At 31.7% G+C, this 72,089-nt stretch overlaps 1 protein-coding gene and 1 long non-coding RNA gene across 6 annotated transcripts; one reads left to right on the forward strand and one right to left on the reverse strand.

The window, feature by feature from the left end:
• Window positions 1–3,374: 3,374 nt before the first annotated feature.
• On the reverse strand, window positions 3,375–7,521 carry LOC139521113 (E3 SUMO-protein ligase EGR2-like). 2 transcript variants are annotated; one of them, XM_071314411.1, is made up of 2 exons: window positions 6,660–7,521; window positions 3,375–5,837 (listed from the first exon to the last, which is right to left on the reverse strand). In XM_071314411.1, the coding sequence occupies exons 1-2, from the start codon at window positions 6,886–6,888 to the stop codon at window positions 4,285–4,287; spliced, it is 1,782 nt and encodes a 593-aa protein (XP_071170512.1). In that variant the 5' UTR covers window positions 6,889–7,521; the 3' UTR covers window positions 3,375–4,284. The 2 variants fall into 2 exon arrangements, with proteins under 2 accessions (XP_071170512.1, XP_071170513.1); XM_071314412.1 differs by lacking the exon at window positions 6,660–7,521 and adding an exon at window positions 5,988–6,599.
• A 109-nt stretch (window positions 7,522–7,630) lies between these two features.
• Window positions 7,631–30,733, forward strand: LOC139521114 (uncharacterized). Of its 4 annotated transcripts, none has more exons than XR_011664008.1 (8): window positions 7,631–7,747; window positions 12,113–12,211; window positions 12,949–13,049; window positions 14,152–14,330; window positions 15,176–15,335; window positions 21,327–21,467; window positions 22,832–22,976; window positions 29,903–30,733. It is a non-coding gene; the product is annotated as an uncharacterized lncRNA (long non-coding RNA). The 4 variants fall into 4 exon arrangements; XR_011664006.1 differs by having other exon boundaries at window positions 21,327–21,486; window positions 29,903–30,732; XR_011664009.1 differs by having other exon boundaries at window positions 7,737–7,852; window positions 21,327–21,486.
• The last annotated feature ends 41,356 nt before the right edge of the window (window positions 30,734–72,089 follow it).

The following is a 72,089-nucleotide window of genomic DNA, read 5'->3' on the forward strand; positions in this document are numbered from 1 at the left end:
TTGCCCACGTGGAGAATCTCTTTGTTTGGCCAGCCGGCAAAAGTTCATTTTGGAATTTGTGATATACCAGGGTACCCCCCTTATCCTTTTCTGACTAATTCGTACGGGTCTAGGGCATAAGTGCTCTGAGCCATTTTATAGACAATACCAACCTCTACCTCTGGTATGATGGTCGATGTGGAGAATCTCTTAGTTTGGCCAGCCGGCAATAGTTCAGTTCGAATTCGTTGTAAACCGGAATACCATATCTCCCCTTTTAGCCTTCTACTGACAAACTCGTACGGGTCTAGGGTACAAGTGCTATGAGCAATTTTAAAGGTAATAAGTACCTCTTCCTCTGGTATCATTGCCCACGTGGAGAATCTCTTCGTTTGACCAGCCGGCAATAGTTCATTTTCGAATTTGTGATATACCAGGGTACCCCCCTTATCTTTTCCTGACTAATTCGTACGGGTCTAGGGCATAAGTGCTATGAGCCATTTTATAGGCAATACCAACCTCTACCTCTGGTTTGATGGTTGATGTGGAGAATCTCTTAGTTTGGCCAGCCGGCAATAGTTCAGTTCGAATTCGTTGTAAACCGGAATACCATATCCCCCTTTTAACCTTCTACTGACAAACTCGTACGGGTCTAGGGTACAAGTGCTTTGGGCCATTTTAAAGGCAATAAATACCTCTTCCTCTGGTATCATTGCCCACGTGGAGAATCTCTTTGTTTGGCCAGCCGGCAATAGTTCATTTTAGAATTTGTGATATACCAGGGTACCCCCCTTATCCTTTCCTGACTAACTCGTACGGGTCTAGGGCATAAGTGCTATAAGCCGTTTTATAGGCAATACCAACCTCTACCTCTGGTATGATGGTTGATGTGGAGAATCTCTTAGTTTGACCAGCCGGCAATAGTTCAGTTCGAATTCGTTGTAAACCGGAATACCATATCCCCCCTTTTAACCCTCTACTGACAAACTCGTACGGGTCTAGGGTACAAGTGCTATGAGCCATTTTAAAGGCAATAAGTACCTCTTCCTCTGGTATCATTGCCCACGTGGAGAATCTCTTTATTTGGCCAGCCGCAATAGTTCATTTTCGAATTTGTGATATACCAGAGTACCCCCCTTATCCTTTCCAGACTAACTCGTACGGGTCTAGGGCATAAGTGCTCTGGGCCATTTTATAGGCAATACCAACCTCTACCTCTGGTATGATGGTCGATGTGGAGAATCTCTTAGTTTGGCCAGCCGGCAATAGTTCAGTTCGAATTCGTTGTAAACCGGAATACCATATCCCCCCTTTTAACCCTCTACTGACAAACTCGTACGGGTCTAGGGTACAAGTGCTAAGAGCCATTTTAAAGGCAATAAGTACCTCTTCCTCTGGAATTATTGCCCACGTGGAGAATCTCTTCGTTTTGCCAGCCGGCAATAGTTCATTTTCGAATTTGTGATATACCAGGGTACCCCCCCCCTATCCTTTCCTGACTAACTCGTACGGGTTTAGGGCATAAGTGCTATGGGCCATTTTAAAGGCAATGATATAAATTGTTAATGTTAAGATTAATGACTGAGATTGGTCTCCGTAATTTTGAAGAATTATATGTCATTGAAATAGTACTTGACAGTTTTTATTTTTCTGTTGTTTTTATTTCTGCAATTAACTATGTTTCTATTTTTTCTGATCTGTTTAAATAGAAAATACTGTCTGTATTGTATGTTTTAGTTTCATGATTGGACAACGAACAACGAACAAATTATGGAATGCCCATATGACCATCAATTCTCTGTAATTCCTAAATTTCTATACTAGTATTCAATCATTTTTTTTATTTATTGTAGCTTACATTAATTCAACAATCACAAAATTTTAATAAGAACTGTTTTTTACTTTATTTGTTTGTTGTAATGTCCCATTAAATTTCTATCTTTAATTATATTTATTTCAACTTGTTATTGCTTCAGTTTACATTATTTCTCTTATCACAGAATGTTAAAAGACCATTACTTTGTTTTATATTGATGGAAGCATTTGCATTGTTTTTATTACATTTACAATGTTATTTAAAGACGCAGACCTAGAAGTCCTTGAAGAAGACCAAAAGTTAATTTAGTAAACGCGGACCTCGAAGAAGATACCCATTGACATGCCTGTTTGAAGTAATATCACATATAAATAGGAACGTTATTTAATCATAGTTATCGTTCATAGTTTCTAACAACACTTCTTCGAACGCAAGTCATCTCATGAATATTATTGCCGGCTCATGAATATTATTGAAGGCTGGCCTCATGAATATTAACGCCGGCTGCTATCGACGGCTAGATCCACACTAGTCTGTGTGACAGGTAACATTGTTACTTTCAAAGCCACATTGTCATAAATTCTATTACATTGCAAGACTTTTAAGTTAGTCACAAAGTAATCATACTATTACATTGTAAGGCTTTAAGTTAGCCACAAAGTAATCATACTATTACATTGTAAGGCTTTAAGTTAGCCACAAAGTCAACATAACATTACATTGTTAGACTTAACGTTTTTTTTTACATGTTTTCTATTCTTCCGTTGCAAATAAATTGTGTGTCTCTGTACAACTAAGACAACCTTGAAAATGTTCAGATTCTAACACAAATAGTACTCTTAATTTGCGATGTCTATTACAACTGACATAGACGTTATATGACCTTATATTAAGTAATCAAATGTTATCCTCCGGTTACATCAAATAGCCGGGTTGATCAGAGCAGAGATCTGTATGTTTCCTGTGTCTATTCAAAAAAGTTATCAGTGTTGTTTCAATAGTCTCTTGATAGTGGTCTTCACGTTTCTAATGTAGCAGTCTGTGCAGAAAAATAAAGGCGAGACATGTATACTATGATTGCATCAACCTGAATATTTCTTTCCATCTATATATACAACGAACATGGAATATTTTCCATTGAATGCAGGTAAATAACAACAAACAAAGCAATCCATGCAATCCATTTAAACTCTTGGTATCTTGATACATTTAGAGCTTGTTGTATGATCATGTAATGTTCATGATTAGCCTTCATTCACACTAACTACTTTTTTTTGTGTTACTATTTAGACTGTTTCGTGTTGTTTCTTTCTCTCTACGTTTTTCATTTACTTATGTAAAGGTTTTTCTTGAATCCATAACTTCTGGTGCCTCTTACTTGCAGTATTTTTTTAGGATTGTTTAGTAGTAGATATCTGTTGTCTGAGGAGTTTCGCAAATAAAATTTCGTATAAAGTAAACAAACACAAATATTTTTTAATACAGTTTTTTATTTCGCTCTAGATTTGCCATTCAGTGACATTATGCCATACTCTTAAATTCTTTGCCAGCAAGAGGTATAATAATAACAAGATGAAATGACAACATCATGAAAAATAGATTTGAAAATATAGAATTTAACATTTCAGCAATTCAACAACAATTTCAACAAACTTTCATACAACAAAAACAAAAACTTAACACAACATCAAAATAATAAAAAAAATCTTCCTCTTTCTTCTTTCGCCATTTTCATTAAATGAGATATGAGGTAAAAGGCAAGTAAATTAATAGGCATTAAGAGTAATCTCCCTTTGACTGGCCTATTAGTGAACAGGTTTTGTAAACAAAGGCACAACTGTAAGTGTTCAGGGGAAAATTCAGCATAGGAAAAAAAGGGAATCAGATCTAAGGTATAAAAAATAGCACTATTAATCTCAAAAGAAAAGAATTAAAGCATGAAATGAAGAAAAGTGCAAACATATTGTTAGTAGAGCACCGGTGAAAATAGTATGACTTGGGATTTCATGGCCCTACTTACTAACAAAAATAAAAATTGCTGCCAAAATTTACATAAATTTAACAAAATTTGAATTATTGAAAGTTCTACATTTAATAATATACCACATCGCTGGATGTCATAAAAATAAACCCTCTATAGTTGTTTGATTACAATTCAAGGTCTGAACTCAGACGTTTTTTTTCTTCACAGGGATAACACGTTAAAGCTAATTTTACATCAATTAAAGCCTTATATGATAAGTACACACAAATTGAAATTCAACAACAGCTTTGAAAGAGATATAAACAATTTGAGAATTTACTTTCTCTTCACCTCTAAAAGTTAGAAGTAGACCCCAGCGATGTGTCTAATAATTTAAGCACTACTTGTATTTGTATACATATATAGTCTACCAGTTTCCCTGATATATTTCTGGTAACAAATTTATAATAATAATATTTGAGCATGAAAAATGTAAAACACGACAATGAAAAAATGTTTAAAATGTTTACAAATTTGACATTGTTGTAGTTACTATGGTTGGTAAGTTTATTGCACCAGGCCCGCTAGTGCATGCTGGTAGAAAGTCTGAAATAGCACCAGTTGTTGACGGCAAGGACACGCTTGATGATAATGTTTTAGCTTCTTTTTTCATTTTTTGTTTTAAATGTACTTTAGCATGTCTTTTCTTTTCGTCACTTCTTGCGAATTTCTTTCCACAAACATCACATGAGAAGGGCTTTTCACCAGTATGCGTACGCACGTGCGTCGTTAAATGATCACTTCTGCTGAATGAGCGCATGCAGATCCGGCAGTGAAACGGTTTCTGACCTGTGTGGATTCTGATATGTCGTGTAAGTTCATCACTTCGAGAAAAACGACGGTCACAACCTTCAACTGGACATGCGTATGGCCTTTCATGTGGCGGTGTTTTGCTTGGTCTGTTTGGGTACTTTCTCGGTTTAACCGGTAAAAGCTTAAGAGTGCCTTGTTGATAAGGTGTATTTAACACTGACGGTAATGTTTGTTTTTGTACAATGCTCGATGAAGTGCCAGGTAAACTGTATTCTTGTGACGAAGTTGGTATAAAGTACTCTGGAGACATACCGGGCTCTGTTTTGATGAGAGGGAATTGTCCCTGATGTTGAAAATTAGCTTCCGAAACTTGTGGATTATTCACTTGTAATGCAGTGAAGTTCGGTAACTGAGTTTGTTCTTGTTCTACTGTCCATTTAAAGTCACTTGTTAAACTTATATCCTTTGTATTGTACTCATCAGAGAAATGTAACACAGTTTGGGGTACGCTCTGTGGTACTGATACGGACATCGTGGCGGTTGGGAAACTCATCGCCATTGAATGTGCACTATGTTGTTGTTGTGAACATGAACTCAATATTTGAGGTTGTTGCTTTATCTGCATTTCGTATGATGGTGGGCGCGAGTACGGTGGTGGTGGGCTCGTATACTGATTCAATGATTCTTGCAACATTTGCATTTGTTCGCAAACTGGTATGTTAGGTTCCGGAGAACATGGAGTAGACTGTGTTGAACTAACAGGGGATGCAAATCCGGCAGAATAAGTGTCGCTAGCTTCCCGAATGCCCATGTCCGGTGGTGGTGATCCAGTTAAGGAGTGTTGTGAAGAAGTCGATGGAGCAGGACTAAAGCGAGGCTGCTGCTGCTGCTGTTGCTGTTGTTGTTGTTGTTGCTGAAGATATTGCGACAACTCAGCAATATCGGGATACTCCTGTTGTTGTTGAATTTGTGGCACATGTGATGAAAGTTGTGCTTGCTGGGCAGCTTGTGTCAAAATGCTCAAAAGAGGTGACAGTGGAGCAAAGACCTGCTGTGAACTAGATGGTGGAAGAAGATGATCTGAGCTTGTAGATACAGGCGCTACCGATGATGCCACAAGAGTTCCTTTGTATTGTATTCTATGAGTAAATTGTGATTGTTGCTGTTGTTCGTCTTGTTGTTGATGTTGTGGATGAAGTTGTTCTAATCCAGATTCTTGTCTATTAGCTCCCTCTGGCTTGTCTGGGAAAGCAGCCTTTAAGTTTGCTGTAAATATAAAGAAAAATAACATTTAAAATACTGTTATGTAATAAAAGAAAACTAAAGGTCAATCCCTAGTTATTTTTAGTTTATATACCCCCCTTCACAGTGTCAGTATGTGGGACAATACTCAATTCAGGCTGAAGAAATTCTTACGTTTAACTGTAAAATTTATTACGAATTCATATGTAGCATCTCTTGCAGACATTTCACGTTAAGTTTAACTGAGAATATATTTTTTTTATAACTAATGAGTATTCATTTAAGTGCTGGCATTACTTCAGAAGATGCATATTTGCGTCATTACAAGTTCTATGACGCAAACGGTATCTAATTCTAAAAATAGCTGTTGCAGTATTCATTAGCTCCGCCTCTTATGGTATATTTCATGTGGGCGATTTCGATAGTGGGTGTCTAAACATAAACAGAACTCCATGTGTTTCTTACTATAATTTGTAAAATCACATGTTTTTACAAATCAAACTAATTTTCAATACCCGAAATGTACAAAAATGACCAAAAATATGCTTACAATAAAATAATTTAGTGCGACTGTTGTCTGCGCATATTCAGATCTATGACGCACGAAGGTTTACTTCATAATCGACATTCTTTTCCAACATTCCAAGTCATATATGACAATTTAGCACAAAATCTAGATATTTAACCAAATTAACAAATATGTGCAATTGACATCATAATATTCAATATAGTTAAACGATGTTTACATCACAAGTAAAATTTAAGCTACCGCATATGTAGTATAAATATGCAAGCAAAAAACAAAGTTCAACAGCCTGAAACTATGAATGAAATAAAATGACCTACCAGTTGCAGTAATGGGAACCGATTCCCAAGGCTCTCCACAATTAAAAAATGTAACATCCTGAGTGTTGCTTGTAACTGGTGTGTTTAAATTATCATCCACAGACATAGAAGGCAAACGGCCTCCTCCAACTCCTTGTGTGTTATCAATATCAAAACACAACTGAGCTATAGTGTTCACTTGGTCTGCCAAAGCGACCTGGGATAACGTATCAAGTCCGTCCATAATCATGTTTATAAACAAAGTGATGATTCACAAGTATTATATAATATTGTCCAATTGTAAAAATTCATAAGTCGAGATTAAACGACTACATTCGATGATCAACTCAGCTCTATGAATGAACAACTTCAGTTGTACAAGGATTTATGAATGAAAGAATAATTTACACCACTTGCCAAATAAGGAAATCTCATTAATATGCTAACCAATCAAAATGCTCTGCGGTTAGGTTGCCTAGCAGTGTCTCTTGGCAACGATTGGCGTCACATTGACGTCAAGCATAAATAATAGATAATCACTATTACTACTATTTACTATAAAATATGTAGGTCAGTCAGAATTATAACCTTTTAGAATATTTTTCAATGAAAATAAAACTCAAATTGTAATCTATAGACATTGATTTATGTATAATCCAAATTTTAGCGAGAATCATACGTTATTTTTCAAGAAAATCCACGTAGTAAGTTTTTACACATGAGTAAATCAGTGTAGTAAATTTGACCTTTGATCTTCCGATTGCCATATTTCCTTATATGGGAGACAAGGTCGAATTCCAAAATGTGACGTCAAACTCGGAAAGGAAACAAAATGTCCATATAAGGAATAATGCTTCGGGTAAAATCGTTTATTCTCGTAAAACCGGATTAGTAGTGGCCAAATATAGAAGTTTCCGTCAGGCGGAGTTTTACGAAATTTAACGAGATATTGAAAATAACTCTGTGACGTCAGAACAATTTGCACCGGTGTCAGAGCCGATATTTTGTTTTCTAGTGGTTGGAAGAGACTACAAATATTAACCTAATCCAATCTTAAAATCTATTTTTACAGGATCGATGACTCAAAATGTCTAAAGGATTAATCAATGGTATAAAACATCAGTCTAAAGATAGTTGGAGGTTATAAATAAACTCTGCAATGATGAGGAAAATGGCTGTTCTGTTGCAGAATCAATCTTTCCGTGGGCAATTTCGTAAATAATTAAAAAAGAAATGAAATTCGAAAATAGATAAACATCTGAATATGCCTACATCGATATTTGCCAACAAAATGTCATAGGAGATATGTACTCCATAGGGATTTTTGAAGGATAAGCGACGAATGTCCCTAAAATTATAACCTGTTTTCCTAATTTATGAATCATTTATGCAAAAGGAACCAATTTTGATATTCTTCTATTTTCTGTTGAAAATCTTAATCCTTTACATTCATAAGAACACAGTTGGTATTATCAGGTGAATGAATGATAATGCAAAATAAAAAAAAATGGCACACACAAATGCAAAGGGGGAAGGGGGGGGGGGGGGTCATCTGGTGAGGCAATTTTAAGGGCTTCCCCTCTTTTAAATGGAATAAGTTAAGATGATACAATAACATATTACAAGGCAGAGTTTAAACAAGAGTGTGGGGTGATAGAGACGAAGATGGTATCAAATGGAATGAATAACTTTAAATTTATAAATATATTAATTGCCATTCATAAACCATATATATACTGGCAAGTCATTTTATGCAATTACTCAGTAACTGAAGCTGAGTATTCTACTTTTATCTGCTTCCCTTAGAGTGAAAGTTAGTCTAGAAACCTCTTGATTCATTTCAATATATGCCATACTGTCTGTGACTGTATGCATGTTGGTCCCTCTGGAATACTTGGGTTGTCGGTTTCTATGAAAGGATAGAATTTATATTTGGCCTGCAGCTTGATAATGTTGAGGTCCAGTATTAAAGTTATTTGACTATCTGCCATGCTGCTAAATGTTGCATTCTAGCTTTTAAATCTGCTGTACTAAGTTACTTCCTGGTTGGCAATTGTTTAAAATTTCAATCAATTGGACAAAAAATGTACATGTATCAAAACAGGGATACTTTGCTTGGCCACTTTATGATGTCCTGATTTTGAAAAAAAGCTTACTGTTTTTGATGAAATAATATCAAAATTTGATGTAGAACATAATCTTTTTTAATTATAATAAATTAGAACAGTCGGTATAATTTAATGATTTTAAATGACAATTTTTTTTCGATTAATTGTGTTTTTGCCTTTTGTCTTGAAACTATAATAAGTAGAGTTAAATTTGAATAGCAAAAATAATCGCAAAAGTTGATAATGATGAAATTGGTGGTTACAATGTAAATCTATATGGTAGGTTTTAAATTATTTACATTTTCCCCTTTAATCTTGAAAACTATTATAAATGGATGGATTTAAGATAGCAAAAGAGATCGGCAAGACAAGATTTACAAATAAGTCATCATGCAGGCCCGTAGCCAGGAATTTCCAAGGGGGGGGGGGGGTTTGTTAGGCTCATGAACTCCACTTTAACAGTCACAATTTGAACAAAACGTTGACTTTAACAGTCACAATTTGATTTCAAGGGGGGAGGTTCGTCCGAACCCCCCGACCCCCCTGGCTACGGGTATGCCATGCATGGCTTAAATCATCACTTGTCTATAGGAGTTATTACCCTATTACTTAAATGTTGAAGTTTTCACAGTTTTTTGTATTTAGGAATTAGAGTAAATTATTTGCAATAAAAGATTAACAAAAACACATTCTCCTCATGATTTATATTCTAGTCTATCTACAATTGTCCATGCATTGTTTCAGATGCACATAGACCTAGGTGGGTTACGCATGCTCTCTACCTGTGGATTATGAGTAAGTATGAGGGTTAAGTACTAACTAACCCTGCCACCTGTTTGTCTTTTTCAATGGTTGACAGTTCTTGGGATATGAGAATAGTGTGAGGGTTTTTTACTTACTAACCCTACCACCTGTTTGTCGTTCGCAATGGTTGACAATGTCTTGGTGCTTACACTGACAACTTATCTAGAATTGAACAATGAAGCCAGTGCATACAGTTCATTGATCTCATGTGAGATTTATCAGGGTTACGTTCAATATCGTAGCAGCTACACAGACCTACCCATTCAGTAGTCAAAAATCTAAGTCGCCCTATGCGGCTGCTCCAATATTGAATGCAACCAAGGTTAAACTGGTATTGTAGGGTTGCTGTTCCCTTGACCTTCAGAAGGGTATATACAATTGTGGTGCAGTTCTTTTGAAAATTAATCCAATTAGTTCAGATGGGTTTACAGAAATGAAATACATATATAACTTTAGGCAACATAAAGGCAAATCTTATTTCCTTGTAACACAATTATTTACAGAATGTTTTTGAATAATTTAATTCATGAATGCATTTATATTGAAGAGCTTTCTAAGTATCCTTTAGAAGTCTTTATATTAAGACTACATTTCCTGAGAGACCATAGGCGGATCCTGGGGGGCCCGGGCCCTCCCTTTTGTGGGAAAAATTTGGTTGATTATATAGGGAATCATTGAAGCATGGCTGGAGCGGGTCCCCCCTTAGGTCAGTCAGCGGACCCCTCCTTAGGAAAAGTTCTGGATCCGCCACTGGAGACTACATGTAAGACTGTATGCACTTGTCCATCATTGGACACTAGGCTGACTTTTAGATGTATTTTTTGTGATTTAAATGTGTTGTTTGGTTGCTGTTTCATTATCTCCAGTTGTTCTTACATGTACATGAACCTGTATAGATGAATCCTAGGTGATTAACATAAATACTGTTTGAAGTAGGCCAAAATTTTATTCAACTTATATGACTGATTATCAAATATTTGACCTTGAATGTTTTATCTGAAGCCTAGGTGGTTACTAACATGAACCTTTATATCTGTATTGTTTTATTTTACATGTATCTATAGACAATCCACTTATCAATCTCTGTATTTTAATGTTTGTAAGTTGACAGGAAACCAAAATATACACCTGTACACTAATATATGACAAAGGTCAGAGGTCAGGTACATGTATTATCTTTACACGTATTATCTGATGTACTACATTGTAAGTGTTGGTCAACCAGTAAGAGGAGGGGGTAGCATACTATTGTGCTTTAGGGGAAATTTCAAGTGATAGTCTTTAAAAATCTGGGATTGAAGATATGTTTTAATGCAAAAAAAAAAAATGCTGCATCACTTGAAACAGCAATTATGATTTTAATCTGAGTCAGACTTTGATCACATAAAAAGTTTTACAAGAGAGTTAACAACACATGATTAAGAACAAATTGACATTCATGCAAAATTTGTTGTTATTCATTTTTTTCCCTTTGACATCAAGAAAATTGGTTTGGTTGCATTAAAGCTGACCATATACAATCTTAGAAATGACAAGGAAATTTTACCCTAGATGTGATTTGTAATTAACAGTTGACCCAAACAAAACCTCTTGATCTTTAAATCTTTAAATTCTGATCTGATGCTGTTTTTTGAAGAGCAGTATGTAAACCAAAAATATGAAATATTGTTATGTCCTTAAAATTAAAAAACCCATGTTATAATTTGATATGTACTGAATACATGTATATGTACTTTTAGAATGTTAAGTTTAACTAAAATGTAAAAGTGATTATCTTTTTTCTCTCCATGTGGTACATGTAGGTATTGACAACCATTATAGATCAAAGATTTATGCACACATGCACATACTGGTATTGATTTTTGTTTTAATGACACACCTGACATACAATGTACATGTAACAAGATTTTAAATTACACTTGATATAGTTCTCAGTGGGGCCAATCATAAATAGCGGACTCCAACAAAATTAACACATAATGATTTGAAATGAGCATGTTATAGTCTTTCAATAAAGACAATGAAATATTTTGGTTCAAATTACCTTTTTTTTTTTTATCGTACATAGTTTTATCTATTGTTTTTAGGACAAGGAAACAAATTTCAAATTCAACAATTCTGTTAAGATCACAATTAAGCCGTTTTACTATATTTTTTATGATTTTGATTTTTTTTCCCAGAAACAATAAATTTGAAGGAAGTCTATATGATTTGATTTTTTTCACGAATTTCTTTGTAAAAACTTCACCAATTTATTAGGGATAAACTGTAAGTTATTTTTTTACAGATAGAAATTTTTCATTTAATGTCCAAATTTTGGAACATAGGAGAAAACTTCACACATATACACATAATCTTTATGTTTCATCTCTAGTGACATTTAATATTTAATCAAGTTCATCGTTAATACTCTTCCATCAAATTTGATAATACATGTAGTATTAGCGAAAGCTGATAATAAACAAAATAAATAGATTTTGTTTTCCATCAGCTTATGATATTTTGTATTAATGACCTCATTTTGATAAGTAATGTGTTTACTTAGTATTTGTCTGTTTACAGATGGACTCTCACCTGTCCTGACCTAAACACAGTCTAGATAAAGACCAGAATGAACTGATAACCATGTATTAAGACAGTGAAATACAGATAATGCAGATGGTATACATATTCAGAATTTAATGAAAAATAAAAACTGGTCATTTTTTGTTTTTCTCCATTGTAAAGAGTACAATATTTAATATGACCTTTTATTGCATAATTTTCATTTGTATAGTAATGATTTTGTCTTTTAAAAAATGTTTTACATATATACATGTACATATGCTAAACAACTGCATAGCAGTCTAAGAGGAAGAAGAAAATTAATGACAAGCTGTCAGAATTGCGTAGCCATAATTATAAATGCGTTTTCTTTTCATTTAATATGATAAGGTTGGTAACCTGAATGAACAAACATATATACAGACAAAACACTGAATATACATGTACAAGTGAAACTTGTGTCAGCTTAAACCTTTTGGGACATATTTTTTTAACAAAATAAAGAAGACTTTGTATTTCACCGTTTACTTTGGATTCATTACAATAGACAATTGATGGGTATATATGTGCCACATATATATTAACTGTACAACAAACAAACAAAAATCCTTTGGTTTGTTTGTATGCTAGATTTGGTTAAAACCTCAGATTCAAGTATCCAAGAAAAACAAGTTTTCCTCTATCATGTCTATCTACTAAATTGGTATCTTAGAAAAGTTAATGAATCCACATTAGGAAGAATATATATTGTTATGAATTGTAATGGTAGGTTACACTGTATTGATATCTGACACACTTTATGTAGTTAGATCTATAGGGTGACTATTGATAAATTATATCACTTTTAATTCCAGGGGCAAAACTTTTCCTTGGCAAACTCTCACATCAAGCACAGATGAAACATGCGATATGAACATGATGAATCTACACAGATTAAAAAACAAAGTTCAGGCAGGTAAAAAGCGTATATAATTTGTCTTTATAACGTTGTCATTAATGAATCCAATAAGTAATCCATCATGTCCATAGTGAGTCTTTGGATAAAAAGAAAATGATCATACAGTATAAATTAGCTGGTAGATTAAAGATTATCTATCATTTTGGATTCATCAATGTTTTATTTTTTTCAAGTAGAATATTTAGAAGTGTTTTTAAGTATTTGAAGATGTAATGTCTGGAGGGTTTGATAGTTAAAACTTTACTTAATCAGGGGAGATAACTCATATAACTTATTATTATGTAGGAATGTACAGTGAATTAACCTTGGGTCCACAAATGCTCTCCCTGCCACAATTAAACAATGATCTGAACATTATTGTGCTAATAAATAAATACATATTTCTGTTGCCCCTGTAAATTTTATAGATGTTTTTTACTTTAATTTGGAATGCATGTGTACACATAGCTAGTCTATATTCAACCAGTAAGCATACAGAACTTCAACTAACTTCATGTCATATGTTGGAGTTTTTTCTTTTGAAATATTGTAAATTATAAATTGGAATTTTTTAACAGTTTTATAGCCAAGGCTCTGTGTTGAAGACCATACTTTGATCTATAATGATTTTACTTTTATAAGTTGTAACTTGGATGGAGAGTTGTCTCATTGGCACTCATACCACATCTTCTTATATCTATATAATAGTAATAATATTTAAATCAAGAGTTGTTATTTCAGTTATTCAATTATTCTTATGACATAAAAAAAAAAGTCGTTTATTTTGACTGTCATGACTGTCAGGGACGGAAACATTTGACTTTTTGTCCATCAATACAGTACAGTTGTACCATAGTTAAAAGGTAAAAATGTTTTCTTAATTTAACTATCAGGTTTGCTGGTTGAGATAACCTGATAAATGGTCCATTTAAAGAAAGTCTCCCACTACGTTTATATACTAGTTTTATCTAAAATTAATATGAAATTATATTTAGAAAGATCAACAAGATCATAATAATTGTAAGACATCATTTTTTTGTGTATATTAATATTTTTTAATTTATTTATTTTTTATTATAATTTTATATGTATGAGTAATTCAGTGTACGATATATTGCAGGTGTAGACCAGAGGCCTGTGAAGGGTATAGTTGTCACTGTAACCTTAGTTAAAGTCTTTGATGGGATAAGAGGATCACTTTGACATTATAATGATGCCTTATTTGAGAACAGTATGAGTGGTGACACTGCTCAGTCCCAAACCAAGAGCTTGATGAAATAACCAATATGAAGTACAAAGGTAATTTTCACTATGAAAGACTTGATACTGAGGCTAAATACTTAAGCTACCTGTATCAAATGATATTGATAAGGCCAACAATAGTATAGAATTTCCTTACTCCTTCCATATCAATTATAAAACTTAAGCCATTGTATTTATCTTTTTTTTAATTTTCAAATGTCCTCTATTATGAATATAATACTACATTTTATGTTGACTTGCCCTGATGAAGTCGCAGAGGCAAGACACGTATGCTGGCTAGGGCAAAAGTTATAAAGCAAATAAATACCCGTATGGAATTTCCTTTTGCTTCAGGCTGAGGTTAGTGAAGACCTCAAAGACAAGGACGGGTCTCTACAATAATGTTAGATTTTCTGGTACTAGAAAAAAATTTGGTCTGACAAGTAAATTGCAACATAGGCTATTATGATGTCATAGGAAAAATTAATCAGGACCTTTGTTACATAGGCATGAATATATTATAAACTTGCAAAATTAAGCGCACAAAAAAGATTGGTGATTTTATGCTAACAAAATGACAATTTTTTCCGATCAAAACAGGACATACGCCATCTACGCCCCCGCTAGGATCTGCATCTGTCTTTATTACTTCTCTGTTCTCAAAGAAAAACAAATGTGTGAGGACTTGTTTACACTTGCACTTGAATTATCATTAAATCTTTAACATCCCCATTACACATAATACATGTAGGTGTTTAGATGTGTGCAACAACTATGTCAGTTTGTAGGTGTATTTCAAGGTAACTGTAATTGTCAAAGTATACTACTATTTTATAATGACTAATAGAAAATTACTTATGCTTGGCAATCAATGTACATATATACTTTCTATTTTATTTTAGGAGTTATATTTTGCATATGAAAGATCATATGATCAGTGGGTGTTGACTTGTGGTTTGTATGAAGTAGCAGTACACAATAGTGTCATTTAGTCTGGTTACTGGTTTGCAGCAGTAAAACCAGGAGAATTATCTTATTCTGATCAATGTCTTGTTTGTGATGGTGATTGTTATAGTATAATTTTGCCCTGAGTATTTGTTAGTTTTTGTTTTGTAAAACTGAATTCTAATTGTTGGTACAAACATAATGTACATGTATGTACCTATTGGTGGGTTGTGAAAACGTTAAAAACTGCTCTAAAGTCTGACTGGGTTCCTGTTTAAGTTCTGATTATAACAGTAAATCTGCACTATAACTGTTTATATTTGTCAGGGTACATTTGTACTTTGTGGTTTTGTGGCTTTTTTCAATGAAACCATATTCTGTTAGGGTATATTTATTACATCATACAAATTTGCTTTCAACTGAAAACTTGATATAACTTGTGGTTCAAATACATTTTTAATTGTTGGTTATGTAATATTCATTGGGAAGGTGCAAATACAACAAACAATATTTTGTGGCTAATATGCTAACATAAACTGTGTTTGATAGTGGTTTATAACAGTAAAACCAGTTTTAAAAATCTATCACCAATGGAGTACTATTTTGAAATCTGCTTTTTTTTATTCTACATATTTATGTATAACTCTCTTCTATAGCCACAGCAGATCTTTCAAACGTCACAAATATACATAGATTGTTTATTTTGAAAAAAAAACTTGAAAGAATCTGTAAACTTACAAAAATCCCAATTTTGGTACTTTTACTCTTCAGCAGTATAAGTACATGCAATATATTGATATAAGGCTTTTAATATAACTCTTGTCAGTCTTATTTACTGTAAATTCTGAAGATATTGAATGTATTTTTTTATTGCGATTTTATCATTTTAGACTATAATGCGATTTGAATTTTTGCAACCTGAAAAAAATCATGTTTAATTCATATTAAATGTTTTAAAATGCGAGTGTAAATTATTGCGATTATAACATGTCAAATTTTTGGCAATAATAAAAACATGGCAATAATTTCTGAATTTACAGTATCTCAACACATTAACTTTACTTTAACTTGTGCACAATCAGGGTCAATATATCAAGCCACTGTATATAGCAGACATCAATTAGTTAAAAAACTAAATTGTTTAAACAAAATTAAGCATACAATAACTTAATTTTTAGGACAATGTTTTAAACGATTTATTTTGTTGCTTATCAATCAGTTACAGTCTGTTGCAGTATTGATTTAACCTTCAAATTCAGTCAGCTGTGATAACAAGATGAATTACATCAATATCAAATCACATTTAAAAAAACAATATTAGGCTTACAATATTACTATTATATTTTTAATTTATAAATTAATGTAACATATAAATCATTACATCATAATATGATTTATAGAAGTGTTCAAGGACAAGTTATGTTTCTATCACGAATTGACATCATGAATTACAAATCTAGACATAATTTATTTGAATTTAAATGTCCACATTATCAGAAAAACAGACAAGAAAAAGACAGTTTAGTTATGATTTTCGTTTTGCCAAGGACCAAAGTTGCAGAATGTGAAACATAGGGATAATACAATCTGTTAGTGGCAAGCCTGGCAAGGATATAAACTATATGTTTAAAGCTTTATATTTCAGAAAATAGAAAACCTGGATGCTTCATAACTTATTTACAGATGCCTTGTGTAACTAAGTTTCTGTCAGTCATTTGTCTGTTGTCCTTGACCTCATTTCCATGGTTTCTTTTGTCATGTGAATTTTTCTCTTATTATGAGTAATAGGATGAGTATATTTGGTATATATATATGTGTTCCTTGCAATGTCTACATGTCCATCAGACTTGGTTCTCCTAACATCTATCTCTTTTGATGGAGCTCTGTATACTGTACTGTTACAGTTGTTGGGAGTGTAGCCAGCAGGGGTAATTTATCAAGGGTTTACAAAGGTTACATGGGATTGACATTTAAACTTTTGAAACCTGCTGCTTCTAATTGAAACAATGACGACAGCAACAGAAACTGTCAAAGTGTTAATTCATAAAAATGTTGGCTACCTACAGCTAGGTCATGTAATATTTTATATCTGTGGGTTAAGTGATGCCTACTCATTTATGCTTTTCATCTGTGCTAATCAGGGTGCAGAATAGTAGTTATATCAATGAGTTAATTCCCTTTAACTTATTATTCAAACAAATCATTTGTCCATATGAGCTAAGACATAATAAACTTCTACCTGAATATAGGTACACGTTATCAATCCCTGTTATCTTCACCTCCAAGACCTAGTTTATTGGGATATTTAATCAGAATTCTGTATTGTTGTTTAAGCAAAAAGTAAACTCACTTTGAAATAAATCCTTATGAAAACCAAAGCAAAGACAGAGTTTATAATATTTGTTGAAATCCAACTGCTATCATTTTTAAATTTTGATTATTTTAAAAAATTCTACAAGGTGGCCATTCATGACAACACCTTTTTTTAAAGTATTTATTCACTTATTTTTTACACAAAGCCATTTGACATCAGTGGTGGATCCAAAAATGTTTTATAAGTTGGGTCCCACTGACTGCCTAAGAGGGGGCCCACTCAGGTCATTCTTCAGTGATTCCCTATATAATCCACCAAATCCCCCCCCTAAATCCACCTCTGGACATCTTTTAAGCTAGTTTTTAGAAATGGAATTTTATAGAGTTAGCCTAAATTCATGTTGATTTTTGATATAATCATTTTAATTAAAATTCAGATAACTTTCAAATCTGCATTTTATTGAAGCTCAAGACCCTGTTGTCCTAATAAAAATCTTTTTAAAGAAACAATAAAATATCTATGAAAGATAAGATGAAAAAATATTAAATGATTAAATAGATGGATTTTAGTGACGTAGAATAAACGTAGGAATGTGAAAGCTTGGCCTCAAAATATAGACTATGTCATATATGTCTGATAAGCAAACCAATATTTACTTTCTAAAATATGAAAATTTTCATAAAGTAAACAATTTTTCTGTTTATTGTTTGATGAAGGGAACTGAAAATAAGATCAAAAGTATGATGTGCTCCAATTTTTAGCCAAATTGGCTGTAAAAATGTTGTTCTGAAAAGATATATACACACTTAATATAAATAAGCCTCATTGTCTTGTGTGGCCAATGTTGTTTTTTTTAACCAAAACTCAAATTTTTAGTAAATAAATCATTCAAAATGATAATTTTCTTTTGTAAATAGTGCGACTACAGTGCCACAATGACTTTATCATTGGTGGAATATACCAGGTTTTATATGTAAGTTCAACTGTTTTAATTCAAATTTTATGATAACTTTATAAAAAATCAAGAATGTTTGGGCCAATTTTGAACCTTCATGAATCTTTTTATGTACATGTATGTTTATTTGGAAACAAAAAACACAAATAGAAAATTAGAATAAAATGCAGCCAACACTTGAAATGCATTATTAAACATTCAGTTCTTTAAATCATTGAGTCATTTGAAGAGGCACCATAAAGAAAATGCTGCTATAATCATTTGGCTCATGCACGAATATGTTACTTTTCCCATTTCATTACCGCAGACAAATATATATGTATACGTATATAGTGCAAAAAATACTTAGGCAAATCATTTGATTCTTAATTTTTCAAGATGTCAAAATCAGCTATTTTGGAAGACTCATTGAAAAAGATATAACAGAAAATGCATTTTTTTTTAAAGAGTTTCCATGTAAATTTAAGATAGGAAAGAGAAATTATGTAGCATGATATTTTCCTTTTGTAACAATTGAAAAAAGTTAGGAAATGGGCAGGTGAAGAAGAGTTAGACCTGAATATAGTACAGACAGTATTCAGGTCAGATCTGTGAGAGAAAGCCATACGTAAAGCTTTGACGTCATCATTCAACCAGAGATCAATACATTTAGTCGTGAGATGTTTGTATAAAATAGACAATGATTGCAAAATCAATAAAGCATTATGGCTACAGGGTTGCTTAAAATGGCTTCATTTAATCCTGTAGTTCAGAAACAGACAAGTTTATTAAATAAACGGGACGTTTTATGCTATTTTGGAATAATATTGCTATTTTATAGATGAAAATATCAATAATAGCAAAGCAAAAATAAAGTTTAGTATTGGTTTTGCACAGATTTTATTGGAAAGAAATGGGTTAATAATCAAACAATAGACTTTTAGTTGTGCAGAAATCTAAACCAGACAAAATTAGATCTATCTACTGAATAGTACAAGTGATGTGATATCTATTTTTCTTTATATTGATAGAAGCATCATATTACTAGCCATATGTGTCATACATGTACTAGATATATAAAATAGGAAATATATTAAAGAGGTCCTCTTTTATCTTACTTGGCTTACAAAATTGTATCATAATATTTCACTTAGCAAGATTTTCCATTTAAGGATTATATGAATTAAATTCAATTGACAACCTATGAATTTAAAGCATTTTAAGTTTGATATAAAAGAAAACTTACAAACAATGATTATTTTTTTGGGAAAGATTGCACGAAATGCAATCCAAACCCTATGTTACTGACTTTTTTTTTCACAATTGAATTTGCCAGTGAACATAGTTTCTACAAGTGTGTAAATAATTGTACATAGTTGTAGATGTATTTAACTTTTAACAAAGTGTAAATTTTTACCACAGAAACTATAACATACATTCTAGAAAATTTTTATGGAAATGAAGCATTGATTTTTATTATGGCTACCTCCATAAAGGAGTAGGTTCCAGTAAGGACCGATTTTGGCCACATTTTTTAAATTTCAAGTTCATCTGACGAAAGATTTTGACCACTTTTTAAACACTAAAGTGTCTATTTCATTTGATTCAATTAGTTTATGAGAAAGATTTTAACTGATTAGGCATTAAAAACGATCCGATTCCATCTCAAATATGAAAAAATCTACCAAATACATGTATGCCGAAAAATGTCACTTTTCGGATGGTTTTTGCCAAAAATGAAAGTGGCCGCAACCGTGTTCATCCTCAACCTTTATATATGTTATGTATTATCATCAAATACAACTTACATTGTAATATTAAGGATGAACACGAATGCGGCCACTTTCGTTTTACACGGAAACCGTGTAAAATTTGACTAAAATGCTAGAATTGTGAAGATTTCAGTAATTTAGCATGACTTAGTGGTGCTAGTACCCGATATATGTGCATTGTATTGTCAAAAACAGCCCATATTAATGTAGTAGAAGCATTCTACTGTCCAATAAATAACTAAAAGTGTACACTTTAACAATTTTGTAAAACTGCTTTATTTTGGGGCCAAAAAGGGGTCTTACTGGACCTACTCCTTTGTAGAAAAGAAAATAGACCAGTAAATTAAGGTTAAAAAACAAATTTTAGAAAGCCTTGTGGAGACCTAATTACTGACATTTTTTTGAAAATTATAACTTTGTTGGACCAAACAGCAATCGTACATGGTCATCGACATTTATACAAGTATGGCACTTATTAATATTTGATATTGTGAAACCATTGTGAAAAATGTGTGCAATTTTATATATATATATAAGAAGATGACTGGTATGAGGGCCAATGAGACAATTCTCAATCCAAGTTACAATTTGTAAAAGCAAATCATTATATACCTTCATTTATGGGATCAATTGATCCTACATATTTAAATCAAATACAGGACCCCCTAATTTTCACTATGAACACTAAATTTGAAGTCAAGGTGGGCAAAATGGAAATGACGACCAGGCTAGGAATACATTTTGGAGAAATTTGCATACTGGTTTCAGCACAATGACAATAAATTAAACTAATGTATAGGTAAAAAAATTGTATTATAGCATCTAGATTAAGTGTTGATCTTAAAAGAAAAAAACCCGTGACTAATGTATTAGTGTTGAAAAAAAACAACACCAAGAAAAAATACATAACATGTATATATATTTAAAAATTTGCAAGTTTATTCATAAGTAAGAAACAAAGTAAGTAAATTTATGTACACAATTAATGAAAGCTTATCTTAAAACTCCAGATTCAGTTTTACCATCAAATGTACAACAAAAAGTCATACTATGAATTAATATCGAATTAGTGCTTCCTTTCTTTTCAGGTTCCATTGCCATACCACTAAGGGAATTGATTGGCTAACATAGGATTAAAGTTTGTAGATCACACAATGGCTTTCTATTTAACCAATATATTTGTATAGCATATGAATCTGAACAAGGAAACAAATCCTCCAATACCAGTGGTTAGTTTGTTTATGTACAGTAAGTACTTGTAAGTACGTAAGCTATTGATTTACATAGGAAGGACATTCATCTCTCAAGTTGTTACATATCCAGGACTATGTTAACATACACAGTATAGCTTCATTATAGAATGAAATTCAAAACAGTGTGGCTGTGGCCATTGACTGACACATTAAATTCATCCATTGACTGGGACAGTTTAGGTGAACGTTTGTATGTAACGACCACAGCTCACTATGTACTTTTAAAGACACTTAAACTATGGGGTCACCAAAGGTTCTCAACACCTTAATAAAGTAATTCGAAAAATTAATCAGAAATAACACGATGTTTTGATTTATATCAATTATATAAATCAAAACATAAAGGTTATTCCTGATTAATTTTTCGAATTATTTTATAATTAAAGGCGTTAAGAACACTTTGGTGTCCCCACAGTTCAAATGTCTATCGTAGGTACGTCGTGAACAGTGGTCGTTACAGACAAACATTCACGTAAATTGTACCAGTCAATGGATGAATTTAATGTATCAATCAATGGCCACAGCCACACTGTTTTGAATTTCATTCTATACAGTTAATAATTTAAATTCAGTTAATCTTTGTTAGATTAGCAATCAGCTTTTTAACAGTACAAGGGTAACTCTTCAGCTACATGCTTTATGTACCGTTGAGAGTGGATCCATCTATTTTCATTGATTGAGAGAAAAAAAAGAGAAATTTTGTGGATTTTTGATTTCTTTGTTTTGCAAAAGTTTATAATGATATACAAGCCTTTAAAAAAAATGTATACTTCTTTGATCATTTATGTTGTTTTCCTATTCCAGCAAAATCTATGAAAATTTGGTACCCCACAAATAATAATGAATCCAGTACTCAATATTTATGGCCTTCATAATGACAACACCTTTTCCCTTTGAATTGTGTCTGGCGTTTTAATGAAGTATTCCAGCTATTGTCATTCTAGTCATCAAAGTAATCATTGATCTGGGTTCATTTTAATCATACAGTATATTAACCCTATTTGTAACATCGTCTGAAATATTGATTATAATTGTGTGATGCAGATAGAAAAACTCTGTTAGCTTTGCCTTTATACAAAAGGATGAGGCCAATGACATTAATATAAAAATATGGAGAGAGGGTATGATTGCCAATGAGACAGTAATCTAAAATAGTTCAATTAATATGGATTTAACCAATTACAGGTCAATCTACAGCCTTCAACAATGAGAAAACCCATAATGTATAGTTAGCTATTATAATAAGTCAAATATGGGCCCTCACTCTTTTTAAAACATCTTGCAAAACGTATTGATATTTAAAATTTTTAGATTCCGTATAAAATTATATGATTTTGCAGGAAGGGATTTTGATCATCTAAATGGATAGACAGAACGTATAAAGAAGCTATGGAGAAAAATAACACAAGAAAAGCAACTCCTTCCAAAAATATGCAAAAGATGACAACAGACTTGAGCCCCAAATTATAATCCAGCATAGTACAGGTAAAAAGTCACGGGGCATTGTCAAGTATTATTAAGATTAAATTATTGACTACTTCACTCAATTTGTACAATAATTTATTTTAACTTAGCAAATTTTTGGACAAGATATTGACACTATACATACAATTTTATGTGTTTTAATGCATCAGATATTCTGTAACAGAATAAATTCAGGATTCATATCCCAATATAAAACAAGCTTGACGACACCCAAAACACATGACATATACACTATACATATCAATAAGACAAATGGTTTTTCTTTCGTCTGTCAAAATAGAAAAATTTAAGATTTCCATAATAGAGTAGTCATGTACACATAAGGAAGGAAAGAAGTGAATTGTAATAAGATCAGAGGCGGGTTTACGGGGGGGGGTTGCTTATATAGGGAATCACTGAAGCGTGACTGGAGCGGGCCCCCTCTTAGGTCAGCCAGTGGGCCCCCACTTGTGAAAATTTCTGGATTCACTGAAGATTATATTTGCCAGGCTTTTTTTAAGTACTGATTGAGCCCACCAGCATTGCTTTTGGACTAAATATATTTTTTATGCATCTTTGAAGTTATCTAACATCAGAATTGTATACAAATCACTTTGTTTACCATGACGAGGTTTAAACATGTCCAACAAATTGTTATATACTATCATTTATATTTTGAATAGAAAATAAGGTTGTAGTATGCAGTGGTTGATCCAGAATTTTTCATAAGTGGGGCCCACTGACTGCCTTAGAGGGGGCCCGCTCCGGTCAAGCTTCAGTGATTCCCTATGTTATCAACCAAATTTTTCCCAGTAAAGGGGGGCATCCCTCTAAATCTCTGGTATGATTGCTAATAGGAAGGCCATTTTTGAAAAACTTGATTTGAAATTGATCAATATATATAAGTCTTTACTTCAGTTTTGGGAACATTAAGAAAACAAGATTCAACTGAGGAGGGTGGTTAATTTATTTTCATAGAACATGATTGACAAAATGTTAATTGATTTTTCAAGCACCTGTATAAATATTAAACCACAATATTTTCTGCTTGAATTGTTTCAACAACAGCAGAATTGAATACCAATATCTATACTTTATTAACAGTGGTGAACCAGCAAACCACATATATGTAAAGGAGATCTTACCAAAATAATATTATCACAAACTTCCTCAATTTATCAGATTAGTATTCATAAACGGACATTAAATTAGATCATGAAAATGTTTTATATTTAGATCAGTGCTTACGTTGGGGATATTAAAATTCTATTTAATGTTACATCTTAATCCTATTCAAAAATAAAACAATAATCCGATTTCAAGAGAACAATAAAAGGAGATTAATAGTTCTTAAATTAGGCTAGATATAGCCTAGATTCACCTGTGTGACTACAGATAGAAATCTTGTGTATGGCCTGAAGCAGTACTGTCTTTATTGGTATGCATCATTGTAACATACAAAATCTACCTGTTCTAATTTGTTTTTTTATGCTTAGTTCTGTTGTCGATAAAAAGTTAATTAGACGTACATAGAATATAATTGTATCATCTTATTGAAAACGAAAATGGTATACGTTCTTTTAAGTTATTAAAAATGACAATCATGAAAAGAAAGTAATTAAAGTCTGCCATGGAAATGGTCACGTAAATGTACATTAATGATGAATAATTAATAAGTAATTATTAGAGTTTATAGGATATTTACTGGGATAAATGAAATGAAGGAAAACAAGTTCGGTAATAATATTCCAAGGCTAAAGAATTGTCATGCCAGGGTCTGAATGGGGTTAATATAATCTTTAGAATACTATTAAAGCAGAGAGTGCGAAATGAAGGGGGAAATCAGAATTTAGAATAATGGGTTACTAAATTATAAAGAAATGAAAATAATGGGCAAAAGTTATTAAGAGTAGAGAAAAATAGTACTAAAATTTTAATAAAGTATAGAGGAATTAATGACCCCTCATTCAGACCCACCTTCTTGATGGTGGCAAATACTGTAAAAGAGAAAAATATTCATTATAATTGAAATAAAGTTTTTATGAGGATACCTGTTTAAATTATAGTTTAAAATTTTTGTGCCCTGCTAAATGGAAAATTAGTCCCCTGAAAAAATGATTCTGTATATAGTACTTACTTACCCAAAGAATGAAATAACTATGTTTTAATGTCGTGTTCTTAACATGGAAAACCCAGTACCTGACGAACTTACATGGTAGTCTTTAAGGGCTTTTATATTCTAATAATTCAACTTTACGAATAACAATTAAAGTAATAAATTATGTATTTTAAGTATGTATTAGACTTTCTTTTACGTTTGCATATATATTTGATGTAGTGACTAGTGAATAAGGTTAACAAATGTCAATTTAAAATTCTTGGAAAAAGTTTTAAATGATGTTTCAATTTAAACTTTTACTATAAGAGTTATCTACCCTTAAAGTTGAAAAATTGATTCTAAATGCACAAATATTTCGTATTTGTTTAAACATTTTGGATGATGCAATAAATCACTTATTTTTCTCTATACAAATAAACAGTCTTGCACAGAAACTTCAAATCTGCAGATCTTGACCAACTATGCACTGGTGTTGTACATTTCAAGATGACTGTATACACAGTGAATCTACCCTTTCTTGAAATAATTGATGATGTAATGATTTTTTTACCTACTACAAATGTTTTGACTACTATAACTTAGATAAACTGTATTATGGATTGAAGATGGACTAAAATCTTAGATTAAGTAATTTATGACACAATTTAAAAACTAGGCTGTATCAAATTCAGTATTCAGTAAAACACTTAAATTTGTGGTTCACCATGTACTCACAAATCCACAACTATGTGTTCCCTATATATATGATAATAATACACAGTATAAAGTAAACAATTAAGGTTTTGTTACATTGTGATTTTGTTAAGAAACAGTAACAGGAACTTGAAACTTGTAAAAAATACTATAATTTTATATCAAACACCAGGAGCAGTTGTATTATTATAAAAAGTCACTTTGATTCTCATATTCATTTTAAAGATCAATTTACATAGATATAAGACATCATTTAAACTACGTTAGGTCATAGAATATTTTCCCACAGTTTCACAGATATGTGTAAGGGTGACTGCTTTTCTATAAAATATTTACGTTACTGCTCCAATTCAAATAATTATTTCCTTAAATAACAAACACCTACACTGCACCTTTGTAAACATTTAATGTTACTCTTTCTGTCTATTTTTAGTTATATAGCCCAAATTTTCATATTTGCATTACAAATTCTGTTAATGTTGTTTTAGTTGCACTTTAATTTATTTTTAAAATTAATTTGTCAATTCTTAGGTTTGATGTAAGTTAACATAAGAGTACAGTGTTTGTAAGCCTGACACCCACTTAACATGCTCAATTTGTTTACATAAACTTCCAGATTTACGCAGTTTTCTGTTAATCCATTTATTTTTATTGGTTCCAAAATTTTAAGGGTTAAAAAAGAAGGAAAAACTGGTGAATACTAATTGATTTTGTAGTTTTGATAAATTTTTGCATACCAATTTTACGTGAATTTGTATTTTGTTGAAGCTTATATTTTTAAAACTTATGAAGTCAATGAAAAGTAGTTTTCCACAAATAAAAATGAATTTTCGTTTTAATAATTAGATGCTTAAAGTACCTTTTTACCATAAAAAATGAATAATTGAAATTAAAAAGGTAAAATTTGTGCTATTATAAATCAAGAAGGGTATACTGCAATAGCCTTGTACATCCATTCATCTATGTATTTGTATTTTTGTATGTTTGCCTGCTTAATTTTCATATGTTTCACTGAGACTGCTTTAGTTATGTTGTAAGGAACTTTTTGTTGGACAATCTTATGGTTTGGGTACCCTTTCAGTTTGGAACTGTTTTTGACAAGTTTAATCACAAGTGGGTGGTAATTCTTAGCATTTAGCACCTTGTTTTCTTTGGAGGATGTCGGCCTACATCAAGGAATACCTTGTAAAGATTATTTGTTTAATTACTGGGTTTAGCATGTTGTCTACTTTTCTTTCCCCCTTCAAAATAAAAAATATAATGAGCAAGACTTTTATTGTCTAAAAAACAGCACATTGATTTGACCCTGATTTTTTTTACATGCACACAGGAAAAAAACTTTTCTTGAATCCGGACTTATTCACTAAAATAAAAGAAAAAAGGAAAAACAAACCACAAGGAAGTTTGATGGTTATATGTTCTCCCACTCAGCAAAAAGTGTTTGGTAACCTTCACAGCTAAAAATGTCACGACCTTGACTTTATAATAAGACCTTGACTTTATAATTTCCACCATGTAGGCTGATGCAGCCAACAAATACTGATGCAGCAAACAAATACAGAGAGTGAAATGCGGGGATGTCTGATTTTCTATTTCCATTTAAACAGCCCCAAAAGAAAATAGACTTTATCAAAAGAGAAAAAAGTAAAATAGCTTAGACTTATGTCTCTCCTGCAAGATTTATTGATTGATTGATTGATTGATCCGTGTTTTATACCACTTTCAGCACTATTGTGCTATTTCCTGGCTGTCAGCCACCAACCTTCAGTAGAAAACTGGCAATCCTACGTTGTCAATTAAGATTGAACCTGGTGTACCTGCCACATGTGGGAACTCACAACCTCAATATTGATATGTTAATGATACAGGAGCTTCCTTTTTCTTCAAGGAAAAAGGACACAGACCTTAATCTCCATTACCCTCACACATAGGAGTTTAAAGACCCATTATATAGGGCCTTAAAGAGAGTTTATTGAAATAATTGGTTCAATGATATACATTGACAAAATATATTTACAAAGTACTTTTTTAAGCATATTAAGATAGGAAACTTAAATTGGAGTTTCTTAACCATGGAGTTGATGGTACTTTCACATTGCTTAACCATGGAATTGATGGTACTTTTGCATTTCTTATCCATGGAATTGAAAATACTTTTGAATTTTATTAACCATGGAAAGTACTTTGGAATTTTTAATTCATAATAATGTTTTCTGTTAATTATTTGTCCTTATGAATATTCCATTAGAATAGGTGTGAATTAGTATAGAAAATGCAGGAAAATCCAGTCTCTGTTGTAGTACTACAATGTGGTCTGTATATATCTTAATTAAAGGTGTCAATTGGGAAGAAATAGATATATAAAATAGTGAATGTATTTTTTTGTTATTAATAATTAAATTATGGAAATACCATATTTGTGTGTATTTTGAAATTAATTTAGATGGGACAATGAACTATAGGGTCAGTAAATGTGTTTTTTTACTTCTTTGTTAATCAAATAAAAATTATGTTTTCTTCTTAGTATTTGGTTAAAATTATTATTTACATTAAGAATGGATTTAGTTATATTTTTCAATCTTTTAATTTTAACTGAAACAATGTATTCAAATATAGTGGAATTACAAGTCTATCCTTCTGAATGTATTTCTGTTAGTAATTCACAGTAACAGTCTGAACACAGTGTTAAGCATTGAATTTCACAAGGAGAACTGTTATGCTCAAAGACACTTCACAAAACAAATAAAAGTCATTTTGTACAGACAAAAACAGAACTTATTATTTTTATGAAATGAGTTGTGTTTTAAAATTAGATGGTCACCTTGGAAAAACTGAGATATATTTACAACCAAATTAATCAAAAGATGGACTATACTTACATGAGAACCACCCTGCTAAGTCTAGGCACACATTATCATAGAATGCCCGTCTTAATTGTCTTTCATTACATTTTATGAGATTTTTTAGGTGAGCCAAATTCATGAAATTAGCAGGAAAAATTCATAAAAGGTCTTCAATAACAAAAATTACACATATTCTGAATGAACATCCAGAAAATCCTTTTTTACTTCCTTAATGAAAGAACTTCTGTATAAGACTAATGTGTGGCTTAAATGTGGCTTAAATGCCACCAAGGTTCCCATTGAAACCTTCAGAAAACTTTCAAATCACATTTATCTGAATGAAAAAAAATCAATTAAACGTGATTATCCGATATTTGAACAGTCATGACATTTGAGATTGACCACTATTGACCTTTATTAGCGTCAACATTATAACGTCATAAATCAGCAATGATGGAAATGGCCACCTGTTGTTAAAATAATTAATGAGATGTATTATATTTAAATTAAAATGAATAAGTAAATGACCGTATGTACCTTAAACTGATTTTGAAATCCTATGCAAGTATCATTTCAAAATGGTAAGTATTACACTGAGGCCAGTTTTTTTTGTTTTTTTTATGGTCAATTTGTGATAGTACATTATAGTACATGTATTAGCAGCTTTCCAAAAGCTGAGAATTGCCTCCTCATAGTAGAAATTAAGATCACAGTATATTTTGTTTAATTCACCCACTCCTGTTTCGAACTTATAAAAGTTGCCCTCCCCTGATAAAAAATAGTGCTTTTGATGTCATTGTTTAATTAAAATTACCAACAAATTTGCAGAAATGAATCTTTTGTTACAATAGAAATATATGTATTTAAACAAATAGTATACTTACACATCTGCCAGGTTTTTATGAAGTTAAACTTAGATAAAATATTTATAGAAAGCTGTGAAAATTACAAAATTTGGTTGAAAAGATTGGGATTTTGAATAAGTAGTCTTGACACCTAATGAAGATTGTCTGACCTATGCTGATTTGTTCTCATATTATTCAATGTGTGTCTGAAGAATATCTAAGAGTAAAACAAGGTTTCTGTAAATGAATTGATGTCTTTTTTATAACAAATTTTAAAAAAAACTTGAGAGAAAAAAATCAATAACTTTAAACAAGGATAATGAATAATTTAGACTGACCCAAATTAATACATTACAAGCATTGATTAGTCCTTAATTGATAAAAAAATAAGCAAATCTTAATCTTACCCTCTTTCTAAATTTATTAATCAATTCTCATTTTTTGTAGTGAATGATTTCATATGAAGAAGAAGAAATGGGGGTGTAAAGAAGAGGCAATACCAAAGGTATGCAATACCAGCATACAAAGTGATTGAAGTCACCCAGGAGAATAGGATTCAAACAAGTCCTTTGTCCTACACACACTGTATGTAGAAATTTAACCACACACATTATTTGTGTGGTAGACATTTAGTGGTTTTATCTGCGCTGGTCCAATTTCAAAAATGATGTTTACATTTTGATAATGATGTATTGATTTTATTTCAAAAGTACACTTTTGATTGATGATTTTTTTTTCTTCAGAATTTATGAATGGTTGTCAATTGTAAAGCTATTTCTTTCTAAATTTTGACCCAGCATATTTATCAATGAGATCATCAATTAGTTTATTTGAAAAAAATATAATGCAAGGGTTGACACATTTTGATACCTTATCAAATGGATTGACAGCTATTAATTAGTATAAGTCTGTTACAACTTACTTGTAAATATTTGAAAATGTAATCAGTTATTTAGTTCTGAAAGACGGGTAGATTGAAATTCAGGGGATCTGGTAGATTGAACCTAAAGGATCCGATAGATGAAGTTATGGGATCGGTAGATTGGCCTAAAAAGGATTTAAATATATCCTAACTTGGCTCAAAGGTATGAAAATATTCTTCAAATGGTTCAAAACTATTTTATGTGAAAACGTCAACTATATTAATCTAATCAGATAAATTAATTAAAATTCCAGTGAAACTTGACAAGCATCTTTTTACCTTACTTTAAAAGATCATCGAAGAAGTGAAACAAGCGAATATTTTTTTAACGTTTTTTTTTAAAACTTTACTTTTGGCAAGTAGACAAGAAACACCCCCCCCCCCCCCCCCCAACCCCCCCCCCACCCCCCCCCCCCCCCCCCCCCCCCCCCCGGTTATTTTAGAATATCTCCTGTTTTTGCAAAAAGAGCTGAAAAGCGGATACAGTGTTAATGTGCTTATGTTTTGCACAATTGTTGCAGACAAAATATTGCATATCTATAGTTCAAAGTATGGAAGATTCCCTCAGATACCATATATATGTTAAAATAAATGGGCATTATAACATTGAATGCATGAGTCTTTATTTTTAAGTATAATTCTGTCTGCCTGAAGTTCATGGTAAAATTAATGGTAATAGTTTAAATATTGTCTGCAGTTTACAACAATACTTTTTATGTTAGTATATTTATATATGTATTGTACAGTATTGAATTTTGACAACGCTCATTATTAAAATGTTATTAAACCTTTTGACCTTCAATTATTGATTTTCTTATCAAGATGATTAAATCTAGGATTTGACATCCAGTTTAAAAAAAAGACAGGGTCTAAGCTCTATGTTAATCTTTAATGACCCTGAGTCTAGAGTTGTTTTACATAGATTAGATAGATCTTCTATCCACATTAAATCCTATACATTACAAAAGCATGGAGATGACACAAAATACTGCCAAGATTCCTTTAAGACTTGTTTCTGAATCCACTATTTGAATTTCATGTAACATTGTAACACTTTATTCTTGTAGTTTTTCAATGATAAATATTATTTAAGCCAAGTTTTTTTGTTCAGTTGTTATTTGTGATTTTGTTTTTAGGAGGTTTATGCAATTTGTCAAATCACCTATTCCTGTAATTTTGAAGTTTTCTTGGTTTTAAGGAGGCTCGAGGGTCTAAAAATTTCAGAAAAAAATCAAACATTTGTTTTTCATTACAAATTTTATTTATTTCCTTTTGTAGTTGTTACTTTATCATATGGTACAAAAATCATTCAAAACAATCAATTCGTGTTGGCCCCAGATGACTTTCAAAATGTATACATCATTGAAAAAGTTCCAAATTATCTCCCTTTGGTGGAAAAATGCCATTTTTTTGCTCTAAAATTGAAATATCTTTTTCAACTCATCGGTGACCTATCTTTTTTAATATAATTTCCATATAAGCTGTACTTAAACTAAATTATTGTAAAATTTTAGCGATTTCTGTAATAAATTTCTTTTCTTTTATTTCGATATTACCTTTATTTCTCCTATTACTTCAACAGAAAAAAACCACCTTTAAAAAAATGCATGCTTCTTTCGAAGGCAGGTTGTGAGCGCAAATGAACGGTGACCCCAATTTTTTATTTTATTTTTCTATTAACTATATTATAAAGTTCATTTATAGAAAAATATAGAGAAATCCTATATAAATGATTTAGACCCGCGAACCCCCTTAAGTGTAAAAGAAGATATATGGTATAATTGCAATTGAGACACCAGAAGTAAATACCAGTATTAATCAAATGGTTATAAATATTGAGAAGATAAAGTTATAAAGAGAAAGCTGATTACAACTTGTTCTGTTTTGCATCTCTTTCCATCATCAAAATTAGCAAATATCGATTTATCAAAAGTTTTGAAAATAAGGAGTTCTGTTATGAAGGCCAATGGGACAACAATCCACCGAATTTCAAATATATATTAATGTGGATACATGTATAAGCAATAAATGTTTATTTGTGCCAGTTCTAAAGTGGATTCAATGTTAGTTTGTATTGTGGGATCAATTCCACACTGGAGTTCTTAAAATATACACAGCTTTCATGAAGAGAATTTATATTTTGAAGTTAATATACAGATAGTTTGGCTTATAACAAAAGAAATGATAAAAACATATGAAAAATCCCTCTTGCAGTTTTAAAGGACATGTTCAAAAGTTACTTCAAATGGTAATAATATATACCAAACATGCAAAAATACATACATACATCAAAACTCACAGGATAATCAAAGCATTTAAAACTATAAACTCATCAAAGATATGCGTGTGTACAATATGCCTGAATGAAATTTCTTAAAATATCTTGGGATTATGATTGCAATAAATGATTTCCTTTTTCTATGAAATTTCTTTGCTACAAATTTGTTTCTACGAAATAGTCATATTTTACTACAAAATTTTATGTTTATTACATTCAATATTTAACCAATATAAAGATGTAGGTTCTTTTTTGTTATTCAATGTTAAGTATTTCCTTGTTCATAGTAAGATGTAATTTCCGATGACAAGGACAGGAAAATCGTAGAAGATTTCATAGAAAGATTAATGAATTACATGTAGCTGTACAGGAAGCTTTAAAGGGTCCATCTATGCAAGGTATTGTACATCATGTACATTGTGTAGGTCGGGGATTTAAATAACTGAATACTACATACAATTATAATTTGCACTATAAATAGAAATCAAATTAAAAAAATGATCAGGTTGTGTTATTGAGGTTAGCTTTTACGAAAATACCTATGCTGAAAAATATTCAACTAGAATAATTTTATTTTCAGAAACCTGCTCTTTTGACAAAAGATAATTGCCTTAACTTGAAAAAAAAATGGGATGTGTAACATAATGAATGCAATACTGGTAGCTCTATAAGCCTATTTAAAATAGCTGTTGAATTTGGGGATACTGTTAATATATATATTGCTTTGATTCAGTCTTTCTCAACCTTTGAAAAACCTAAGTTCACACAGCTTAGATCATTCTCTTTATCCTTTCTGTGGCCATGTCAAACAATTAATTAATCAAATATCTTTAGGTATTAGATATATAAAATGATGTGTGTATTGCTGTACTTGATAAAAAAAAGGTTTTGAAAAATTATCCTGCAGACAATGATATGGCGCATGATGTATGAATATCCTCTACTTACAAAGTTATGGATAGGGCATCAACCTGCCAATTTACGATGTTTTCAGCTGCTTCTGTCATGAAATTGGAAGTTCATTCATAAGATATGGACCAAATGGAAGAAATATTCTGTATTTTTTTTTTTTTTAGAATTTGTTCCTTACATGAAAAAGGATGTAGAATATGTGTTCCAATAATTATGCAAAGTTTTCAAGGGAAATTATGTTAGGTGAAAAAAAATATATGTTGACCCTTCTACTTACTTTCAATACAAATACCTTTCATTTAGTAATATTTCTGAACTATCAATTCTCTTAGTATCATTCAGTCAGTAGCAAACACTAAAAATATGTGCTTAGAGTTTTATCCCTTTTCGAGTACAAGAGAGCCACCTACACTTTTGTCAGTATTCATGTTTTACAAAATGTGCTATTGAAGTGGGCGTTTAAAGCAAGGTAGGGAAATAGTGGATGCAAGTATTGTGTACTTTATATTATATTATATTGTTTATTCAGTTATTATCTTACAAATAATTGATTTAAGATTGTTGCCTTTTAAGTTATTGGTTAGTAATTGCTCAGCATGAGATGTTAACATTTAAAAGTTGTAACCAGCTGAGTCAGGTGTTAATTGTCATCTTGTTAACAACATTATCTATGTGGTCTTGTGGAGGTTGTGGGTTCGGACATTGGCAGGGTCAAACCAAACATTAAAGTTCTTGTGCTGCCTCTCGCTTAATTACGCGGCATGATGATGCAAGAGCAAGGATGTGTAGGTACAGTCTAAAAAATGTGTGGGTAGAGTCCCATGTCTTTCTTTATTCATTTACTGCATCAACTGGCACGTTAAGATTCATCTAAGCGTGATGTTAAGTACCAAACAAGGTACTGAAACATTAATATAACAAACTCGATCTCGTCCGGATATACGTGTGATATTTGCCGCTGGAGGTTAAACATCAATCCATCATCATCGTCGTTATCAATTACAAAAACTTGCAATTTAACATTAAGCAAGGTCTCAAATAAAATTGAGATTGAAAATGGTGAATGTGTCAAAGAGACAGCAACCCTACCATAGAGAAGACATCAGCAGAAGGTCACCAACAGGTTTTCAACGCGGCGAGAAATTCCCGCACCCGGAGGTGTTCTTCAGCTGGCCCCTAAACAAATATATATACTAGTTCAGTGATAATGAACGCCATACTAAACTCCAAATTGTACACAAGAAACTAAAATTAAAAATAATACAAGACTAACAAAGGCTAGAGGCTCCTGTCTTGGGACAGGCGCAAAATTCGGCGGGGTTAAACATGTTTATGAGATCTCAACCCTCCCCCTATACCTCTAGTCAATGTAGAAAAGTAAACGCATACCAATACGTACATTAAAAATTAAGTTTAAGAGAAGTCCGAGTCTGATGTCAGAAGATGTAACTCAAAGTTGACCAAACTAATAATAGATATCGGGTATATTAGGGAAATAAATGTACAAGTATTTTACCCCCAAAAGGTAACAATATTTGTGAGATGAGAGAACTGTATGTCAAGATTTAGATCGGAAATTTGTTGGTACAATAAGCAGAGATTGCCGTTAACACCAACAAACACTTTTACGATATGACTCAAATCTCTGTCAAAATCCCATTCTTAAGACAGGCACATGTACACTTTAGGGATTAAATTAGTTATTTTAATGCTATATCCATTTTATGTAATGAAGAAATGCACAGAAGAACACGCACTTCAAAACACAAGAAAAATAAATAAATAACTGAATAAAAGTAAGAACAGAAATGCTCAAAGCAATGTCAAAAGTTGTTTCTGTATTTGGTTGGTTTTGTAGGCAATGAATGGAGCGGGCTCCCTCTTAGGCAGTCAGTGAACTCCTCCCCCTTTTACAAATTTACGAAAATTTCTAGTTCAGCCACTGGTTGCCACTTCGAAAGGCCAAATGTTTGTCTATGATTACTTCCCTAATTCAGTAGTTATAGGGCCTAGTTCGGTTTTAACTAATCTCGTTGAGTTATGACTGATTTTTCCTTTATGTCAAGTCTGTGACATTTATATCATAGATTGTGTCGGCGTCGACAGCGTTTATGTCCAGTCTGTGACATGTATATCATAGATTGTGTCGGCGTCGCCAGCCTTTATGTCCAGTCTGTGACATGTATATCATAGATTGTGTCGGCGTCGCCAGCGTTTATGTTCAGTCTGTGACATTTATATCATAGATTGTGTCGGCGTCGCCAGCGTTTATGTTCAGTCTGTGACATTTATATCATAGATTGTGTCGGCGTCGCCAGCGTTTATGTTCAGTCTGTGCCATTTATATCATAGATTGTGTCGGCGTCGCCAGCGTTTATGTTCAGTCTGTGCCATTTATATCATAGATTGTGTCGGCGTCGCCAGCGTTTATGTTCAGTCTGTGACATTTATATCATAGATTGTGTCGGCGTCGCCAGCATTTATGTTAAGTCTGTGCCATTTATATCATAGATTGTGTCGGCGTCGCCAGCGTTTATGTTCAGTCTGTGCCATTTATATCATAGATTGTGTCGGCGTCGCCAGCGTTTATGTTCAGTTTGTGACATTTATATCATAGATTGTGTCGGCGTCGCCAGCATTTATGTTCAGTCTGTGCCATTTATATCATAGATTGTGTCGGCGTCGCCAACGTTTATGTTCAGTCTGTGACATTTATATCATAGATTGTGTCGGCGTCGCCAACATTTATGTCAAGTCTGGGATATTTATATCCAAGATTGTGTCAGCGTCGCCAGCGTTTATGTTCAGTATGTGTTTTAAGTTTTACTGTGCGAATTGCAATGTGATTCAGTATTCTTCATTGGGTAGAGACATACGGTGATGGTTGAGATCTCACAAAACATTTTTAACCCCACCGATTTTTTTGCGCCTGTCCCAAGTCAGGAGCCTTTGGCCCTTGTTAGTTTTGTATGTTTTTTTTAAATTTTAGTTCATTTATATGTTTTTGAGTTTAGAATGACGTGTATTTTCACTAAACTAATACACATTTATATTAAGGGACCAGTTGAGGCCCAACTTCGGTTGCGGGATTACTCGCTTAGTTGAAGATCGTTGAAGACCCATACTGACTGTTGGCTTCTTTTTGGTCGGGTTGTTCTCTCTTTGACTCATTCACCGTTTCCTTCCCCCATTTTAATAAACTAATTACTGAACAAATTGACAATGTCATCGCAAAAAACAAAAAGATAGGAATTTTTTTAATCCTATGAACATGTTCAGAAAACTTTAACTTTAGGATCGTTATAGTGTAGACTCATTCCAAATACTTTCTGCTATACATTAATGATTTAATTTTGAAGGTACAACAATGGCTTTTAGTGACCCAATATTGTAACCTTTTTAGTATGACATATATTTTAACCTCATCTAGTATTGACCACAACATTTTTTTACACCCAGAAGCAACATTTTTTTACACCCAGAAGCAATAATTGCATAAGTGCTAGTATAATTAATAAACACGGCTTTGTTCTTCAAGGTCAAGGATTTTGTGTAAAGAATGAAGCAGCTCTGTAAATGGTGTTTTCAGCCATTCATAAACACAATTTAAAGATTAAACCTAAGCTAAGATTAAATATATTTACACGAAGGTTTAACAGTTTAGATTAAGTGCACAAAAGCTGAACCAGTTGAAATTGTCAAAAATGTTAAAAACGTTTTGTATTGTCTTATTGATAAATCTACATGGCTGACAGCAAGTTACAATAAAACAATCCGTGACAGTCTTTATGATATTATTTTGTTGTTGAGAAATTAAGTTAAACTTTGCAGATCTTTTAGTTTTTATTTCATTTATTCACAACTCATTATACTTGTCTTGTTTTATTGTTCAGCCATTAGTATTAGAAATGCATTACACGTTGAATGAATTGATTACATGCTCAGAACGAGAATATTAACACGTGTCAACAAATGCATTTGATAGGTCCTGCGGGATTTCGGAAAGGAATTTTGGAATACCACCGACAGAAATTAGCCCTTTTTGATAACAGAATACCTACGGACCCCTCATAGTGTTTTTACAAGGGCTCATCACGTGCAGAAGAAGGCATGACACTGTCTACACGAGGAACCGGATCTATCGCCCCAATTCTGTACTTTATATTTACACACCTCGCATAATCATACAGACGTGCCACTTTGGCTAGGATTTTACTACCGGCCAAAAGAAGATCAAAAGTTACCATAAAGCGGTATTAAACTTTTTGATTAGGTAAATTTTATTGGAACCATTTATGTACATCTCGCATTCATGTAGAACATCTGACTTCGCCCCCTTAGTTTTGGTAAGTCAATTACATATGGCATGCAGTTGTATAAATTTTGGCATTAGTGCATCTCATTTTAGAGAAATGTGACCCTGTCCCATCAGTCATGGTCTATTGGTTTTGAAACTTTTGCATAGCTTTCATGTTAAAGTTTGTGATTTGGTCAATTAAAGGTGAACCACTCATATTAAATGAATGAGATGTATGCACAGTAGCCTTCTTGTTTTCAATGTACTTGTACATTCAGTCAACGTTCCTTGATTTGAAATGTTAAACTATTGCCATTTTAATTTCAACAATTATATTTAACTATCAAAATTGCATACAGGCAAGACATATCTCTGTGTCCACAGTAAAGTAATCTTTAAGGTGCAGTCAAGGTAAAACTTTGAAAACATTCCACATGAAAGTCACAATTTGGGATATTTTACGTCCATTTAACAGGTTTGGTATTCTCACCATATTAATTAATTTACACCTGCTCCACGAAGCTGTTACTATCGTGTATGAATTCAATTGCTTTTCGCTGTTTTTTTCACAAATTTTTAATGTCTATTATCACACATTCTGTTCTGACGCACGTTCAAGGATTAATTAAGGGTGGCATTGGTAAGTTTCATTCACGTATACATATTGATGATTTCTATACGTTTTTGATGGATTTCACTGCAATTTTCATAAATAAAAATGATCTATTAATCCGTCTAAAGAAGACTGTTTGTACATTTCCCTGATCAATTGTCAAAGTATTATAAGGAATATTTCACACAGACTGAAAATCCCCTTAAAACGAGGAGGTATGATTAGATCCAGTATATGCATGGCCTTCAAAATTACAAAATAATAGTCAAATTTGGTGGTCTTGTAACTGTATTACTATAGCCTGTCAACACTGAGACTGGGAGATCGAATTTAATCTCTATTGACTAGGAATGTTAGTTTTCCTACCGAATTTCGGTGAATCTCTACAGGCTTTCACCAATAAAATATGACCGCAACGAAATAACACAACGGTGCTGAAAGTGGCGTTAAACACCAACAAATCAATCAAAGATTTTCAAACATGTTTCGTTTATTGATAAACTACTAGGCTGATATAATGCGAACCCTTTATTGATAAGGTCCAACCTGTGAAAGGCAGAAGATACCAAACGAAACTTATTAGTCGAAAGCAGACTGGTAAGGCCGTGACAAAAAGCAAAAAACGACCAAAAGTCAGACAACTGTCTACATAACTAAAGACTAAGCCACATACTTTAGCAGTCGAAGTCATTACTTTATATGGTTTAGTTCTTGTCTTTTCAATATATATTTGAATCTGAATTAGACTTTTATCAATTGACAAAGAATGATTTTGTACATTTTTGTTTTTGTTAGAAAAACCAACAACAAACAAAAGGAATGGAAACAGGGTTGATACGTTAATATAAAAAAAAATGTGGTATGATTGCCAATGAGACAACTCTCCACAAGAGACCAAAATGACACCGAAATTAAAAACTATAGGTCACCGTACTGACTTCAACAATGAGCAAAACCCATACCGGTTAGTCAGCTATAAAAGTCTTTTCCATGTTAGTAAATATTTTGCATCAGAAGAATACAGTAATTAGTACCTGAAAGTCAATTTTACGTTATTATATTTGTGAACTATTTTTGTGATATTTCACAGTGCTAGCGAACTTTAAAGCCTAGAGTATTATCATTGAAATATACACTTTTCAAAGGCGCATATGTCAACTCATCTATCGTTACACAAAGCACTGACAAATTAAAAAAGTACATAACTTTAAGAAAACTGTTGACTTTGGAGATTATATGAAAAATGTAAATATTGGTACAATGCTGTCTAAATTTGGCTTATTTGAAAATGAACTGATAAAATGAAGTATAATTTCGTTTCAAGTTCTTACATATTCCATTCGAGTTGTACGTCAGTTTACAAAGGGAATTTTAAGTACCTGATGACGGGGAAATGTTCGTATAACTTACCATTCTGAGACGCTATTCAAAAAGATATCAAGACAAATTGCTCCTTCAAATATAATTTTATTGGGATGTAAAAACATTGACCACAGCGCATAAGCGCAGAAGCGCGGCATTCTAAGAATATGCGCACTATCAACACTTTTACAACCGGCCTGTAATATTCTATAAAAAAAAAAAAACATTCGATTTATATAATTACATTTTATTGCTATAAGCATATATTTAGGAGATACATCAAGTTTTTGGTTTATTTTTCCATGAATTGTTTCAATATTGTCACACGCATTGATAGCTGTTATATTTTATACGGAAATGAAATTTGAAATTGGAGTGCTTCACGATGGCAGTTAGCCAATCAAAATAACGTATTTCAATGAAACGTACATGTAACGTAATTATTTGTGTATAACAAATAGCTCTCAAAGGCCTTCATTTCCGGACACAAAAGGGTTAATGTGATCGTTCTTAATGACTTGACATCTATATAATATGTAGTCCGTCATAACAAAAGTAAAAATGTGAAACCATTTGACCTATTTTGACCAAATTTGACCACAGTATATAGATCTATATAATTATCTAATGCCTTGTAAAGCACTGTTTTCCTGTAGATTAACATGACTGACCATTTTTACTAGAACTAGAAACATATAACTCCTGCCGATTTCAAACTTTTGGTAACAACAATATGGATAGCACCTTTTTAAATGTTGATGACCATCAACACCTTTAACTATTACAATCCATGTTACTTAAACAGAAATTAAGAAGGTCTATAAAGGTCTAAATTATGACCCCCCTCCCCCGGCCCAATATTTCAGCTTGATATCTTCAAACACTCATGTGAACTGTTTTAATGGGGGTTTAATCGACTGTATTAATATATTTGGAACACACACATTTTGAAGACGAAAATGATATTTGATCAGGTGACGAACCGTTTATATTTCTATGGAATTATTCTAGTATTGCTGTCGAATACTAGATATACCAGTGAATGTTAAGTGAGGGACACACACTTAGTCTTATATTGCTGCAATTTGTCTCATATTAAATTTCTTGTTTTACTCGAGTGCAAATAGGAATATGATGATTGTTTGATTGATATAAAAAAAAAAGAAGATGTAGTATGATTGCCAATGAGACAACTCTTCACAAAAGATCAAATGACACAAACATTTACCGCGATAGGTCAGTACACGGCCTTCAACAATGAGTTAAACCCATAACGCATAGTTAGCTATAAAAGGCCCTGAAATTACAAATGCTATACCAATTCAAACGAGAAAACCAACGGCTTTATTAATGTGTGATTTTCATCCAGTGGAAAATAGTACATTTATACTCTAGATGTTATGTCCAGTGACAAATAGACATGCATACTCTAGATGTTATGTCCAGTGATAAATAGTACATGCATACTCTAGATGTTATGTCCAGTGACACATAGTACATGCATACTCTAGATGTTATGTCTCCGTCATGGGATGGCAACCAAACAAAGCAAAAATCCTAAAGAAAATAAAGAGGTCACTCGATAGCCTTCCACAATAAGGAAAAAGAATCAATGCATTGATCGAATTAACTGGAAAATAAAACAAATTATCACCGAAATATTTTTAATTACAAAAGATAAGCATATGCGTTGTATTGAATGCCACGTTAAACAGTATAGCTACAAGTCGAATTCAGGGTGAAAAATGAGTTGTTCTTAGATTTGTGGAAAATTAAATACATACTATATTAGGTGCTTAATTGTTTTGGACTTAGGAGTCGGACTTTGACATTGACGATTTTCATTTAACTATTAAAAATCAGTAATAACGAAGGTTAGTCAATCATATCCCATAAATATTTCTGGTGTTATACAGACGTGGTCTAGCGACAAAGTTTGATGGAGCAAAATATACATCGATTACAACATAAACGATTAAAAGGCGCTGTAACTTTTAGATTTTATTATATGGGAAATAAAAATATTCTATTCTATTATAGGCCATTTACGTATCTATATAAGAAATTTGTAAAGTTACTTAGTGCATTCTTTATTTCGCAAACGTGTTATTCAAATCAAAACTAATTTTAGAACTTTTAACATTTGTAAATATATATTTATGATAACGTTTTGTTGATACAAAAGTATTTATATGATCGAATTGTATTGACTACAACTATACTAGTCTACTATAGATTAAAGCTATAAAACTTGTATGTAACTATATTGATATGAGTAATGTACACATAAAATGTATATTGGCCAAACTAAGAAATGCAGATCGTTAAAACCTCTTAAAACACTTTCTAGAAGGAACGAACATGCATTTTTGCAAATCAGGGTGTATAACTATTAAGAAGATCTAGACGTGGTGTCCCCATATGATCTACACAACCAATTAACATTATATTTTGTTAGACTCGCTGTAAATATTTGTGAGAGACATCACCATTGTTGCTGGAGGGCTGTAATAACATTCTTTGATTGTGGATGATCATACAATTATACCACCAGTGACAGATAGACTTAACCAGTCGTATTAATGCTCTACTTGACGGCAATATTTGTAAATAGAAACAGAATACATTAGCGTATTCATTTACTGTATTTTTAGCTGAAATGGTTTCTGTTGTTTTTTAGCATAAGGAAATGATCAAATCGCTGTAAATATAATCAGATTGTAACTATTTCTGTACATTGTATCACATGTTTATAGATGAGAAATCGTTAACCATGCTGTATATGGATACGACTTAGTAATTTATCTGTTAGAAGTCGAGTGATAATGTTTTCACAAATAAGTGAATTCCTATGTGCAACATATTACATTACAGGATCATTACAGATCATACACTATATATGACAAATACAGACATTTAAATCTGGAGGTCTATTTTGTCGAAATAATAATAGTTCTACGCTATATAGTCCACTTCTATAGTTCAAAGAGCTTCTTCGTCAATTATACTGTTCACTTTGTAGATATTAATTAAATGATATTTCAGGTATAACTTGATTTATTTTTATTTTTATATGATATGATAGATCAATCGTCAGAAGATAAAGATGGGACAGTGTAAAAGCCATAACTACAACGGTCTACAGGTCAACACACAGAAATTAAACAATAATGTGTCCAAATTACACGGATGTCCCATGAAAATCACAGGGAACATGTTCACTAAGTTTCAAGTTGATTGGACTTCAACTTCATCAAAAACTACCTCGACCAAAAACTTTAACCTGAAGCGGGATAGACAGACGGACGAACAGACGAACGAAAGAACGAACGAAGAACGGACAAACAAACAGACGGACGCACAGACCAGAAAACATAATGCCCATAAATGGAGCATAAAAATAAGAAATAAGAACAATAACGAAACAAAAACGGGTCACTGGTAAAAATGTTTTAAATCATTTCACGATATAAGCTATTGAGAGAACATAAAATCACGAAATGTTGTTCAATTTCTACCAGTTCAAGTTTCAAACGCTGATATACGAAAATTTTCAACTAAATATTGTACCATCTGAAATGGTGTATTGCGAAGTAATATGACGGAATCGCTGTTTACTGGGTTACTCATATAAGTATGGATGAACAATTTATTTAGCAAGTCGGTTTGATGTTCGTCTACCAGAAAAGTATGTTTTTATAATGCAGTTTTCATTTCACAGAAATTAAAGTGACCGAACCTCAAGCATTGTAAATACGTGCATTATTGAATGTAATAAAAACATGAAAGCAAAAGAGATTATTAAGTGAAGTACACTCAAATGAAGTTCGTTTTGTTTGATTCCAAGACAAAGTGTATGGACTTTTATATATTGTTATAACTTGTGTGTTGAAATTAAAAGATGTCTGTCAGTTTTCTGTGTCGTTGGATATCCATCTCATTGACGTAAATCCAGTACATGTCCTTCTATGATAGAAAAAAATATACTAACTTCTAGTTAGAAGCTTTACAGTTGGTTTATTATAGGTGTTTCCGACGTCTAATGGGCTAAGGAAAAACAGCTAACGACAATTCGTTACGAATCAAAATTTTGGAAATAAGAATTCAAAAAGAGTGAACCAAACTTGAAGCAGCTAGTTCTTTGTCGAAAAAATAGATTCTAGTCAAAATCAAGACTTTCAGAAATTCACATCACCAAGCTGAAGAGCTGTGAAAAAAATCTATGCAGAATAAAACTACCTGAACTGAATATTGTTATAATTTGTTCAATTATACGCTATTTGACGCGTGATCTTTTGAGACCGATGTCGTCACGAGATCAATGTACTATTAATAACTTGGCATTAAAAGAAAAAATGTCCAATTAAAGCAATTATATCTATCATATATTGTTTAACAATGCTTTCGTTGGAATTGAGCGCATTATCAAGTTTTATGCCCTATGAACATATATATAATTTGAAAATTGTGTAAATTTTGTAGCCTTCTAAACAATTGATGCATTTGAGCAGAAATAATATCTTCTATAACAGAGTAACCGATGTAGTTTAAAATTGACTTAAGTACTAAAATGTTGTTTGATAATTGTTGAGAAAGGAAAATTTACAACCAATTAAATATTGTTCTAATAAAAACTGAAATTTGACATTTTTTATTAGTTATACGTTGAATAAAAAGCAATTAGTTACTACACACAAATTTTGTCGAACTATTAAAGTAACAATAATTGGGTATTAGTAGTTCAATCATACATATGAATAAAAAGTAATGTAAATCTATTTAAATTTTTATGCTATAAGGGAAGTAATTCAACTTGAATATTTTGAAAATATTTTAAAAGTGATAGGATTATTCCCCTTAGTTTATACACTGGAGTTATTGCATTGATTGTCCTAAATTTTTCGAGAGAAAAAAGGAGAAGAAGAAGTGGCATTTAAGCTTTATGGAAAATGCAAAATGTTGACATAGAAAAGGAAAAATTTAGAAATCATTTAGTTTCACAGAGACTATTAACTACATGTAAAATCATTCAATAAATAGATAGTTTCACTAGATATAGGTGTCAGACCACCAATTAAAAATCCATATCTGTTCAACCAATTTTTGCAATTTTCTCAGCTTTCTAAGTATTTTACCTTAAGTTTAACTTCAAGGAAACCAGGTATATCCTGAATTGTACATGTATCACCTTTCTACATGTCAATTTTCAACCAATGTTTAAAGTCTTATAAGAAATTTCTGATCTTGAAAACACAGGTACTACCAAAATAACTCCCGGTTTTCAAGAAATCTTAAATTAGTGTACTATGTAGCGCATTAATCCTTAATTTTTAATGCAAATTCATAGACAAGTGAATAAGTTGGCTCAAAATGGTCTAAATATATCTCCCTTTCACCAACAGTTTCATTTCTGCAAATTTGTTGGTGAGTTTAAGTAAACAATGTCATCAAATGCACCATTCTTGTCCGAATAGGCCTATTTTCACATACGTTCTAAATTGTAGGGAGTAATTGGTGGTTTGACGACTATAGGAAGATGTGATATGAGTGCCAGTGATACAACTCTCAATCCAAGTAACAATTTATAAAAGGAAACCATATTCTTGGTCAAGGTACGAGTGCCAATGAGACAATTTTTCACCCATGTCACAATTTGTAAAGTGTAAACCATAATAAACCAGAGTACGACCTACAATAAGGAACATAGACCCACACCGAACAACAAGCTATAAAGGGCCCCAAAAATTACCAGTGTAAAACCATTCAAACGTGAAACAAACCGTCTAATCTATATAAAAACGAGAAACGAGAAACACGTATGAACTACATAAACAGACGACAACCACTGTACATCAGATTCCCGACTTAGTACAGGTTCAAACATTTGCAGCGGGATTACACGTTTTAATGGTACCAAACCTTCTCCCGTTTATGAAACAATAGTATAACATCACAACATAAAAAGACACACTATAAAATATCAATTGGAAGACTCAACTCAATCAAAATACGCAAATTAACACACAATGAACGAATGTATTTGATCTGTGATGCTTGAATACAATTACATATTTTTAAGCATGTCTAAGAAATAATCATACACACTTTAAAAAGAACCACACAAAACAAACAAAACAAAAACCCACACTACAGCGCAGTGGAACGACTATTTCAAGACAAAAACCCACACTACATCGCACTGGAGCGACTATTTCAAGACAAAAACCCACACTACATCGCACAGGAGCGACTATTTCAAGACAAAAACCCACACTACAGCGCAGTGGAGCGACTATTTCAAGACAAAAACCCACACTACAGCGCAGTGGAGCGACTATTTCAAGACAATGAAATACCGTAGTGACCTGCAAAAGGTTCCAACAATTTCAACACGTTTATACAGAGAACGACCGAAGAATACAAACGAATCAAATAATTTGGTAATTAAAATCTGCATAAATACTACAAGCCGATGAAAGGAAAAATATGATATATACATAAGCTGTCCTGATTCCCGACATTGAACTGGAAAATGAACTTATGGCTGGATTCAATTACTTTATACAGTACTCAACCTTCCCCTTTTGACTAACAGTGTTGCTATAATTAAATTAGACTATATTTTCTACTGTACCTGGCACTTGGAATTCCATGTTATAGTCCATCCTCAGGGAAGGTTTAGATCCTAAAAAAAAGGATAGAGTAAATTTTGATTTCATTAAAATCAACAAAAGTCTTATTTCTGAATAAATAAAAAATGCTATTTTAAACCCTTGATATATTTTTCTGCTTTTAATTTGTAACTTTATAAGTAAATATCAAGTGGGGTGGTCTTTTGATTTGAGGCTTTTTTTCTAGGTATATTTTAATTAATAGACTGTCATAACTTGTAAAAAATCAGGGTGTTAGTTTTCTCTTCAGAATTGTTTCATTTTTTGTCACCTATTGGGCCTTTTATTTGTATAGTTCATAATCCCATGAGTTAAATGAACACGGATTAGCTCAATAGGACACACTGTTACTCAAAAATGCATGAACAGATCTAGAAAAACGTCAACCTCATAAGTACAATATTTAAGAGTTTGTGGTATGAGTGCCAATGAAACAACCCTCCATTCCAAGTCATAATTTGTAAAACTAAAGCATAAATTACGGTCTTTAACACAGAGCATTGGCTCACACCGAACAGCAAGCTATCAAGGGTCCAAAAATGACTAGTGTAAAACCATTCAAACAGGAAAATGTTTAGAAAGCGCCTTTATCTGAGTTAAAAAAAAAGTTTGAAATAATGGCAATAATTGCATTTTGAAATAAGATCTATAGTTTGTACTGATGGTTATAATTACATTTTGAAATAAGATCTATAGTTTGTACTGATGGCAATAATAACATTTTAAAATAAGATTTATAACATAGACATACAGACATGTAAGAAAAATAGAACTAAACCAACTCCAGCAGCCATAAGAATTTTCAACAGAATAACGTGTAATTATAAACTGATTCCAATTATGGCTAAGACATAACGCACTCTTACTTTTTTCTTAATAATGATTCATAAATTATTTATAATATTATTTAGAAACGCTTTATCGTGACACCGGTGTGTATTGCATAAAGTTTTTTTTACAAATCTGCAATTTGAAAAATAGAGTTATCGCGCTTATTCTTGAAATCTTCCTACAAATCTTACATAAAAGTAAATGATTAATGAGTGCAAATGTAGAAACTGAATCAAATGAACTTAGAAAAAATCACAATCACGAAACAAAGCAGATTACAAATTTTGATTAATTTCGGTCATAAATAAAAACGATGATATAACGTCTATGTCTATATGTACATGTTCTGCATTAAAGAAGATTTACATACTTAACATAAAAGATGATTTTCATATTCTACATTAAAAATGATTTACATACTCTACATTGAAGATGATTTTCATATTCTGCATTAAAAGAATTCTTTAGTATTTGGAGATATATCTCATGTTTACGAGGCGTACTTGTAGAAAATTTATATTGAGTGAACGTCAAATTCAAAAAGCAGCTAGGCGAAGGAGATAAAAAATCTCCGAGAAGGGTAAACCAGGCATTTTTTCTTAGATGCATGATTTTTTTATTATTAGTTTTTAGTGGCTTTGAACAAGCTGCCAGTAAGTGCTAGTACTGTCAGATCTGTACTAAGTGTCTTTTTGTTGTGTGAACATACAAGTACTCGGCCACGTTCACTCTGTGTTTTTGTTAGATGTATTTATATTTTTATCCATCTGATGAGTTAAGCCCTTTTCAACTGATTTTTATAGTTCGTTTTTATGTTAGACTGTTACACCACTGTCGTAGGTTAGAGGGAGGGTTAGGATCCCGCTATCATGTTCAACCCCGCCACATCCTGTATATATGTGCCTGTCCTCATTCAGGAGCCTGTAATTCAATAGACTGGTTGTCGTTTGTTGATGTGTTATATATTTGTTTTTCATTCATTTTTGGTACATAAATTAGGTCGTTAGTATTCTCGTTTGAATAGTTTTACAATTGTATTTTGGGCCTTTTATAGCTGACTATACGGTATGGACTTTGGTTTAAACAATATTTTATTTCAAAAAGTGCACAAAATATAATTATACAATATAAATACAGGGATTCGGAAACAAGAAAAACTTATATAAATCCGTCTCCTTTAGATGGGCTTTGCACATTGTTGAAGCCGTACGGTGAACTGTAGTTGTTAATTTCATGTCATTTGGTCCCTTGTGGAGAGTTGTCTCATTGGCAGTCATACCACACCTTCTTTATTTATATAGGAGAACTCTCCTTGAAGTAGAATATGTTCACATATAATAATAAGAAGATGTGGATGATTGCAAATGACAACTCTTGACAAAATATGAAATGACATACAAGTTTACAACTATAGGTCGTCGTCGTGCTTTCTACAATGACAAAACCCATACGCGATAGCCAGCCATAATAGGGCCCGAAATGAAAAACGACAAAACACTTCAAACGAGAAAACTAACGCCTTGATTTTTGCACATAAAACAAAAAATAATATAGAGCAACACACACCAACCATTGAATTTCATGCTCCTGACTTTGGATAGGCACATGCAGAATGTTGCGGAGTTAACTTAGATTGATAACACCAACCCTCCATTAACCTGGGATTGTGGTGCAACATCACTATACATGAACAAACTATACAAAACAATAAACGATAAACAAATAAGAGAAACACCAATATTCAACAACAACCTAGGTACCTTACTTGGGACAGGCTCATATAGAATGGGGCGTGTTTTAACTAGTTTTCTTTCGCCAAAATCTCACCCTAGCATTAGATTGGGGTATAACAGAACAAAAAAGAACAGACTATTAAAATCAGTCAAAAATCAATATCAATACCAATAAAAACAATATTAAGAGATCTAGTTACAGTGTTGAATTGATAGTTTTTATTACAACACATTTAAGAAAAAGACGAACTAAGTTGAAAAACTTGTGTCTAATCCATTTATTTTGAACAATAAAATATGTTTAAACTAAACATATAAGGAATATATACGTTTTATTATTTGCACTTCGATTAGAATATTAAACGATCATTTGATTTTCATTGTTTGTTTTCGAAAACACTTTGTTTTGGATGTTGTTGTCTACTATTCTGATACTCTCCATTTGGACATTTTAAGTCACGGGAAACGGAGTCATGTCTTCTCTTCCACTGACACATTATTTTTGTTAGTTGAACTTAGATTTGGTGATCAGGCCAATTTTAGGACATGATCGCATGGTCGAGATATTTTATCTTTACATCTCCGTCTTTTAGTAACATAAACTGTGGTATCGGACGTTAAAATATCCTACCCATTGGCTAAATCCCACTCAGTATAAGGCATACGACTTGTGCAAATAAACTATATAATAAATGAAAACACACAAACATTTCTCAGACAAGCTATATCATCTATCAAAAGCCAGAATATTTAAATGAGGTGTGCAACTATCATTTTTGCATTTTTGTGCTTTCTCCGAGCGGACAATTTTGCAGATTTTACCAAAATTGATGTTGACGTTAGAAGACGTATACAAGAAGATGTGGTATGAGTGCCAATGAGACGACTTTCAACCCATGTCACAATTTGTAAACCATAATAAATCAGAGTACGACCTACAACAAGGAGCCTTGACCCACACTGAACAGCAAGTTATAAAGGGCCACAAAAAGACTTGTGTATAACAATTCAAACAGGAAAAACAACGGTTGAATCTATACAAAAAACTAGAAACAATTATTAGACATGTTTGTCCATATATATTTCAGTGCTTTGTTGTTACATAAAGTCTCGTGTATTTTTTCTTTGATAAACAACGTTGGATGTGGTTGAGTATTTTGAAGAATGGTCTCCAAACAATTAGCGTGTCAAAAACGTTTTATTTACATTACAAGAGAGAGAGAGTTTGATGGTGTAGTATTTTCATTTTTCAGAAATGTGTAAGATTGAAAAACGATAACGTCTTGTAATTGATAGTTACTATCATGGTTCTTGTATGTTATATAATACAACATATTTCTAAAATATTAACTGTCAAAATGCAATAAGTACTTTTATATATCTTTAATTTTATTTTAAACGTCATTAAACGAATTTCTCTTTATAAAATGTAAGACGAAGGAAAATAAAATTTATAAAAGTTCATTTGACATAATTAAAAACGTAGCATTGTTTCCATAAACAAAGTTATTGGATAATGTATGTCCTCACCTGGATGATTCCGTTATTAAAGACTTTTCTGACAAATGTATTATTTTAAGACTGCAATTTTATGTTAAACTAATCATCATAAGAGGGTTTACATAGTCTAAAAGGTAAAATCACCAAAAATACTGAACTCCGAGGAAAATCCAAAATGGAAAGTCCTTAATCAAATGGCAAAATCAAAAGCTCAAACACATCAAACGAATGGATACCAACTGTCATATTTCTGACTTTAACTTACAAGTAACTTACAAGTATACTGATGGGTTTCGGAGGTTGTTTTAGTATAGCCATGCTTAAGAATCTGATGGGGAAACAGAGAGATTACGGACTCACTTTCTGTATTGAATCAGACAGGGTACTATATGCATTTTGTAGCACAGAAAATGTTCGACTATATCTAACCACATATACACTTCTAAGAATATCATTGGTTATTACATCAAACACTTTTGAAACGTGTTTGTGTAGTATTAGGTAAGTGGGCGTGTTTAATTTTGAATACGCGATCATTGGTGCTTGTTTTAATTTAAAGACGCACTTAGTAGAGTATGAGTTTGACTGTTCCTCTGGTATCTTTTGCCCCTCTTTTGCGTTCTTAAAAATAATAGGCGTTGTTCTTAAATTAAAATACATTGTAAACGTACGTATTTATAGTTTCTTATGCTTTTAGAGAAAAAAAACATGTCTCAATGACGCTGATTTTCTCATTATTAATAATTGTTAATCCTGTTTGCGCTGGTGATCTACTACGATATATACTGGGTCAGTAAATTCGATATGAGATGAGATCGATGGATATATATCGTATTAGGTCATTAGCACACTGTGTAACATATATCATAACTATACATTGTTTCTTATATTTTGTCGGGAATGTTGAATGCATGTATGTTTAAAATTACATTAGGACATCTACTACTTATGTTTATGTTATCATGCACTTCGCAGAAAATACTGGTAAATTGTATGTGTAAAACAGCCAATAACTAATGTTCTGTATCCAGTCATCCTTGTTGATATCGATATCTATCACGATTATAAAGGCTTTATCAAACCCCAATAGAGAGTTAATAATAAAGTGTATATGATATGTTTTTTTTTTCAATATCACACACACCATATCAACCCTTAACCTTTATAATATCTCCAGCAGGGTTTATATTTGTGTTTCGAATGGAAAACTGTTGTTACAATTTAGATAGAGTCAAAGATCAAAGCATCACACAACTGACACTTACTCTATATTCAAGCTGTTATAAAAAGTAAAATCACAAAAATACTGAACTCCGATGAAAATTCAAAAAGGAAAGTTCCTAAAAAATGTCAAAATCAAAATCTCAAACACATCAATCGAATGGATAAACGTTGTCATACTCCTGACTTGGTACAGGCATTTTCTTATGAAGAAAATGGTGGATTGAACCTAGTTTTGTAGCTAACGTCTCACTTGTATGACAGTCGCATCAAATTCCATTAAATTGACAAGGCAGCACTCGCACCCGCAAAGTGGAAAGGGATTAATATAAGTTACAAAACTTGTTTCCCAATCCATTGTAAATAAATATGTTTAAATTAAAAAATAACAATGTGTGAACAAAATAAACAGACATAATAGTTAAAAATGTCAAAAATAGGGGTAAAGCAAGCCACATTGTGCTTTAATCTTAATCACTATAAAATCTAAATGACACATAAAGTTAGGATCAGTTTTATTCTCTCTTTAGAAAACTCTGTCATACAATTAGAGGCTGTGTTGGTCGAGTGGTTTAAGAAGTCCCCGCTACTGTATCATTATCAGTTCTTCTACCGAAAGTATGTGAAGAACTGTCATAGGGAATAAGTTCATAATCACTTCTATTGAAGAATTTCCCGGCAGAATTACGTCAAGTGTAATCAATTCTACGATAGAACTTTCAGGACTATTTCGAGGGTAGAACTGTCCATATCTGTTCAATGATAGAACCGTCAGAATCTGTCGTAGGGTAAACAGTTCTAAATTACAAAAAAGTAAACTAACAAAAATACCAAACTAATCAAAAGCTCAAACAAAATCGAATACTTAAAACAGCTATCATATTCCTGATTTGGTTCCGGCATTTTCTCATGTACAAAATGATTGATTAATTCTAATTTTAAGGCTAGTTAAACCTTTCACTTGTACGACAGTCGCATATAATTTCATTATATTGACAACAATGTGTGAACAAACCAATAGACATAATAGGTAAAAATGTTAAAAGTATGGGTATATCAATCAACATTGTGGTCTAATGATAAATATAAGCCTGGCATCTTTGAGCTTTATGTATCGGTAAAAGAAAAATTATTAGGATCAGAAATGACCATATCACTTTCTCTGGAATATTTATATACCCGAATTATCCTGACATGATAGTTACAACCATCTGTTTAAGATGCATTTGTAGTTTGCTAAGTAGTGAATTTTACATCCGTTCATAATAAAGAAATAAAATAAAATAATAATATCATTAAAACAATGAAGAATGTCGCATTAAATATATAAGTGTTGCTGGTGGACTATTAGTCCTCGATTCATAATTTATAACAAACGTTTATTATGTAACTATATATAAGAATAGGTGTCATGAATTACAATAAGGCAACTCTCCATCCAATTCACTATTTATGAAAAGTAAACCATTATAGGTCAAAGTATGGTCTTCAACACGGAACCAGGGTTCATACCGAGCAGCAAGCTATAAAAGGCCCCCATAAATGACTAGTGTTAAACAATTCAAACAGGTAATGTCCGTTTATGAATTTGACAATTACTAATAAACTAAAGTTTCAACTCCAGCAAGCAAAGTTAACTTAGTAATACGTTGGATTGTATACAAAAGACGCGCCTCTGGCGGACAAAATGTCGATAATGATATATATGATAATATCTATAGGCGACACAAGATACCCTGATGGAACGTGAAAGCAACTCTGGTGCAAGATGCGTTAGTCTTGAAAAAGGTACACTTAAGCTGAAACTCTTAAATAGCCATAAGTAACTGCAAAAAGGGTAAGATTTAGATAGTCTTTTGATCCATTTGTCCATATTATGAAAGTAACAAACCGCTGTAAAATATACAACAAATCCCGATACAATCTTGCAAATTCACAGAAAAACAATATGATTTTCTGATTATTCCAACCGCATCGGTCACTAAGATAAACACAATGTCAGCTCTAATTGTCCAAAGCCTGAAGTGTTTCAGGAAATAATACATTGGATTGCATAATCAGAAAGTATTTTTTAAACCCAAATTTGTCCGTAAGGTTGAAACAAATAATCAAAACAAGTCAAATCAGAGACAAGGTTTACATTGAGTGTTACATTCATTATAACCAAACAAAACCGTTATAACAAGTTTACAATTGTATCATCAAAACCGTTATAACAAGTTTCCAATTGTATCATCAAAACCGTTATAACAAGTTTCCAATTGTATCATCAAAACCGTTATAACAAGTTTACAATTGTATCATCAAAACCGTTATAACAAGTTAACAATTGTTTCATCAAAACCGTTATAACAAGTTTCCAATTGTATCATCAAAACCGTTATAACAAGTTTCCAATTGTATCATCAAAACCGTTATAACAAGTTTCCAATTGTATCATCAAAACCGTTATAACAAGTTTCGAATTGTATCATCAACACCGTTATAACAAGTTTCCAATTGTATCATCAAAACCGTTATAACAAGTTTCCAATTGTATCATCAAAACCGTTATAACAAGTTTCCAATTGTATCATCAACACCGTTATAACAAGTTTCCAATTGTATCATCAAAACCGTTATAACAAGTTTCCAATTGTATCATCAAAACCGTTATATAACAAGTTTCCAATTGTATCATCAAAACCGTTATAACAAGTTTACAATTGTATCATCAAAACCGTTATAACAAGTTTACAATTGTATCATCAAAACCGTTATAACAAGTTTCCAATTGTATCATCAAAACCGTTATAACAAGTTTCCAATTGTATCATCAAAACCGTTATAACAAGTTTCCAATTGTATCATCGAAACCGTTATAACAAGTTTCCAATTGTATCATCAACACCGTTATAACAAGTTTTCAATTGTATCATCAAAACCGTTATAACAAGTTTCCAATTGTATCATCAAAACCGTTATATAACAAGTTTCCAATTGTATCATCAAAACCGTTATAACAAGTTTACAATTGTATCATCAAAACCGTTATAACAAGTTTCCAATTGTATCATCAAAACCGTTATAACAAGTTTCCTATTGTATCATCAAAACCGTTATAACAAGTTTACAATTGTATCATCAAAATCGTTATAACAAGTTTCCAATTGTATCATCAAAACCGTTATAACAAGTTTCCAATTGTATCATCAAAACCGTTATAACAAGTTTCCAATTGTATCATCAAAACCGTTGTAACAAGTTTCCAATTGTATCATCAAAACCGTTATAACAAGTTTCCAATTGTATCATCAAAACCGTTATAACAAGTTTCCAATTGTATCATCAAAACCGTTATAACAAGTTTACAATTGTATCATCAAGCAAATGAAAATAAAATCTTTCACACCAGACAGCTACATACGATACACCGGCATACATAGAGTAACGTTTCATAGAGTTTGTTAAATTCGAACAAAAAAAAAACAACCAATCAAATTCATCTAGAAAATGAGGTTGTCCTTGAATATTTAAACAATTGAACATGTATCATTTAATTAAGATATGATGACTAAAGAATTTTCTATCAAAACCTGAAAAACCATGTCAATTGTTTCCCCCAGTATAAACTGAAATTTGTATTATATGGAACACTAAGTCAGTACTACTACTTGTGAAAAATCATTCCGGTAGTAGATACCATACTAGATTGATATAGTCCAATCAATCTAGCATAAATGTGACCCTAACCTTGAAGTAATTGCAACAGACAATTTTTAAGTTTTAATCTTTGGCATTATACTCAAAGTATACACAGAAAAAGTCCATAAAATACAACTTGAGGAGAACTCAAATTTAGCATTTATAATTTCTTATGGAAATTAACATTGGAAAGGGAGATAACTCTGCTAAAAAAAGGCAGAAATATCAATAAATATTGATACAAAATTATACCTTTACAGCTTCTATTCAACAGAATGTATTAATTCTTGATATTTTAGCCGTCTTTAGAGTATAACAAACAACTCTAAAGGTGTTTTCATATCTTTTATCAAGCTTCAGCCTAGATTTCATAATTCACTAGTTGACCATTTATTAGATTTTTCAGAACTTCAAGATAAAAAATGTCAAGTTCAATATAACTAATTAAGCATATATGCTTCTTTTTGTGGTTTAAAGTTTCTGTAAACACGTTAGATGCTGAACAAATATTTTTTACAGATATAAACAATACCAAATATTCACATGACTTTTTCAAAATGGTCACAAAGCCATAAATTTACAATTTCTTTAATAAAAAATGTGCCAAAGAAAAAAAAAAAAATTACCAACAACGGATTTGTAAATTTAATAAGCAGAAAATTATATAATATAGTCAACTACGAACTTCTAACCCCATCAAAGTATCATACTTTACATGAATTTTAAGAAAATCAACCAAGAAACTGTCACAAAAAAAGACTCATGTTTGCGGAGTGATCTCCCTTTTCAGTTTTAATTTTCATAAGAAATTAGAAATGCAACATTTGAGTTTTCCTCAAGTTAGATTTTATGGGACTTTTTCTGTGTATATTTTGGGCTTAATGTTATAGATTAGAACTAACACATTTTCTGTTGCAATTAGTTTGAGTTTCAAACTTAGTTTGACTGGACTAATATAAAAAGATGTGGTATTAGTGTAAATGAGACTGTAGATCTCTACTGCTGACGTTAGACTATCATTCCAATTGGATAACACGTATATGCCAAGTTTCACTGCTGGTGGTCTATCATTCTACTAGGTACACCTATACAGGGCCCTTACCACTGCAGGTGGACTATCAGCCTTCTTAGATATTATCTCATATAATGTCGGAACCGCTTCTGATGGACTATGATTTCGCTGGAATTCTCTATACTGGGTCGATACTGCTGCTATTGGGCTATCATTCCTCTAGATTACGCTATTTTATGTCGATACCACAGGCACCTTATTTCAGAAGCGACAACTGAGTATTGAATGTAATATTTGATATTAGATACCACAGGCACCTTATTTCAGAAGCGACAACTGAGTATAGAATGTAATATTTGATATTAGATACCACAGGCACCTTATTTCAGAAGCGACAACTGAGTATTGCATGTAATATTTGATATTAACATGGTAATCAAGTCAATTTGAAAATCCTTTCTCTAATAGAATCAGTGAAGTTATTATTTATATTGATAATCGCATTTGATTTAATTTATAATCTATGATGGTCATAGCACTTAAGTTATTCCCTGATATTATCATTGTGTTCAAGTTTAATATTTGATGTCATTATTGGTTTTTCAGTTATTGTCTAAAAATGTCTTTGTATTCCATTTGTTTAATTTGATCCAACAAGTTATTCTCCGATATTATAAATGAAACTGAGTAATTCATATCGAAGTCATTCTATGATATTATTCTGGTAATAAAGTTATTCTCTTATATCATTACTTTATTCAAGTTATTTAACGATATAAACATTGTATTTAAGTTATTCTACCAGGTTATAATTGCATTTATTATATACTTAGTAGTAAATACAGATCAGTTGTAAGTGTAATACAATCAATGGCAAGCGTGCTGTATCAGCCACCTGTGATGATATCAATATCAGCACGGTTGCAAAAGCTTTATCACACCTTTAATCTATATGACGCCACGTCATCAATTGCAGTCACTGTTGCAAAGGCTTGATCAAAACCCTTATCTGTTTGACGTCATGTCAAACCTATAATCTGTATGACGTCATTTCAATCCTCCTAATCTGTATGACGTCATGTCACATAAAAAAACATCTACTTGAGATATATGTATATAATAAAATGTATATGATATGGCCATTTCAATATCGCACACCGTATTAACCCTCAACCAACATAATCCCTCGAGCAGAGTTCTTGGGATTATATTGGTGTCTCGGGGGTGATACGGATGCGATATTGAAAAAAAAAAAACATATGATATTCTCTATCTAAATTACTCTGCGATTTTTTTGTTTACTTTTAAAGTATTCAAGTTAGTTTGTTTTATTCTATTCTAGGTCAGTAATTCTTTAATATTATCATCGTAAACAATTGATACACTGATATTATGAAATGAAAACATCACGTTATAAATCTAATGCGTCCACTGCGCTTTTCTGGATTTACCTTCATGATGAATGCTTAAATCCGAATATTTGAAGAGCTATATAATCAAAAATCACCTAAAATGATAGCCAAATCCTTCTAAGACCAACTTTGCCTGTGGGAGTTGAAATCTTTGTTTCTTTATAACTAAATTCAAGTTATAATGTCATATCACTATTGTTTTCGATTTATTTTGTTCTATAACGTATGTTTATTCTGTAAAATTATGATGTTATTCAAACTATTCGCAGTTTCTTCTGTGTATCCAAGTTAAATATTTCTATTGTATTCTGGTATTTAAGTTGTTCTGTATATCATTATTGTATTCGTGTTAATCGGAAGAAGTATTATTGTATTCTTCCAAATCTTAATTATGATTAATAACAATAACGGTACCAATTTGTCTGCACCAGATACGCATTTCGACAATTCATGTCTCTTCAGTGATGCTCGTGGCCAAAATATTTGAAATCCAAAGCTTATATAAAAGATGAAGAGCTATAATCCAAAAGTTCCAAAAATTATAGCCAAATTCGTGAAAGGAATCAGAGCTTTGCATGAGGGAGATACATTCCTTAATTTATAATAATTTCGAACATTTTGTAACAGCAAATTTTAATAAAACAAAAAATCCGTATTTTCATGCCAGTACCGGCGTACTAGCTACTTGGCTGGTGATACCCTCGGGAACTAACAGTCCACCAGCAGAGGCATCGACCCAGTGGTAGTAATAACAATAACGGTACCAATTTGTCTGAACCAGATGCGCATTTCCACAATTCATGTCTCTTCAGTGATGCTCGAGGCCAAAATATTTGAAATCCAAAGCTTATATAAAAGATGAAGAGCTATACTCCAAAAGTTCCAAAAGGTATAGCCAAATTCGTGAAAGGAATCAGAGCTTTGCATGAGGGGGATACGTTAAAGTGCTACTGTACTATTATTATAGTATTCAAGTTATTTTGTTATATTATTATTGTATTCATCAGAATCTGAAGTATGATTTAAGTGCTACTGTTCTATTATTATAGTATTCAAGTTATTTTGTAATATTATTATTGTATTCATCAGAATCTGAAGTATGATTTAAGTGCTACTGTTCTATTATTATAGTATTCAAGTTATTTTGTAATATTATTATTGTATTCCAAGTATTCTCTATCGAGGCTGTAAGAAGGAATGTAAAAATGGTGCTTTGCTATCTAAAGGTTTTAAATATTTGTAAAACCTAAGGATTTTCTTATCCCAGGAATAGATTACCTTAGCCGTATTTGGCACAACTTTTTGGAATTTTGGATCCTCAATGCTCTTCAACTTCGTACTTGTTTGGCTTTATAAATATTTTGATATGAGCGTCACTGATGAGTCTTATGTAGACGAAACGCGCGTCTGGCGTACTAAATTATAATCCTGGTACCTTTGATAACTATTTACACCACTGGGTCGATGCCACTGCTGGTGGACGTTTCGTCCCCGAGGGTATCACCAGCCCAGTAGTCAGCACTTCGGTGTTGACATGAATATCAATTATGTGGTCATTTTTATAAATTTCCTGAATATAAAACTTTAAATATTTGTAAAATCTAAGGATTTTCTTATCCCAGGAATAGATTACCTTAGCCGTATTTGGCACAACTTTTTGGAATTTTGGATCCTCAATGCTCTTCAACTTCGTACTTGTTTGGCTTTATAAATATTTTGATATGAGCGTCACTGATGAGTCTTATGTAGACGAAACGCGCGTCTGGCGTACTAAATTATAATCCTGGTACCTTTGATAACTATTTTCGGTGTTTATCATTTATTTATCAAAACTAATTGCAAGATAATTCTTTATGTATATATATATATAGGTCAACATTTTTATTTATAATGACACTTAAATAAAATACAATTATATTATGATACTTAAATAAAATATATAAGCGATATCGAATACAGAGTATTTTTGAAATTATAGAAAATTAGAAAAAAATATTTTTTCAAAAAACAATGAGGGGATGTGGTAAGATTGCCAATGTGTTACCAGAGTTAAAACGAAAAAGTAGTTAGCATTATAAAACACCATACGGCCTTAACAATAATTAAAACTTATACCATACAGTGTTGTACAAAAAGGCCCCGACATGAACAATGTGAAAACGCGAAAACTAACAGCCTAGTTAAAAACAAAATAATTTTCGGAAATCAAATGTGACAGGAATAAACCAACGGCAACCACAGGATAACAGATCCATGATTTGGGACAGGCACATTAAATATTTGGCGTTGTAAAAACATTTTTATGAGCGGTCAATCCTATAAGTTCTTCATATGTTTCGGTTCTTATATATCTTTTATATGTCTTTTCACTAGTCGGCTTTGAGCGTTCCTGATAAAGGTAAATCCAGGTGAGCACTTTAAACGCATAAATATTTCAAGTGTTTTTTTGTTCTGTAGTATTATTGCATTCAAGTTATTTCTTGGTATTATCATTGTATTCAAATTATTCTTTTTTGATTTCTATTGCATTCAAGTTTTGTGTTTATAATATTTTTTTGTTATGAAGTTGTTCGGTAGTATTATAAATGTTTTAAAGTTATTGTAGAGTAGTGTTGCACCAAATCCATTTTCTGACGTTAGTTATGCATTTAGGTGTTATGTTGGTTAATGATGCGTTCGAGTTGTTCAGTAGTACTATTTATGCATACGAGTTATTTGCCCGAAAAACCCATGATATTTTTACACATGAAAGTCAGTCAACATACTTTCATAGTGTCGATTAAACCTGTATTGACTTCATAAGAAGGTTATAACTATGAAATCACCAAGCTCCCTTTTAAATATGAAAAAAAATACACATTTCGTTAGAACTACACAAGGTAAAGCATAATTCCGTGAATAGAAAGGAAACTAATGTGAATATAGCTCTTATAAAATGTTTTCACAAAATAAAAACATAAATAGGATCACCATACATTTTTCTTGCTATAATACACAAAATAATCCAATAAATACTGTACATTAAATTTTCTGTTCATCCAATAATGCTAATCTAAATTGTCCATTCAATCAGGAAATGTTCTTTATAAAGTAACATAGTCATTTGCATTACAAGTCATATAGCTTGCCTTGAAATTTCGTTAAAAGTCTAGACCGATTGGTTCTTCTATTTTACAACATATCATTGCAGAAGAACCAATGCTAGAATTATCAATAAGTTTCCAATTATTTCAGGATATCCTGATTATTTTCATGACGACAAAAGAATACACACCTATATAAGCGTGATTTGAATTAATGCATATCAATATTTCAACAGTTGATTCTTTGACGACGAAAAGTATATTAATTTGTATTAGTCCAGTTCGATATAAACTTTTTTATAATATGATGTCTAACACAATTGTTACTCTAAGATGTATGGTATCTTTAGGACACACAGCCACAATAACTACTACATTCAAATGACTGGGCAAAACATATCAATATGTTCCAAAAATGCAATAAAATGCTAACCAAATTCCTCTTTTAATTTGATTAAATATCAAGCCATATAAGGTAAAGTAGCACAGGTAATGCACATATTTAATCTTCACTTACCAATTTACTTGCAGCCATATATATTTATTATATGCTTACAATTTCAAATTGATAACATTGCCTTCAGAAAGGACAATTTACACACAATATGTATAGATGTATGTTTGTGTTTAATGCTTTAATCTACATACGTGTATTCCTTCGTCGCCTCTGTCTCTTTATTGCAGAACGCTGAGCTTTACCTTTGGACTTCTCAAACCATTTCTGATTGGAACTAATTATAGCTTACTCAATCATTAGACATACAGCATGATGGCTGGTAAAACCCACCCCCGTTATTTTTCGTGATTGGCCAGCCATGCTTTATACTGCATCAAAATGATTAAAATCGAATACTGTGCTGTGTATTATATACAGCGGACCGGATACCCGTAGGGATGTGCCACACAGATATTTCATTCAGTAACGAAATTATGGAAAAATGCATTTTAAGTGCATAAAAGACAATTAATAATCTTTAGATTTCAAACAAATAAATGTTTTTCTGTTCAGATTGTTAATTCTTTTAAAAGGGGCGTATAGTAAACAAGGTTAAAATTAGTTTAATTTTGTTTATTTTTACTAGTTATTAATTACAATTATAAGATTTAAACACTTGGTTCTTTATATTTTGTCAATTGATGGCTTTCAGAGATACATAGGATGAAATGTAAACCGACAATAGCAGAAACTAAAAATAATTAAACAGAAATTTCATCATGACACAATTTTTGATACTCACAGTCTTATTACAAATACTTCTGGCAGTACTTTTTTCACAGGAATTTCTATTATATTTAGTTTGTATAATTTTGAAAATTGTCATCCTTTTGTTTTATGTGTTTGGGATTTTTATTTGCCATTACTTCGATTAATTTCAGTTTTGAATTTTCCTCGTAGTTCGGTATTTTTATTATTTTACTTTTTGGATAATTTCTTGTCATTATTTCTAAAAATCAAGAATCTGTAAAATTAGAATTCTGGAAACATTGATGAGTTATTTACTACAAAAAATAATAAAAAAAGTATATTCTTTCAATGGGTATTTTGCTGTATTAGATGTAGAACATGCCTGTTAGTCTTCCGTTGAGTATTTGGACTTTTTAGTATTAAATTACTGAAGTAGCATCGAAAACATGAAGCAAACAAAAGGCACAAAGATGCATTTTACCACTACATTGATCATGATGTTGTTGATTCCGTAGTTTCTGATTACCCTAGTAATGATATATACTCCCTCTTGTTGTTTAGTTTTCCTTCCTTTATAATTTGATAAAGCACTAATTAACATTATGAATGTCAAACAGTTGAAACACAAATACAATTGAAATGAATATTTTTTATTCATCATATTTCATTAAAGTCACTTCGTAATCGAATACTATCCATATTTTGACACCCTCACATATTTTCTATCAAAGTTTATGTCCTTATATTTTCCACTAATTATCTGTCACATCAAATTCAATAATTTCAATCATATATAACAAGAATAACAAAAATTACAAAAGAAAACCCCGACCACTACGAAAACAAATATAAAAACAAAGCTTAAGGATCAAACGAACAAGCATGTTTCAGATAACCATATTTGGGACAGTTAAACATTGGACTTAAGGAGCAGGATGCTGAAATTGTGCTGTTTAATATCAAATTAACTAATCATTCCTTATAAAATTTGTCATATTTTAATGAAGATAAACTGACTAAAAGTTATTAATATTAAAAACATATTAGAAATCGTAAGAACGACAAATTAGGCACAACAAATTTAGAACGAAATCACACAGCACACATTGTAATTCTATAACTCTAATTTACGTGTTTGCTTTTTAATACCTTAACATTAATGTCTATTTGTCGTAACTAGTTTGTGTATTTCCACACCCTTTTTTAATATATCTTATAATGCCATCAAATGAATATCTGTTCATTACAAACAGACATTAACAGACAGATGACGTACAAGAATACACAAATAACAATTAGAAAAGACTTCTTAAACCACATGTCTATTATTCTGGGAGTGGAGGAAGTATTTATGTTTATGCTGTGTGTCTCATCAAGTTCAATTACGAGAGTAGGTTCTATGTTGTTAGAATATTCTCATAATCCATGTTAAAGAAGTTGTCACATATAAAGTATCGATATCTGTAACATCATCTCAGTTATTGATGTCATTGCTTTCGTCAATCAAAAGAAATTAATAACAATCATTCAAAACATATCATGCTGATTTGACCCCTATCATAGTTATCAGAAAAAACTTTTTTTCTTGTGTTATTATTTTTACATTGCAAATGAATTTGGGTAACATTCCATATATAATGTTATCATTGTACCGACAACGAAACGTTCTGAGTCTTTTATTTTCATTTCTGACCTTATTAAGCTTGTTGAAGGAATAGAGTCATTATTTTAGAACCTTAGTTGGCCAAAAAATGTTTTTATAAGAAACAGTTCCAATAAGCCTATACTAAAAGGAATTACACCAAATCAATAAATATCATTTTATATAATTCATCTAAATAGCACCCCAACAATGTTAGATATGTAAATTTGCGGAGGCAAATGTTTTGTTCTTCCATGTCCGGGATTCGAACTCATGCACCAAATCGCCTTGCACTATAAACAATCATTTGCAAACATTTCAGAATTATTACATCATAATGATGTCCTTATATTCATATGTGAAACGTTTACGAAAATAACGAAAGGAAACTTTGGCCACAATAATGTTTTAGGAAAAAAATTGAAGTATCCTTTTAAACAATTACAGAATAATAAATATTATATAAGGTGGATACTTACATTCAAAATAGAAAATATATTAAAAAAAAGACACTCACAAAACAGAAGGAACGAAACTTGTTAAAAATAAATTCATTTTGTCATAGTTTATAGAAAAGAAAATTCATTTAAAGTGGGTTTTTTATTACCTGAACACCTATTTACTAAGTCAAATTAGTGTATAATTAAGACCATGAATAACATTAGCATTTGTCTTATGAACAGAATTAAGATTTGAGTGCTACTAATCCAGAGAAGCGTTTCTGAAGCGACAAATTTGTAAAGTGTTATGATCAATTAGAATTGCGTCAAATTATAGGACAACATTGGGGATACTGATATTCAGATCTGTCAGCATAGTTGTACTGCCATTCGTATTTTGGCCAAAGGATGTCATTACAGATGCTAGTTTTCAACAAGCAAGTCTTAAACATTTTGGAGCTAACACATCGCTGTTCGGATTTCGGTAACCATCGCCTCGGTATAAGGGTTTTGGCAATCTATCGAATATAAAAAAAAAATACCAATGTTTTATCGCTCAACAGTTTAATACAACAACCTGCTTTAATTTATACACATGGAAAAAAGTATTGCAATACCTTGATTTTTTAAAACTTGAAAAATCAGCCTCTTTTTTTGGATGAAAATATTAATATTATTGAAACATAGTTTATGATAACATTGGCATTCAAACGAACAAAAAATGTTTGAAAACAAAATGTTTTAAATAACCACAATTTTAATAACAAAATGAAGAGTTATTTGTACAAAAAAATGCATTTTACAACTTTTACTGTAGTCGAACTTTACAATGTCAGACATTTCAAAATTAATCTTCAGATGACTGTTCACATCATGGTTGATCGTTATACGCCAAAGAATTAGTACTTTGTGCGCAGCCTCCATTCAAACGGATAACCGCATCTAAACGTCTTCTGATTGCTGCCATAAATCGACTAATTTGTTGCTAAGGTAGCAGCAACCATTTCTGATGAAGGGCATTGTTTATTTCATGATGTGTTTGAACTGGTGTATCCTTTCGCGCACTTTCCGCCAAATAGTGTCCCAAATATGCTCGATATGGTTCAAATCCGGGCTACGATCGGGCAAAGGAAGATGAACCGAATTCCATTTGAAGATTGGATCTTCCTCCACGATGCTAATTTCCAACTTTGGTGAGCTCTGCACTACATTGGATACGGAAAACTGTGTGTCTGTTCGTTAGCAAAGGTCTCCGAAATGGTCTTATCGCACGATAACCAGTAGCAATGAGTCGATCTCGAACAGTTCTTGTTAAAAAATTCCTGGACGGCCACCACTCTCTTTTTAGGATTGTCTTGTATGCAATGGATTTCCTTCTGACCAACCTTCATTATGCTTGATTTTCCCTAGCAAATGGTATAGGGGGTCTTCATTATCTCGGAAGGTCTTTCACAGCGTTTATTGCCTGATTTTTATTCTCAAAACGACTTATAGTGGAATGGTGATGACCAACAATAAGTTCAGTTGTTACAACGATATCCCTGCTTCTCTTATGCTGATAATATGCCATCTTGCTGCGGTTAAGAGCTGTCAAGGACCCATTAAAAAGTGCCAATCACATAACTTTAAAAACTTGGTTATTTAAAGTGTTGAAAACAATGAGGATAAAAACAGCTGTTTTGCTGTTTACGGGTACAGTAGCTGCATGTGCAGATAAAAACTTATCGAGTCAATATTTATTGATTAAACTCAGGTGATACTTATAATGTTTAATTACTTCTCTTTTACCAAATTATATCACAAAAAAATAAAGAGTGTTTTTTTAATTTCAATTTCAATTAGGTGTTGCAATACTTTTTTCCATGTGTATAGATAAGAATAAAAATGTGTACTTAAGAGCCAGTAATATTAATTTAAAGTCAGAAATAGTTTACATTTATTTAATCGGAATGGAAAGTAATGAAACAAGATAGAGAAAACAAGATAGAGAAAACTTTAAAATTCAGAGTTTTTTTGTCCTCAGATTGACAATTTCGGACACAAAATAGTATTTTGAAAATCTATAAGAAAAAATGTCTATCTGTTGAAAAATTCAACGGATTATGTTTTGATATATTTCAATACGGAAAAAATGGCACCAATTAATAATTCGATATATATGAAAATCTATTGGAAAGGTCAATCTGACTTAAAAGTATCTAGGAAATTTGCAGTAACGCTCTTAAGAAAAATTACATATCAATTGAAATTCAATAAAATTCAATATATAACTTGGTAATATAAACCAATTCATGAATATTCGGTGTGACCTAGAAAATAATCCCAATTTTTCAACAGTCACAGATAAAAGACGCCGACATTAAAATGTTATACATAACAGAAAAAAACTGTATTTTGAAAACGCAATTTCTATAAAAATTATCATTGAATATTACCATTGCTGCTGTCTTTAAGCTTAAGTAGGAAGAAAAATCCGTGGAAAAACAATATTGAACAACTACCACGTAATTAAAATGATTTTAATGTCTATATAATAATCTTGCGTAAAGGTTAGTTAATAAAAGTGTACAATCAGTAATAAAGAGTTATTTTTAATTGTTAAAGTGAAATCCGAAATCCGTTATAATAAGAGAGAAACTGAAGGTTTTCCACAGCAATTTTATAAATAATAGATGAGAAGCTACTATCGGTTTACTGAAAGTTACTTTTGGCGTCCAAGCATACGTTTCTTCACACTGATTCAATATATAAATGTATCTTTATATTTTTGAGAAATAATTGTCAACTTCTGGTTAAAAAATGTCACTTCCAGTCTCACATGATCGCTTTTTTACACTGATTCCAAAAATGTATGGTCTCTATAAACTTTTGCCTGAAATATGGATAATTCCGTTTTAGCGAAATCGAAATTCACTTCTGTCTCAAATGATAGTTTCATGCATGCATATTTAAGAAGTATAAAGTGTCTAGGTAATTTTCAACGAAATAAGTGCAAAAACTACTTCCGGTTTACTCAATGTCACTTCCGGTTGATATTTTTTAGGTCGCAAGTCCACTAACAGTGTTCAAAAGGCCCTATGGCTTTATAATGTACCAAGTTTGAGTAATAATCAATTAACTTTAAATTGAATCATTTCAGGTCCAATAACTCTTATAAGATGTCATTCGATTGTATCATATATCGTAATCACAGTTAGGCAAACATTTTTCACTAGTTCTTTTGTATACATCTTTAAAAGTGATAGGAGATTAAGGAACAAGGAAAAGTCGAAATTTAGAATTTGACCTTGACCTTTTACTTTGACCAAGACTTCCATTTTTTAGACCAAGGACCTCAAATCAACAGACCCTAGGTCTCTATCACTTATGGTTTACCAAATACAAATGCATTTCACTTATTTCAACTCTCATATGGAGTCTTCATATCGCTTTCGTCAAAATTGGACAAAAATACTGAGGATTTAGCGAACAATTTGATAAAATAAACGTGTCGCTTTCTTTTATGGTTACGGAAAAGATCTCACCACAATGAAAACAGTGTTTGGGGAGATAACTCTTACAATAAAAATTCTTCAACTAAACAGGGTAAATCTCAAAATCGCAAAAACTGTTCGATATCATATGCAAACAATCTTGCGAAACCACTAAACAAGTTTTGAAATTACAGAACAAGTACAAACGAGTAGTTGAAAGACCTATTTACAACTAGATAATTAGTTATAACAAGTTTTTATTCTTTTAATGCACCAATAAGGAGGTTTTTTTAATATCTTTTGCAGAGCTCCATTTGAATTATCACAACACGGTAGTAGTATCTCATAAAGAGTAATGTATTAGCTATGCAAACAAGGAGAAGCATAGACTTACGAAATATATATATCCCAACTACTGTATCCTATATCCAAATTCAAAAGAAAGATATTTTTTAATGAATTGTCATATCTATAATATTTATCATTGTTTATAAGGAAACTTATATACTTTTTCAATTGAATTAGTTATATGCGCACCTTTTTGATATATCAGTCAATGACATATTTAATTTGCACACTATATGATGATAATATTTTCCTTTCACACACGTGTAAGGTATCTAATAATGTAAACGGTAACAACTTTAATTGACGAGATGTGCATCTCTATAATAAATGTCTATTCATGCTCTAAAAGTTCAATAAAGTTGCATTAATTGTTTTAATTCGAGAACATTTCATTTCCAGTTGAATTTATCATACTATTTTGAATATTATCAAATGTTACTTTCTGAAAAGTAACCACGTTAATAAAGGATAACAATTATATTTTTTTTATCATTATGATACAGTGAGTATTTTCCATTTGATTGTTTATAGTTCTTTCCCCACAAATGCATATGTTTTAGCTAACGTTGTATGCCCAGAATAATCTGGAGCGTTTTTTTTATATTTCTTGTGTTGACTTGAATTTCTATTTCTGTGAATTTGCCGTGAAAACGATTAAAAAATATTCGAAATACACTGGGCATGGATTGCCTTATTCGTATTTGGCACAACGTTTGGTTATTAGGGTGTCATTGTTCGGCACTTTCCTATTTATAAAGCAATTAGTCTTATGAATCAAGCGCCACTGATACGTTGTATTTAGAGGATACGCGTGTAAGTCGTTCTACATCATAAGACTGGTATTTGTGACGAGTTTTGTGTCCCTTTTTATGGATTTGAACTTGATTTAATCTAATTTATTTACTGCTTGTTGTCATAAGATGATCTGATATTTAATGAGGTAAGTTTACAGTACGGTAGTTGAATAAACCCCAGTAATTGTTTTATTTTGTCAGGCAAACTTTCTTCAATCAGATTTGTTGATTTGTACAGTTTCATGTACCCACAATATCACGTTGTATAGACTAAGCTTTTAATCTGAACGAGCAGTTAAATCTGAATACTAGTCTCTTATCTCGTTTTATATGAAACATTAAACAAGGTTTTTTAAAGTTTGTACGTTAACTTATATAATGCATAGGATGGATGGTGCATGTTAAGTCGCAAAGAAGCAAATGTTTACTGCTGTGATTGATGTATTCATATTGAATTTAGTTTTCTAATATGATCCCATTCATATTCTTACAATTGTGCGTCAGTATCAAGTTGTTTGTTGGGGTCTTGTTGCTCAGTCTTTTGTTATTTTACTTTTTGCTGTCATGGCGATGCAATGGTTAGTTTATTTTTAATTTTTGATTATTCATTTTTCAACTTTCGCCTCTCTTTCCGCTGTTTTTGATGATTGTAAATAATTGCGGGTAAAAAAGACATGTGTTTGTTTTATTATTCCGCAATTCTGGTGTTGACTTTGTTAATGCTGATTTTTTTTCAATTCCGAAAATATTCCTGGACTCAAATTTTGGATATAAACAAAATAATAATTTTAGTGGTTTGCAGATATAATACCGTATCGTCCGCAAGTTGAAATACATGTATCTACAAAGAACAGATTTTACAACTAAATTGTTATGAGCCTTTGAATTTTTTGGCGTTCCTAATGAATTTCACAATGCGCTTTTGAAGCACACAATTTATTAATTTTATTTTCAAGTAATTGAGCAACTATGCTGCTGATGGACTGTTGTCCGCAGAAATCTTATTTAAATAGTTGATTAATGATTAATAAAATACATTGCGTATATATTTTATCGTTTACTTTAGCAGTTTCGAATAAAAAAAATTTCAACAACAACAAAAAAACAGGACGGATAATGCATTTTCATTACACCACCCATTGCGGGTACATGGGTACGCCGGGAAATATGTAATGAAAGTTATATAAGAACGAACAAGGTATAGGCAGACATACACAAGTAAAATAAAAAAAACCTGAACTCCTCGGAAAATTCAAAACGGAATGTCTCTAATCAATTGGCAAAATCTAAAGCTAAAACACATCAAACGAATGGATAACAACTGTCATATTCCTGACTTGGTACAGGCATTTCTTATGTAGAAAATGGCTGATAAAACCTTGTCTTATAACTAGCTTAATCTCTCAATTGTATGCCACTTGCATAACATACCATTATATTAGAAACGATTGAAAAGTCATACAGATTACACAATAAGTGTAAAAAGGTATAATTAGAAAAACCAATTATCATAGAACAATACATTATTTGATGTGTTTCAACTGCATTTCCATATTAACCCATCATTACTGACCCTCATTTTTTGTTAAAATAAACTCATCATAGATACCAGGATTAAATTTTGTAATTACGCCAGACGGGCGTTTCGTCTACTAAAGATTCATCAGTGACGCTCGAATCCAAAAAAAGTTAAAAAGGCCAAATAAAGTACGAAGTTGAAGAGCCCTGTGGACCAAAATTCCGAAATGTTTTGCCAAATACAGCTAAGGTAATCTATTAACCGATTCTTCCCATCAATTTTCTCTTTTTTACAATGAATATCTCTTCGGTGATGTTTGAAACAAAAATATTTGAAAAAACAAAATCTTAAACAAACTTGAAGTGCTGACTAATTGTAGTTAATGTATAGCCAAAACCGGACAAGGAACCATACATCTGCACGAGAAAGATATATTCTTAAATTTAAAATGATTTTTTTAAATTTCAATCGAAACAATATCCGTACATTCAGGCCAATACCAAAGTCCTAGCAACTGGGCTTGTGATACCACTGGGAATTTACAGTCAACCAGTAGAGGTATCTACCTTGCGGTTGTAATAATAGAATTAATATCATTTGAGTGATGAACGAGGCTAAACTATTAGAAAATCCAAAATTGAAGGACCTGATGTATTAATTTAACTTTTTCAAATATTCAATTACAAGTATACGAAACGTAAGGCAATAATTTGTGAATATTTGATGTTATTTCATGTCATCCATTAATTAAGCAGCTTTTACTTTCATTCAGCTATCTACATTTGTAGGTTTAATATGGGAATTACAAAAAAAAAAAACCACACCAAATAACAATATATCAAAACGTCATGGGTTACTGGTAAACAGTATATATGTTGTGTACAAGATGTAAGTTTGTACAAATTGTAATTTGTACAGGGTTCTTGTACAAGTTATAAGTTTTTTGAGACACGCCTCCTTGGTGATACAGGTTTATCTTCTAAAATGTACCAGTGTAATGTTCTAAATTCAAGTTTACATACTTCAATCTAACATTTAGTGCTATTCTCCTTGTCCTCAAACTGGAAATGAGGATACCTGAATGGTTTAAATTCTAACTTTGTTTTTCTCCTTATACCATATTCATATCTATAAAGAGTCTTGTTGTGGTCTTATTATGTTTTTGTATCAATGCTCAGTATTAGACTGTATCACGTAGTTGTAAATTTTTGACAGAAATATGCAAAACAAAAGACTTTGTGCTTCATCATCCATTTTAGTTAAGCAGTTCATTAAACACTGATAACTTGTACAACAAAATTGTCCAACTTAATATTTGTATAAAATTACAACTTGTACACAACATAATATATATATATCAAAATCTTTTAGATATCAGTTTTATAAAACATCGTGTTTTACGAAAAAAAATTGTGAATATTTAGAAGTTGGACACATTGTTTCAATCTTAATTACAACTGAACTTGATCACTTGCTGTGTTTTTAATATTCAACATAAAAAAGTGAAGCATTAATATGAAAAATAACGCATGTTTCTTACGTTTTGATTTCATCGTTAAAAACCTTCGGAAATTTTTGTTGATGTGCTATATATGTTGTTGGTGGAATCTTTTCATATTTCATCATATATATTTGTTGATGAATGGTGAAATCATAGAAGTGACTGGATCTTAAATATTTCACTATTATCGACAATGAAAA

Source organism: Mytilus edulis, chromosome 4 (genome assembly GCF_963676685.1).
Source record: "Mytilus edulis chromosome 4, xbMytEdul2.2, whole genome shotgun sequence".
NCBI lineage: Eukaryota > Metazoa > Mollusca > Bivalvia > Mytilida > Mytilidae > Mytilus > Mytilus edulis.

What these genes read in the sequence shown, in the direction of transcription:
- LOC139521113 (XM_071314411.1), bottom strand. Translation starts at nt 6,888, where the DNA reads ATGATTATGGACGGACTTGATACGTTATCCCAGGTCGCTTTGGCAGAC. An exon ending in GGTTCCCATTACTGCAACTG is followed by an intron (nt 5,838 to 6,659) that starts GTAGGTCATTTT and finishes TTATATTTACAG; the next exon opens with CAAACTTAAAGGCTGCTTTC.